The sequence below is a fragment of the Papaver somniferum genome, unplaced genomic scaffold, assembly GCF_003573695.1.
Source record: "Papaver somniferum cultivar HN1 unplaced genomic scaffold, ASM357369v1 unplaced-scaffold_15, whole genome shotgun sequence".
NCBI classification, from domain to species: domain Eukaryota; kingdom Viridiplantae; phylum Streptophyta; class Magnoliopsida; order Ranunculales; family Papaveraceae; genus Papaver; species Papaver somniferum.
The window spans coordinates 2,104,579-2,173,331 of record NW_020624376.1 but is presented as its reverse complement, the minus strand read 5'-3'; the positions used below and the strand labels follow the sequence as shown (position 1 = coordinate 2,173,331).

Sequence of the window (68,753 nt, the reverse complement as noted above, 5' to 3'; positions counted from 1 at the left end):
CTTTGAAATGATTCTCAGTTCAGATTATTAGTAGGTTTAATCTGATATTGGTGTTGGTTAAACTAGAAATTATACTGTGTTATTGTGTTTATCAGCTAAGAATATAGATTTTGTGGTGTGTGTGCCTGCCGTTTGATATGGATTACTAAGCACTTATATCTATGAATACTCTGTTGAATGCTTGGTGAACTATTAAGCAAGTTGGATCCAAACAGTTACAGGGTATCCGTAAAGGTCTACGTGGTGATTCTGTTGTATTGATGGGAAAGAACACTATGATGTGAGCAAGGAGTCTCGTCATGTAAGTGAATCCAGTATCCTTGTACATAGTTAAGTTTTTATTTTCGTACTCGTGGTCTCAGGATAATTTTGTTTGTTGCAGTCTGGAGAAGATCCACTTGTCCCGTGTTTTGTTGATTTTATCAATCCTGCACAGGCAGCAACTGTGTTGGACACCTTACAAGGTGAAAAAAAAAAGCTTACTCTTCTTCTTTCTTCACTTTATGTGAAACTTAGCACCATCTGTATACACAAATTCATTTTACCTTGTCTCCTTACTACTTCTTATCATGCTACAATAAGCAGTAAGTATACTGGATTGATGTCTAAATAATTTTATATACCATTTACCATAAACAACCTATTTGCTGCAATGTGCTTAGTATGGTATGACTGCAAAAGCATTGGAAACAAAGAAATAAATACAACTGAAGCTTCGTCATTTGTGCCTCTATATGCTGAAAATATTGCAACAAATGTTTTTGACATCCCTGAGTTTTGCTTTCAGCGACTGTGCTCTGCTAATCTCTGTTTCTGCCTTAAGGGGTTTTGCTCTAGAAGCTGGGGACTTGCCGAAGTTTAATCAGGTTGGTTATTGTCTTCTTTTGTAAGTTATCTGACTTTTTTTGGATGTGTAACTATTAGTTACACATGCTAATTAGATGTGTAACTTCTAGGTACACAAGCTAAATGGATGTGTAACTAAGAGTTACACATGCTAATTAGATGTGTAACTTATAGATACACGTTCTAATTGAATTACTAGTTAGTTAGATGTGTAACTTATAGATACACGTTCTGATTGGAGCAGCAATGGTTGAGGCTATGGGGGAGCAGCAATGGTTGATTAGATGTGTAATTTCTAGTTACACATGCTAAATAGATGTGTAATTTCTAGTTACACATGCTAATTAGATGTGTAACCTTTACTTACACATACTTTGCTTTAGGTAACTTAGGCTTGCAAGTTCATGATGAATGACATATTCCATATACAGGTGTAACTCCTAGTTACACAAGCCAGATGCATGTGTATCTCCTAGTTACACATGTTATATGCATGTGTAACTCTCAGTTACACAATTCAGATGCATGTGTAACTACTAGTTACACTAGTCAGATGCTTGTGAAACTGAATATACATTGGTGTATGTACTGTTCATTTTGATCTTATAAATATTGATTGCTTGTTGTTATATTTCAGGTTTCAGATAACTTCATAAAAGCTAATTGCTTAAACGTGGTAATGGTCTCGCTGGAACTGGAGTTGACGCTGAATACACAAGTCAGATGCATGTGTAGCTCTCAATTACACTAGATAGACACATATGTAACTCTCAATTACATTAGACAGATGTGTGTGTAAATTCTAGTTACACATGCTAAAAAATTGTTGTTAATGAATATTAAAGTAATACATGTATTTTTTTTGTGTTCTATTTTTGATGTCTATTTTCTGCATATATATACAAGTGTAACTTTGCATTACACATGTCGTAAGGATGTGTAACTTTTGGTTACACTTGCCATATGCATGTGTAACTTCTATTTACACATTCGCAATGTACTTTAATAATTTCGGGCCTAGATTTAATAATTTCGGGCCTAGATTTAAATTTTATTTAATTATGGGCTTGACAATATGCATAAGGCTATCAAGGTCTTTTAATAATTTGGGGTCTAGATTTAAACTTCTTTTAATTAAGGACCTCATATTATGGGTTATCCATGGGTTGGGCCGGAGCCTAATTTCCCCATATTTTTATCCGTCCGGCATAAGAATAAAGAAAAGCGAAATTTCATTTTCTGAAACTGTCAAAAAGAAATTCTCACTTCACTCTCTGCAAATGAAATGATGAACAAATTTCTTATTCATTACGATATGGTCCAGATTAGGTTAGTTTTGATTAAGTCAATCTTATTCAATTTCAAAATGTAAACTTGGATTCAAAGTACTAGGGTTCTAAGTCCCAGAACTCAAATATCCAGAAGAGAAATTGGATTCAAGTTAAGAATCCAGCAGAATGTAAGTTAATTTGTGGATTTCAGTAATTCTTCTCATTTTTCACTAACATGCTGCTGGATTTCAAAATTGAACACTGTTTCTGTGTGGCCCAATTTGCAGACTAGAGACAAGTGAGTGGAATATCCAACATTAGAACGTATACTGGATCTGAAAACTGCCATCTCTCAAGGTATATTTCTTGTTATGATGTCGTCTATGTTCGAGTATTGTTACAATGATATAAGCCAGCCAGCCAGAACTGCATTGTTAATTTGGGTATTTGCAATGATATAGTATTAGTGAAGTAGAAATGTGTCTTTAATTTTGCGTTGAATGAATGAGTCATAGTACAGTATGTTTAGATAGCAACACCGACGTCATTGACAAGTCTAGAACGAACTTAGTATTGCTGCCAAGTCAATACACACATACTTGAAGGCTTAGATTGATTGATAATATCTATCCAACCAACTAATGGAAATTGAGTTACAAATTGTATTTATCAATCTAAGCCTTCAAGTATGTGTGTCTTGACTATTTCCAATCAATAGAATTTTGGAGGGTTTTAAAAAAGGACAAGGCGTAATGCTGCCAAGTTAGTTGGTTTAGGGAAGGCTCAACCAGAAAGAACTTCTGGATGATTTATTCTGACAAGTACAATTCTAGGCAGATAAGAGCAACTAAGTACGCTTTTTCTAGAACGTGGCACTTGAGGTACTAAAGCAAGGCCAAATCTATCTCTGGGTCCTAGTGAGTCATTTAGGAGATACTAGAGAGTGTTATTTTGAGTAGTCCAAGTAGCCGTCAGTGAATGACAATTATATATATGCGAGGTAAGTGTTAGCAGTTGTAGGACTTGCATAAAAGGTAGGTATATCTTCAGGAGATTACGCACTTGAAAAAGGTGTGATTTTTCTTGGAAAAAAGAGTGCATTTTGCCAATACCCGCAAGAAAGGTGCTTACGGAAAGATGTATACATTGCTCATGTACTCGATAAAGATGAGCATCTGCCTGAATGTCATTTCAATGTACTCTGGTTTCAATAGTTAAGGGACTGGGAATAAGATTTTTAAATTTCTGGGTGGAAGACTCACAAGTTAGAAGTCACTTCTTCTAGGAACCAAAGTCTAGTTTGACTGCTTTAACTAGTCAAAAGCAACTCCAACAAAAATAGGACTAATTTGTGAATTAGTCACGGGACTTTCCTTCATCAACTAACGAAGAAACTTTTTTACATATTTCACCTACTCGCATTATGCGTTGTTTAATCTAATTCAACAATAAGTAAACTAACTGTGAATAATTCAGTTGGTTAGAAACTCGACACTTGGTCTAGGTGTTGTTACTTTATTTTGTGATTGGTAGTCAAGTGCTTTCGCACACCTCTGCAATGCATAATAAGAACCAAAGGCACTGGTAGAAGTTTCTATTGTGAGGTTGATTTATTAGTAATGTGAAACAGTAGATAAGAAGTCATGAATGAGAAAATCTAGGTTTGTAGGTCGGCTGTGGGCATTACCTTCATGCATAACTTCCATATCAAGGTTAATTTGTTGACTTTAACAAAGAAAATGAGGAACACTTTAAGAATACTCTTATTATGGTGGCGGATGTTGTATTAATAGGGAATGTCACATAATTCTGCCTACCAGATTTTCACTCACTCGCACTCTCTATCTATCTTTCCGGCTCTCTCTACCACCATGTCTGCTAGAAAAATCAGGTGATGCTGATCATCAATCTCACCAAGGAATGTTAGAGATTAAAACGTTACTTAAAGTACTTGTTGAATCTCAGTTAAATACTCAAAACCAGATATTAGATATTTTACAAGGCATTGGTGATGCAGGTAATAATTATAAAAAGGATGATCATAAAGGTTTACAAAACCCGTCATCATCCGACTGTCATGAGCTGCAAGGTGTATGAAATATATGTATCGGTCATTTGATAGCGTCGAATTAGTTTCTATGTTTCTATATCTGTGATCTGATCAGCCTTGTCTTGTTTTTTTAGCTAGGATATTGCCACCGAAAGCATTATTGATACCAGAAGAAGATACAGCGAAAGTTGCAGAAAACGTGAAAAACACACCATCCCTAGTGTTTGGGGAGATCACAGGGGTGTTACCTAAGGATGATCGTAATGTACACTATCAGCAGCGCTCGTATGATCATCAACTTGGTGAATTCAAAGGAAATCATACAACCTTGGAACAGAACCTTCAATATAGTAAGCTGATTCCATTCTAATAACTTGATGACAAATATATTTTACATTAGAGTTTAATACATTGGAATTTTTTCTAATATTTATTGTTTTGTCAGAAGGTGAGAAGGTGATGAGTAAAAAGTATGTTTTGAATGGATACAAGCAGCTGTACTTTGCAGCATATAATGGTGACTGGGAAAAGGCTAGTAAGTTTTTCGAGAATAATCCACAAGCAATTGGAGAAGTGGTCACAGAAGAACAAGAAACAGCACTGCATATAGCCGCACACAGGAATCACTTGGTGTTTATAGAGGAGATTGTGAGATGCATGCCACCTGAAGTACTGGAATATAAAACAAGATATACTAAATCTACAGCACTTCACTTCGCTGTCATGCATGGAAACCTAAAAGCAGCTGAGGTGATGTATAAGAAGAATCAAAAGTTGACGCAGATACAGGATGGTGATGGACTGGTACCCCTTGCATATGCTCTTGTGTGTGCTACAGGTGCACAAGAAGAGATGGTTAAGTACCTTTACCCTATAACTAGAGAAGATGACCCAAGTCCTTTCTCGGGTCACTGTGGAGGGTTTTACGGTATGTATTCAAAAAACCAGTGAATACAAAATTGATTTATGAGAACCAACTTATTATCATGTGCTTCCCAGGTGCTATCTCAGCACCCTTCTATGATATGAATTTAATCTTTCCAGGATAAGTAGTTTCATAGGACTTGTATTTACCAAAAACTAAATGTCATATTTGTAGATTTTGCGTCATCTCTTGTTGAACGATTTCCAGGATTGGTTAGTACGAAGTCGAAGTGGTCTAAGGAATATGGAGTCGAGGTACTTGTTGAGAAGCCGTTTACATTCTTTAGTGGAGCTAAGCTAACATGGTGGGAACGTTACATCTATCCATGTCAGTTAGTTCGTTACCTTAATAAGTTTTACATTCCAGGAACAAAGTCGTTAATTGCTCATGAATGTTTTCTTTCCTTATTCATTTAAATACATATGTGGGTATCTGTTCCAGTAATTCAAGTGGACATGGATGCTGCACGTGGCCATGACAGCCAAGTAGATGAGAAGAACCCTTGGGGAATAGATGAAGGGAACAAAAGAGTAAAGGGTAAGTATTCAGAGAGGACTGAATCAGACGAAGAAAACCCTTCACAAAGCATAACAGGAGATGCGGGGAACTCTTCAAAGGCCTCAGAAGGAGATGAAGAGGATCTTTTGGAGAGCTCAGAAGTATCAACTAGTAAAGACCCGTCAATAATCAAGTTCATCTCAGTCTTCTACATGCCTTACTTAATGAGAGGTTTTTCTTTCCCTTGAGATAACTTCCGTAGTTTGTTTAAATCTTTTTTAAAAATTTCCTGTACGTTTTCAAGTGATTTAGTTAGTGAAGTGCCATGCATTAATCTGATGGCATTTAGGCTGTCTAGTTGTCATTCATCCTTTAGAAATCGTAAATGTAGGTTCTAATTTTATGGTTACTTGATTTTGATTGTTATTAGTGCCTCATATCTAACAATTGTACAACAAGAAGTTGATGCATAAACAAGCCGTAGCATTGGTCCAAAATATGTTAAGGCAACTGGATAAAACAATGAATAGGAAAGAGATAAAAGATTTTTTTGACAGTTCTACCGCCATAAAGACGGCTATAAAGCTTGGATCCACAGAGTTTATAGTGGCGTCTCTTGAAAAATTCAGTTACCTTATTACACATGAAATGTCGGGGCAAACAATGGCTCAAATGGCTGTTGAAGAACGAAATGATACTATTTTATTTACTTGTGTGAAACTACTGATGTTATGGGGATTAAAATGGATCTAGTTTCTAAAATTGATAAAAGTTATAGCACTATCTTGCACTATGCCGCAAAGTTGGCACCTTCGGCTAAACTCAATTTGGTGTCCGGAGCAGCTCTACAGATGCAACGGGAATTACAGTGGTTTTAGGTATGTTGCCAAATTTTAATCTCAGCGACAACCACAGAACATTTTTTCGTGTAAAGCATGTAGAAGTAAGGGAAATTTTTCAGTTCATTTAGTTCAATACTTTATTTTGATGGGTATCTAATTTTTTTTAGTGTGTGGAAAGTATTCTGCGCAAGAAACATAGGCTCAAGACGAACATAGATGGAGATACAGCCCAACATATATTTACCGGGGAACATAAAGGTCTGGTGGAGAAAGGCGAGAAATGGATGAAGGACACATCTGGATCTTGCATGGTAGTAGCTGCCCTCATTGCTACCGTAACCTTTCAAACTGCTTTCACTGTCCCCGGAGGTTATGTTAGTGATATTAACAGCAGCAAAAATGGCTCCCCAGTTTTTCTGGAAACAACATCATTTACGGTTTTTGTGGTGGCAGATGCTTTAGCTCTGTTCTCTTTTGTCACGTCAGTACTTATGTTTTTTGCTATATACACGTCACGATATGCAGAAGAAGAGTTCTACAAGTCCTTGCCACGAAAAGTGATTATAGGTCTTGGAACGCTGTTCATATCTTGGAGGTAGATTTGCCTGGGCACTGATTCCTATATCACTGTTCAGCTGTGTTCCCGTGTTCTTGTTTGCATTGTTGCAGTTACCATTATTTGTTGAAATTGTTCGGTCTGCTTATTGGGGTTGCCTCTTTTTGAAACATAGATATATCCACCGCACAGGCAATCGGTATAATGCTAAAAGGAAAGGTAAATGAGCTTTAAATCAGGTTGTGCAGGCTGCAAAAGATTTGGAGGTGTAATGAATGGAGTTACTCCCTAGCTGATTTGGTTGTACACCTTGGCGCATTTTACTTCACCGCATTTAGTTTCTTGATGAAAATGCATTTGATTTCTTGATCTTGTATTTTACTCCTGAACATTTGCAATTTGATGTATCCATGTTAATGAAAACCAATTTGTTATACTAGGTTTGTTAATGTCATGTAAATATATGCTGGTGCATTTCATCGAATGGTAGATCCTATTGGTGGATTTCTAAAGCCTTAGAACTGAGCCGTTTAATGTTGATTGTTTACCTCTTTGTTCCTAGGCTATAGTTGTATAGTTCATGAAGAATCTTTTTTTCTTCTTTTTTCTGATCGGTAAAGATCTTGGTGCTCGTGAGTTTCGAAGTCAAATCACAGGTACCATCATCCAGTGACTGTACGAGGTGGTCCCACAAAAACGCTCTGCGAATCCGGCGACCACTGAGTTAACTCAGTTCTTTTAATTTTATAGTTCTCATGATTCTGTTACTTTTTTCAAATATTAATTGTTTATGATTAAGCATTAGACTATGATTTTTATCTTGATGTCCTTTGTCTACTACTCACTCCTCTTCTCTATTTGCTTTTTTCTCCTTACGGAGTGATTTTTTTTTGCAGGGCCTCATATATTCATCGCATCATGGGGGCATCCAATTTTGGACTTCAGTCTCAACAATTTTCCTTCTTCTTACAATCTGGAGATTATTGAGTCAAGTTTCATCAATTCAGTATGCAGCAGTATTTCCAAACATCTTAATCAAGATGGAAAATTACAGTATTTACCAGTATTATGATATCTATCATGTTTATGATTTAAATGATAACTTCAAAGATATCCAGATTCACAAACCGATTCGAAACCTAGTTGTAGACCCAGTCTTTTCAAATTTCACAATTCTAAACTTTCCTTCTTTGAAAGTCTGTAACAGTTGGACTACTAGTCTCAAGCCGAAATTCACTCCATTAACAATCAATCCTTGGTCAAACAAACATCATTCTGTTTTTATAAGAATAATCTCTTCAGTTTATTTATGGAAAGAAAAATATCCGATAATAACTACTACTCTGATTAATTGTAGTACTTATACTCAAAAAGAAATTCTTTGTATACCATTCTCTAACCCTATATCTCAAAACCAAGAGAAAATGGCTTCTTCTTCTTCCAACAACCAGATCACAGTTATTACTGGAAAGATGCACAACACTCAGATTAGAGATATCGCATCTAGAAACTTTAGGAAAACTGTAGGTTCTAAATCTGCTATTTCCAAAACCAAAAATGATGGAGCACAACTTTAATTGGAAAAGTCTTTTCCAAAGATCCAGTTGAAACGGATACAGTAAGAAAAGGGGTCATCATTCTTTAGAACAGATTCAGGGTCAAGGATGTTCGTGCCATCGATAGAAACCTGTTCTTATTTAAGTTCTTCACTGAGGATGCAATGAATCATATTCTCACAAAGGGCCCTGAAATGTTAACCAAAGCCATTTAAACCTTCAAAAATATGATGTTGTTGTCCCTATAAAAGAGTGGGTCTTCAAAAATCAGGAGTGGGATATACAGTTCAAGAACCTATTACCAGAACACCACTCTTAGGAAGTTGTTAGTGAAGCCATTGAAGAGTTGGGAATTAAAATTTCCACGGATCCTGAAGACTGTAAGCCAACTTATGGAACTCAGATTAACGCAAGAATCAAGATTGATCTGACTAAGCCACTGCATAGAGGAGGATGGTGGAATACTGCTGCTGGTGGAGTTACATGGATCAGATTTCATTGTAAGACAACCACATAATCTCTACCCGAAATGCTATGTGATTGATCATGATGACAAAGAATGTCCTAACATTGCTCATGACTTGATGTTAAGAGGTTCATCAATTACTTTCATGAACTGGATGCTGCATATGAAGTTGAAATCTGTGAGGACTTTGATACTCTGCTGGAAAGAATTTGTGAAGCTAGCCGTAAGAGAGATGAAGAGGAAGATAAGAACACTGAAGACAAGGAAGCTAGAAACAATAAAAGGTCTAGAACTGAAAACTCTTCTGAAGTTATTATGGAACGTAATGCTGGTGATACTCAATCTGCTAATAACAATGATGAAATGGAGCACGATCTCATAGAAGAAGGAGGAGCAGGAGCAGAAGAGTACCCCGTGAGATGAATGAGGCTCAAAATCATCTGGTAATTCTTCGAAATCCCTTCTCCATAATTAATTGTTTCCTAAATTTTAAAAACAACATTTATTACAGTCCATACATTTTTTTTCTTGTTAAACATCCGTACTGCATGGTTTTACTACGTTGATAATTCTAGTTTTATCTTGCGTATTAAGCTACCAAACTCTTATTTAGGTCTAGACATGAAAATCCTGAGTTGGAATTGCCATGGTATCTTGAGCAAAGACACTAGAGATTACTTGATTCATATTAACAATACTCACTCACCTGATATCATTTATCTATCTGAAACTAAAATTAATGATGATAGAATTCTAGGTATCACTAATTTTTTCCAGATGCCTAATAAGTGTTTTGAACCATCAGTAGGACAGGCGGGTGGTATCATCTTGCTTTGGAAAGATGGGTTATCTCTGGAAATCTTATATACTTCAACCAATATGATACATGCTCTAGTAAAAAATGATCCTAGTAAAGGTGACTGGTTTCTTTCCCGTGTTTATGGAACTCCCTATAAAAATGATCAACTAGCTCAGTGGAACTACATACAAAGATTAAGCTCTTCAGTAAATATCCCTTGGGTTCTTATAGGTGATTTGAATATTACTATGAATGCTGCTGAAAGAAATACTAATTCAGAACCTTCCTCCACTGAAGTTTTAAAGTGCATTAGGAATTCTGACCTTCATGATCTAGGATATAGTGGAAATATTTTCACATGGACTAGTAATAGTCATGGAACAGGTAAAATCAAATCTAGACTAGATAGATCTCTAGTTAATAGTGAATGGATGTTGTCTTATCCTAATGCCACCCTTTTTCACCTCCCCATTAAAGGTTCAGATCATGCTCTCATTTTGTTTTCCATGTATGATAAATCCAGCAGATCAGGTAAGTGTTGGAAATTCTTTGAGCACTGGTTGCAAAATGATACTTGTAAAAATGAGATCTTGTCAGCTTGGAAAACTAATCTTTCAGGTTCTGCAGCTTATCTTTTATCTGATAAACTCTCAAATACAAGAGTTATTCTTTCTAAGTGGAGTAAGGATATATTTGGTAACATACATGCTAAGATTACTTTACTTCATGAAGATCTGTTACAACTGCAAACTTCTGACTTTCAAGGCAGTAATACTGAGCAAGTTAAAAACCTGGAAATTGAGATAGACAAGCTTAATGAGATTCAACCTAGTTCAAATATGCAGAAGTCAAGGGATCATTTTTATAATGATATGGACAGAAATTCTAAGTACTTCCACATTAGAGTCAATCATAGAAGAGCAAGAGACAAGATAGACTCTTTATTAGCTCCAGATGGATCGTGGCGTCAATATAGGGCTTCTATAGAGAATGTTTCAATCACCCACTTCAAGAAAATAAGCACTACTTCTCATCCAGCTGATTCTTATCATTTCCTACAACATATTCCTTCTTGCATTTCTGAGCAAGATAATGAGAAGCTTATCAAGATTCCAGATGATGTTGAAATATATGAAGCCCTTAAGTCTATGCAACCATGGACTAGTCCAATGCCTGATGGATTCCCACCAGGCTTTTATCAAACTCAATGGGAGATAGTGAAAGATGATGTTTGCAAGACAGTGAAGGCCTTCTTCAGTACAGGTTACCTGCTCAAAAAAGATAAACAACAGTAGAATCACACTCATTCCCAAAAGTAGTGGAGCTCATAAACCTGAGGATTTCAGACCTATTGCACTCTGCAACACAATATACAAGATAATATCAAAAATTATTGCTCTTAGACTCAAGCAGCACATGGTAGATATTATATCTCCAATGCAATCTGCATATGTGCCTGGGAGACTAATTTCTGAAAATATTTGTCTTGCTCAAGATCTAGTAAAGATAATGAAGAAGAAAAGAGGTAGAAATGGCCATTTAGCCCTCAAAATGGATATGTCTAAAGCATTTGATAGGCTGGAGTGGGTTTTTCTTGATGGCGTTCTTAAACAATTTGGTTTCTGTGATAAATTTCGTCATCTCATACAACAGTACATCAGCACCACAACTATTGAGATTATGATAGATGGATCACCTTCTTCATCTTTCAGTCCTACAAGGGGTATCAGGCAAGGAGACCCTTTCTCTCCTTACCTATTTATCCTAGCCATGGAAGCTTTTTCAAGACAACTACATCACTTTGAAAATACCATACAATTGACAGGAATGAAGATTTCAAGATCTGCTCCTAAAATAAATCATCTTTTGTTTGCAGATGATTGCTTGTTATTCTGCAAGGCCAACCTAGTACAAACAAATAACTTGCTTCAAGTTATAGAGAATTTCAGTGCTTGTTCTGGTCAACTCATTAATTTTCATAAATCTGTTGTTTTCTTCAGTAAAAATACAAGTCCTTCAAGTGCTCAAATTATCTCTGGGAATCTTCAAGTGAGACAGTTAAGCATCAATGTAGAAAAATACTTGGGATTACCATTTTTTGTTGGTAGAAATAAGAGAATCCCCTTCTCTAATCTACAAAAAAAAATGGAATCCAGACTTTCTAAATGGGTTTCTGTCAATGTTTCTGAAGCAGGCAGGTCTGTTATGATCAAGAATGTGACAAATGCTCTCCTATAATCACATGATCAGCTTCAAATTGCCAGATGCTACTATCAACTACTTAAATTATTCTCAACAAATTTTTTGGAGAAACAAGAAAACAAATAAAGGAAAGCCTGCAATCTCTTGGAAAAAGGTAAGTAAATCCAAAGAAGAAGGTGGATTGGGATTTAGAGATCTCAAACTCTTTAATAGAGCCTTACTTGCAAAATCAGCTTGGAGACTATGCACAGATGAAACTTCTATGTGCGCATTGTCTCTTAAAGCTAAATATTTCCCTGATGGAAAGGTTTTCAATATCAAAGATAACCCTAATTCTACTTGGTCTTGGAGGAGTATAAGCTTTGAGATTATGTTTATCAAAAAACACAGTTGTTGGAGTATAGGGAATGACCACAAAATCAAGATATGGAGTTATAGATGGATTTCAGATTTACCTGATCCACCTGCCCCTAAAAATGGTGTACAAGATTATCAAAATTATACTTATCTTCATGAACTGTTCACTGATTCTGGTGGGTGGAACTATTCTCTAATATTCTCTTTATTTGAAGCTATAACAACAAGATTAATTCTCAACTTATCAATTCATCCTCAGCATGAAGATAGGCTTGTTTGGACTCTAGAAAATAATGGGAAGTTTACTGTAAAATCTGCATATAGAAGAATGTTTGAAGATCATAATATTGTCCAGACTGTTGGCCAAAGGATGAAGAAAATCTTTAAAAGAATGTGGAAAGTGCCACTGCTCCCAAGGATAACTTATTTCCTCTGGAAATGTCTGCAAGACATTCTTCAAACCAGAGACAAGTTGACGTATGCTATTCAGGATGGTAATTATGGCTGTCCTATGTGTACACAAACACTTGAGACTTCTTCTCACATCATCCTACACTGCCACTTCTCTAGAGCAGTATGGTTTGCGGTTCTTGGCCTTCATATTCAAGGTGATGCTAATATGGTAGATTGGTTCATCAACTGGTTCGATAAACTCTCAGCTAACCAGATTCAGCAAGAAGACATCTGCAAAATAGTTATTGTAGCCTGGTGTCTATGAAAACAAGATGTGATACTGTGTTCAAAGGCTCAAAGATCTCACTGGATTCACTCATTTACAGATGCAAGCTAGAAATTGATCTTTTTCTAAGGAAAACTCCTAGACTGTCTGCACAAATTCCTAAACAGTGTAGAGTTAATCTACACTGGAGTCCCCCTCCTTTAGATGCTTTTAAAATCAATGTTGATGGCTCTTTCCATTATGATATTAAAAATGGTGGCATTGGTATTATAGTGCGTGATTTTGCAGGTGTGCATAAGGGATCCAGATGCATCTACTCAGAAGCTGCGTGGATTCCAGAGCATGTAGAATGTAAAGATCTATGGGAAGCTGTCTAGTGGGCTAAAGAGATGCAACTAGTGAAAGTTTACTTTGAGTTGGATTCACAAATTATAGCAGATGCAGTTAACAAAGACAGTACGAACGTAGATTGGAGGATTTGAAATTTGCTCTTGGATATTAAAACAATTTTCTCTAGGAATAATTCTTGGCAATGCAGTTATGTACCCAAAGAAAAAAATAAGGTAGCAAACATATTAGCTAAGTTTGCTAGAGTTTTTTTGATTAGTGATGTTTGGTTAACAACTATCCCTGAAAGTATTCTTTGTCAAATTCAGGAGGATGCAAAATTTGTAAACAGTTAATCTTAATCAATACATCTCTTGCTTCAAAAAAATAAATAAATCCAGTGACTGTACTATGGTACCGACTCAATAAAGAAGTTTTAATCTGACGCCAAAAGAAACAGCTGCAGAACACTGTCATTATCATAATAACTTAGACATTGAACCAAATGAATAAAATTTAGCCCTACATCTGGTGACCCCTTTATTTTTTTTTTATTTTTTTGTGATCGGAAATCTGATGACGCCTTTGAATCTGAATCACTAAATCTAAATCTAACTCATTACATATGATTCGAATTTTATTAGAGTTACAATTTTCTTTTGAATCCAACTAGATACATGCCCAACGAGTCAAACTACAAAATGATATCATGATTGAATTACATTCGAGTCAGATGTATGAGCCGAGTTAGATATTAAAAAATATAAAAGCGAATAATTTGATATCAGAAAGGGTTGGAGCCCAACTTGTTGCTAGAATTCCTTCTAGTTTATTGTAATTCTCAATAATTAATGCAATTACAATTACTACTTTATTTGATGTCTAACTCAGAGTTGGTTAAAAGATCAGACAATTATTTTTACCTAAATCTAACTTACTTAGATGATTGAAATTAGAGCTGGCAAACGGGCGGGACGGGTCTGGCTTGTGATCAACCCGCGGGTTACGGGTTAATACCAGCCTGAGCTCGCGGGTTGAAATTCTTCACGGGTGGTCATTTATCCTACCCGCGCCCGTCTCGGGTAAAGCTCGCGGGTTCACGGGTGCTCACGGGTGAACTGGTTTTTGTTGAGTTAACTCGCCAGAAACCGATTTTTGGGCTATTTCCGGGTTCCGGCCATATTCAGCCCATCTAAAGTTCCTTTCCTACAACCTAAGTACCTAACATTCATCCAATTCATTTTTATATCAATTCAAAAACTCAAAATTACAAAACTAAACTAATTTTGCCTTTAAAGAAACACAGATACTACTATACTAGTCATTAGTAGTTTAGTACTTAAGTACTTTAGTTACAACTTACAGACTTACAGTTCATGAATCATGATGATATTTCCAAGTTTCCAACAATGAAAATAAACATAGTTTCCAACAATGAAAATAAACCTCCGAGACTGTACCATATTAATAACCACTTCCTGCACAAAATATATATTGTGTGGTTAATCAAAAAAGTGTGAACTGTCAAAAAAAACATCTCCAATCTCTTTTCTATGCAAACTGGAGACATTGGTAAGTGATAAATAACTGTCTGTCCAAAAAACATTCTCTTTGAGTTGCTCCAACTATTCAATATGAATCTGTAATTTCAAGAAAAAATAAACCAAGCAAAAAAAAGATTCAAGTCAAAAACATGGAATTTGCATAATTACCCCGCTTTATATTGAAGAAGTACGCATACTAACTAGACGCATAAGAACTTACTTCCTCCACATCCTCCACTGCCCCATCCTCCACTGCGTCAGGTTCAAATCCTAATACATCTTCTTCAACAATCACATTGTCCTCATCCATATCTTCTTTTCCTACATGGATAAAAACAACCAATGTTATAGATAAGAATTAGACATTCAATAAATACAATATTACTGATTTTCTTACCAATTCCATATTCCCAATCACGAGTTGTTATTAACGCCTCAGCATTTTCAGGTAATAAGGAACTGCGAAATCGATCAATCACCCTTCCTCCAATGCTAAATGCAGACTCCGATGCGACGGTTGAAATAGGAATTGACAAAATATCCCCTGCCATTCTTGAAAGTACTGGATATTGTTGTTCATGGTTCTTCCAATAATTTAGGATGTCGAGTGAATTTAGACAACCTCTGTACGTCTCGCCAAGATATTCATCTAACTCTGACAAGTCAGTTAATACATTACCACCACGTTCCTGTGTTGCAACATATTCCTGCATGAAACAACCTAGAAGTGGGTGAACTATGAATATACGAGTCTTAAAAGTCTTAGAAACAAGCTAACACCATCACATATTATATCCACAGTTGAAAACAAGCTAACGCCATCACATATTACATCCACAGTTGAAAACAAGCTAAATCCAACAATGTAAAGCACTCATGTGACTGCACAGCAAAACAGCTTCATCGTCATAATGTGGCATTAAACTTACATCCTAAGGGATTTCACTGATTAGTAAAACCTACTCATGACCACAAACATGATACATCTTAGTTTAGAGCAGGAGGCAATATCTCTATATTGAGACATTCTATAAAGTGTGGAACACTTCCAATGGGTGGAGTTCCTGACACGAGAACCTAAACGTTCAGCTAATAGCTTGTCGATTCTTAGTATATAATCTAAAGGAAAATCATCTAACAAAGTATGTAATCAAGTTTAACCAAGAGAACATAAGAATCCCCAAAAACGGTGAATCCAAAACTCACAGTTCACTAAAGTATGTAATCTAAAGGAAGAGAAATAATTACAGTTCACTAACATGAATTAGAGTTAAGTAAGCTTTAAAATTACCTGAAAAAAGTCACTCCCTTCTTGGACAACAAAATTCCCACCATTTTGAACACCCAAATTTTGAGCTGCACAACTGTTGGAAGCTCTTGAACATGACAGGGTGTAATACTCATTAAAAAGTGCTTTTATATTATTATGGACTTTATTAACTTGACGTTCTAATTCTCTCTCATCAGCATACAACTTGGAGTAAGTAAATTTCACAAAATTCATTTTCGATCTAGGATCTAACACAACTGCCATAGCCAATATAGGACTCAACTCCTTCCAATAACTATCAAATTTTTCTTGCATCTCTTTTACCATGTTCCTAATGAATTCAAGATTACTTCTGCTCTCTTTCTTTAGTAACACCTGAACTTGACAAATTCTTTCAAAATACAGATTGGAAGTAGGATACTTACTACCAGAAAATATCTTTGTGAGTTCATGAAACACCTTGAGAAACTTTGTGACTACTTCAATTTGTTCCCATTCTTCATTAGTTGGACAGTCTTCATAGTCTGAATCCACCAACTTCAAATGAGAGAAAACTGGCTTATACAAGATACAACTATCTAACATAAGATAAGTTGAATTCCACCTGCATAAAACAAACATTCAGTGAGTATCTAAAAAAACATTAATACAATTCTCTAACTTTACAATTTATAACAGAATAAAAGTGGAATCCCACCTTGTCTTTACGTCTTGCCGAATACCTCTTTTCAGTCCAGACATTCCAAAAGTACCAACAATGTCCAAGAACTTTTGTTTTCTTACTTGGGACTTTTTAAGGGACTTTACTGTCGCTCGAATCTTAAGCACAGCTGGATCAATCTTCGTAAGTCCTTCTTTTACAATAAGAGCCAAGATATGAGCACAACAACACACATGAAAGTATTTTCCATCATTCAACAAGATCTTCTTTGCAACAAGTCTACTCTTCATAATTCCAGCACAAGCTCCGTTATTTGCAGCATTATCCAAGGTGATGTTGGATACCTTGTCTTCAATTCCCCAATCTTCTATCATTGCAAATAACTTGGAAGAAAGGTGTTCACCTGTTTGAGGAAGTAGAAAGGGGAAAAGTTAACATGAAATTATATTTAAGATAATAAAGAAATAAAATTAAGGGATTTACCTGTATGAGGTGGTGGAAGGGGACAGAAATTCAGAAGCTTCTTTTGCAATATCCAATCTTGATCAACATAGTGCGCAGTTAAGCTTATATATCCAGTAGTTGTTACAGAAGTCCACATGTCTGATGTTAGACATATCCTACCTGTAAGGATAAGCCATACACATAAGCACATCATATTAATGAAACACATATATCCATAAATTCTTTAGGAAAAGGCAATTTTGAATCATACCTGGAGCAAGTTTCAATCTGTTGCGAATAACTTCTTTTTGTGCTTTATGTTTCTTTACCACGTCGGCTTTCCCAGTATTCCTTGATATTGGTTTAAAGTCATCATTCAAATAAGCACATATATCCCTAAATTCTTTCCACTCCACCAAAGCAAATGGAACATTTCTTGCAATGAGTAAAGCTGAAAACAAATCCCGTAATTTCATTTGATCAATCTTGCGTAGACGGGTAGACAACTGGCTATTCTGTGAAGCTGCTAACATCATCTGCCCTACATCCATAGACTGACGTTTAAGGCACTTATGCCTTTTCATGGCTGAGGTTCCACCTCTTTGGCTTTCATATTTATATCCTACATTACAAGCCTTGCACACCCCCTTCGTTGTACCATCTTTATACTTAACAAGTTTAAAAAATTCCCAAACTTCGGATCTAAGTCTATTTTTCTTTCCACGTGCAACTGGTGTAGGTGCACAACCAACAGTTGGATCCTCATTCACAGAATCTAGCATCTCAGCATCATCATCATCATCTTGACCGTCACCACTCATAACATCGTTGTAATGGTCTGGTTCTGGTAACTCTTGTTCTTGTACACTTGACATACTGAAATGGATGGAGCCACAAAGAACAAGTCAAAGAGTCATTCGGAAACGTGAAAATTATATAAACAGAAATTGAATAATACATATACATGTACATCCAACAAAACTATTATAGCAATCGGCCAACTAAGATCCCATAACTAACAGCCTTGGTTCTAAGTTCACATGATCAGGAAGATAAACATCACCTAAACTCAGTTTTGGAAACAACCAATTGATCTTCATTATACGGGGGAAAAGATACAACCATCATGATACATTGACCTGACCAACCAAACTTGCAATATTGTTGTTTAATAATAATGTTATAAGAAACATAGTTCAACAAAAATGCATTAACTCTGAGATCTGCAATAATGATGTTCATGCACATGTTTCCAAGAGTTTTCATGATTTACATGGAAGCAAGCACATATCATAAGCATCACCAGTCACCATGTTCACATTCCAACCGTATGCTACACAATTACATTCTCCCTTGATACCAAAAAAATAACTAAGAAATTAACAAGAGAGTTTATCCGAGACGGCCGAATATAAACAGCAGTTACAGCACCTAAACTCGATGTGCTACAACTATGAGCTTTACCATCAACATCCAAACATGATAAAATGTACCGAAACAAATATCATATCCATTTTCCTAGATCCGAACATGATATTAATTGCCAAAAAAAACACAAAACCAAACAGAAATATGTGGATCTCTCTATCTTCTTAAAGAGTACATGAAATTAATAAGAAGATGAATAAACAGGAGGTACAAACAAACCAGTACTAGTGTAGTGTACTTGTAGATTGGTGCTACTTCTCCCGAGGCTGGAAAAAAGAGCAATGGTATTCTTCCCTGCAACCCAAACACACGATCAGATGGTGATTGTGTACAGAAAGAATGAAAATTACCATAAAAGATAAAGAAGTCAAATTTTATTTGATTTAAGTTTACAAAATGTACTTACAGATTTGCAAGTCTTGCAAGTATTTATACAATTGGAGCTCAGGCTTGTATTACCATAAAAAATCAACTGTCTATTGAAACCTAACCATATTTCAGAAATTCTAAATCTGTTGTAAGTATTTATACAATTCTTCTTCTAAGCATAATGCTCTGATGGTGGTGGTGCTATTTATGTTGCTGGCTGTGTTGGTGACTAAAAAGTATAGACTACCAATCTATTGAGAATTTGTCACTTGTATTAGTTGTTTGTGTAAAAGCTATCTTCATCAGGTGTATCATTGATTTCTAAGAGAAAGAGACATCACAGAAAAAATTGACCTACCAGTATCGTACCTAATAGTTCATCATATATAAACCTAATGTCAATGAAATTCAGACCTCAAATTCCACTACTGATATAGTCGAATATTCCAACCAAATCATACAGCTAAACAGAACATTGAAGAATAACTTGAACTGAAAAAGATGCAGTAACTGATAGCAATAACAACACATGGAGGCAAAAGGACTCACTCTCTCCCCAGTAGATTTAATCAAAGATGGTGCTTGATGTCCCCCCTGAGTTCCATGGAAAGGTTACAGATGAGATTTTGTTCATCACTAAACAGTAATTAAGTTACAGGACAGAGAGACAAGAGTATTCAGATAAATTGTGGGGGACAAATCGATAAACACAACCAAAATTACCAATTAAAGAATCTAAATATCCTATGTGCAAACTACAGCAGAGATTACCAACAATAAAATTAGAATTGGGGAAAAAAGGCTAGTATTTCATCTGCTGGTATGAGTATTCTCGGTAGACTGGATGAATAAAAAAAGTAAAGGGGTTAGATTTAAGAAATTAACAATTGATTACCAAAACCCATGTTTTATTTTGATGATATTTACGAGAAAAGAAAAGAAAACTTACTTTTGATTGTAACTGTAAGAAGATGAAATCCGAAATTCAAACACGAGATCTGAAGTTAACCTTTACAGTGAACCTTTAAATACATGAGATCGATCTTCTTCTGCTGTTACACGAAAATTTCAGAGACAAAAAATGATATCTGGAAATAGTGAAGAGAAAAATCTTGGGTAAAACTTTGAAGTATGTTGTTGTTACCTGCTAGCCTTTAAACTTTGATCTTTAGATTTCAATTTGTTGTTCTGTGACTGTGATTCGTACCTGCCATCAAATTCAGAAGACTCAGCAGGGAAGAAGAAAAGAAGAGGATTAGAGGAAGAATGAAGGCCGCAGCAGCTTAGGCTTAGGGAGTTAGGGTTTCCTTCTTCGTTTTTAACTTTTTATATGAGGGAAACAAGATATTGTGACACGTACGTAACAGGCTTACATTACTGTGACACGTAGCGGTGGGGAATGAGCCGGGTTAACCCGCGGGTTTCACGGTACGGGCCAGGTTAACCCGTTTCTTCACAAGCCACTAAATATACAACCCGCGCCCGTCTTGTTTAGTTACGATCCGGGACGGGTGCGGGTTTTCACGGGACGGGACGGGCCAACCCGCGGGTTTTGGCTCGGATTGCCAGCTCTAATTGAAATCACCTAACTCCTTTAAATATGACTCAATATGCTTGTTTTCTGACTCAAATTTTGACTCATCCGACTAAAAAATATTCGAATCAATGGCTTGGACCTATGAGTCAGAGGTATTTTGTTCCCTAAGTCAAACGAGTTCGAACCAAGAATTAAGTGTGAGTTAGGTAACGAGTCAGACCCGACTCAAAATAAAAGACACATGGTCTTATACCTGACACACGTCGAGTCAGGGGTGGACTTAGATCCAGACGCCGATTCGGTGCAAACAAAAGTGCTAAAGAGTGGCCATTGGCTCTATTTTAGATGGCAATGTTGCCAAATAGGTCTTAAAAAAAATATCCCAGGTATGTCACTGAACCAAATATTCATTTTTCTCGAAATTGTCAAAATCTTCTCAGCAAAAATCTCTCCGTCCTTCCCTCACTCTCAGAGGCTCTTCAAATGAGATTATGAGAAAATCTTAATCTGCTGCATTTTAATCACAATGTCTCATCTATTTTTAGTCGGCATTACGATTTAAAATGGAGCAGATTAAGTTAATTCTCATCACTGTTTCTTCTTCTACGGCAGGCCTTCTCCAATTGATGTTAAATTTGAAAAACAGCTGAAATTCAATCTGATCAGAGGAGGAAATTCGATGGTTCCACTAATTCTCTGTAAGTTTCACTGTGGATTTCTGAAAAATTCTTCTCGTTTTCTACTTGAATTCAGCTGGATTCTTATAGCTTTATGAATGTCTAGGGTTTTAATGTTTACTGAGTTGGTTTATTAAGATTCTTTGCTCATGCTTTAGGCCTTGGTGAATTTTTCTAGTTTGTGGTTCCCATTAACATTTGAGATAATTATTGTTTTTGTCTGACTGAATTTGCAGAGGTACCTGTATGGTAGACAAGCGTATGGATCTTGGAATTTCAAACTCCAGAGATTTGGTGGAAGATGGATTTTGAAAGCAGCTATCTCTCAAGGTAAATTTCTTGTTTCGGTTTCGTGTATAATCACGGTGATATGAGCCAACCATAATTGCAATGTTAATTTGGTACACACACGCACGGCAGGGTAACTGAATGCTAGTATTTCACAGTGATAGCAACACTGAATCATAGTGCAGTATGTTTAGATAGCAACACTGACATTATCGGCTGCAGTCTAGAAAGTAAGCTCCCACAAATACTAGAGAGATTTACTGCAGGAGAAATCGTATTGTTAAGTTAGTAGGTTTAGGAAAGGTCCTAGAGTGTTTTTTTTTTTGAGTAGTCCAAGTAGCCGCCAGTTAACGACACTTGTAAACATGGGAGGTAAGCGTAAGCAGTTGTAGTACTTGTAAGAGTCAGAGCTGAGGCTTTCCTTACCAGATGCCAGTAAAGCTTTTCTGCTGCATAAAATGGTAGGTATATCTTCAGAAGATTTTTCCACTTGAAAAAGGTGTGCATTTTGTCATCCACCAAAAGAGAAAAAAGATGTGCATTTTGCTAATACCACTCAAGAAAGGTGCTCATGGAAAGTGGTATACATAACTCATGTACTCAATAAGAGAGCTTTCTAAAGGTGTGTATTTCGCTCATGCATAAAACAGGTTTCCACCAAAAAAAGGTGTGCATCTGCCTGCACATCATTTCATTTTATTCCGTTTTCAAAACTTATGAAAGTCGAGGGCCTGAATTATATAAGAGATTTGCAGAAAAGAGATTATCCTGGTGGAACGTCAGCAATGACACAAAATCTATCGTTCCTTTTTGTGCTACAATCTTTAGACCTGACTTATATCTTTGTTAGATAGTTTTATTTTTGTTTGGGATCTGTTCTCATAATCTTTCGACGTTTTCTTTTCTTTCCGCCATCTTTTGATCCTCTCCATTTACTTCTTGGAAATAGTTTGATTACTTCGTCTGCTTTTTTCTCTTACTTTTTAGTAAAGCATCTCTTTTGGGTGGCAACCCATAAGTTACAAGTTATCAAAGTCTAGTTTCATTGCTGTAATAAGTCAAAAGCAACTGCAAGAAAAATAAGACTAATTTGTGAATTGGTCACTAGGCTTTCCATTTTTGACTGGAAGAACTTTTATACATATTTCACCTGCTCCTTGTGCCTTTTTTAATCTATTCAACAATAACCAAACCAACTGAGAATAATTTAATTGGTTAGAAACTTGACCCTTAGTTTGAATCAGAATTTTGAAACTCAGCTCCTGAACAATTTACCGTTTAAGTTATGGATGGTGGGTGAACTGATGGTGTAAGCCATCTTTACCTCTGTGTCATAATGTTTCTGTTTTTAGGTATTCTTACTTTATTTTTTGATTGGTAGTCATGTGCTTTCTCACGTCTTGGCAACGTAATCTATGCCCTTTAATAATAAAAACAAAAAGCACTAGTAGAAGTTTCTATTGTGAGATGGATTTATTTTTGTTAATTTGAAACCGAAGACAAGAAGTCATGAACGAGAAAACCTAGGTCTGGAGGTAGGCTCTGAGCATTATGTTCATGCATAACTTCCATACCAAGTTTAATTTATTGACTGTAACAAAGAAATGAGGAACACTTTAAGAGTACTCTCATGATGGTGGCAGTTTGTCTATAAATATGGAATGTCACATAATTCTTCCTAGCAGATTCTCACTCACTCTCTGTCTCTCCACCTCACTCTACCACCATGTCTGTTAGTGAATCAGGTAATGGTGATCATCAATCTCACCAGGAAATGGTAGAGATTAAAACGTTACTTAAAGTTCTTGTTGAATCTCAAGCTAAGCTCTTAAACTCTCAATTAATTACTCAAAACCAGATATTAGATATTTTACAAAGCATTTGTAACACGGGTAGTAATTATAAAAATGATGATCATAAAGCTTTCCAGAACCCATCATCATCTGACTGTCATAAGCCGCAAGGTGTGTGAAACATATGTATTCATTATTTGATAGCGTCGAATCAGTTTCTATATCTGTGATCTGATCAGTCTTGTATATTGTAGCTTCAATCTTGTCACCAGCAGCATTATTGACACCCGAAGAAGACACTGCCAACAGAAGCAACGCTAAAGCTAAAGTTGCAGAAAACGCGAAAAGGACACCATCAGTAGTGTTTGAAGACATCACACAGGCGTTATCTGATGATGATCCTAAAGAACAATATCAGCAGCCGCCGTTTGAACATCAACTTAGTGATTTCACAGCATATCATGAGACCATGGAGCGGAATCTTCGATCTCGTAAGTTGATTTCATTTTAATAAAGAAAAGAACATGATGACTCAAAGATTATTTTGAGTCAGATTTTAGTTTATTGGATTTTTTCTCTTCTAAAGTTTATTGTTATGTTGCACATGTATGCTCGAATTGATTAGAGGGTCGTAAGGTGATGAGTAAAAAGTATGTTTTGGATGGATACAAGCAGCTGTACTATGCAGCATGTGATGGTGACTGGGAAAAAGCTAGTAAGTTTTTCAAAAACAATCCACAAGCGATTCGAGAAGTGATCACAGAAGAACTAGAAACACCACTGCATATAGCTATAAGCAAGAATCACTTGGTGTTTATAGAGGAGATTATCAGACTCATGCCACCAGAAGTAATGGAATTTAAGAAAAGAAATTCTGAGTTTACAGCACTTCACTTGGCTATCAAGTATGGAAACCTTAAAGCAGCTGAGATGATGGTTAAGATGAACCAGAAGTTAACTCAGATACGCAATAGCGATGGACGGGTACCCCTAGCTTATGCTCTTGCGTATACTACAGGTGCACAGAAAGAGATAGTTGAGTACCTTTACTCTGTAACTAATGATGAGGACCCAAGTCCATTCTTGGGTCATGATGGTGCTAGCCTATTGTGTGATGCAATTAATCAAGAGTTTTACGGTACGTATGCAAAGCTAATTACATGTGTATTCTATTATAGGTAGCTTGTTTGAGAATTATTTTATGGATACACAAATTGATTTATGGGACCCAACCTATTACTATGTGCTTTCCAGGTGTTATCTTATCACCCTTATATGATATGAAGTTAAGCTTTCCAAGATAATTTTTTTATTGGACTTGTATTTATTTAAAACTGAATATCGTACTTGTAGATATAGCGTCGTCTCTTGTCCACCGATTTCCAGCATTGGTTAGTACGAAGTCGAAGCGATCTAAGCATTATGGATTAGAAATACTTGTTGGGAAGCCGTCGACATTCTTAAGCGGAGCTAAGCTGACATGGTGGCAGCGTTGCATTTATTCATGTTAGTTAGTTAGTTGCGTTTATTAAATTAACATTGCAGGAACAAAATCATTAGTTACTCATAAATATAACTTCTATTTTTTTCCCTATCCATTTATCTGAATGCAAAATGCTCAATATTCATCTAAATAGATATTTGGGCATGTGTTCCAGTAATTCAAGTGGACATGGATGCTGCGCATGGCTACGACAGCCAAATAGATGACAAAAACACTTGCGGAATAGATGAAAGGAACGAAAGAGAAAATGGCAAATGTTCAGAGAGCACCGAATCAGACGAAGAGAACCCTTCACAAAGCATAAGGGCCAATATTGAGGATGCAGGGAACCCTTCAAAGAGCCCAGAAGGCATCATAGGAGATGAAGATCATCTTTCAGTGGGCTATGAAGTCCCCTTATCAACTAGTAAAGACCCATCAATAATCCAGTCCATCTCAATCCTCTCCATGCCTTACCTAATGCGAGGTATTTCTTTCCCCCGTGATAACATTGGTAGCTTAATTTGTTTAAACATTTTTTTATAGTTTTCAGGTGATTCAATTAAATGTAGGTTTTAAATTTTTAATTGAATGCTGACTTGATTTTGATTGTGCTCACTGCTCAGTGCCTCAAATCAAACAATTGTACAACCAGAAGTTGATGCATCAACAGGCCCTCGCATTGGTCCAAAATATGTTAGGACAGCTCGGCGAAACAATGAACAAGAAAGAGATAGCAGAGTTTTTTGACAGTTCTACCGCCATCAAAGTAGCTATAAAGCATGGGTCCATGGAGTTTATAGAGGCGACCCTTGAGAAATTAGATTACCTAATTGGGCAAGAAATGGGAGGACTAACAATGATGCAAATGGCTGCTCAAGAACGAGATGATACTATTTTCAATTATTTAAGCGAAACCGCTGATATTATGGGGGGGAAAATGAGTCTATATTCTAAAGATGATAAAAGCTACAACACTCTCTTACACTATGCTGCAAAATTAGCGCCTTTGGCTAAACTCAATTTGTTTTCTGGTGCAGCTCTGCAGATGCAACGTGAATTACAGTGGTTCAAGGTAAGTAATTGTATTTGAATCTCACCAAAGAATACGAGACATTGTTTCATATAAAGTGTGTGGAAAGTAACGCAATGAAGGTTTAATTCTAAATGTCTCATAATCCTGAATCTTTCTCTTGAAATACTTTAATTTTATGGTAATTTTTTTTCTTCAGGGCGTGGAAAGTATCCTACTCAAGAAAAAAAGGTTCAGCCCAAACATAGATGGAGATACAGCTCAGTCGATATTTACAGAGGAACATAAAGATTTAGTGGTGAAAGGCGAGAAATGGATGAAGGATACATCTGGATCTTGCATGGTAGTAGCTACCCTCATTGCTACTGTAGCATTCGCAGCTGCTTTTACTATCCCTGGAGGTAATATAAGTGATAGTAATAGCAGCAAAAACGGCACTCCAGTTTTCTTGGGAACTATATCATTTATCGTATTCGTGGTGGCTGATGCGTTAGCTCTATTTTCTTCGATCACTTCAGTACTTATGTTTTTAGCTTTATACACATCAAGGTATGCAGAAGAAGAATTCCTCACGTCCCTTCCACGAAAACTTGTTATAGGTCTTGGAACCTTATTCATATCCATGGCTACCATATTGGTAGCTTTTAGTGCAGCACTGTCCATTGCGCTTGAAGATAGGTGTGTCTGGGCACCAATTCCTATGGCGTTATTTAGTTGTGTTCCTGTGTTGCTATTTGTACTGCTGCAGTTGCCATTGTTTGTTGAAATTGTTCGTTCTGCGTACTGGGGTAGCCTCTTCTCAGAACATAGATATGTCCTACCTAGAGTTACTCAGTACAATGGTATAAAGAAAGATAGTTGAGCTTTATATCAGGCTGTTCTGGCTGCAAAGAATTGGGAGGTGTAATGAAATGTATGCCCTGTGTGCATAAACTTTGGTGCATTTTACTCAATTTACATTTCTTGATACTGAACATTTGCAATTGCTATATCCCTGTTAATGAAATCTTTTGTTACACTAGCTTTGTTTACGTCTTGTCAATATTTGTTTATTTGAATCATCAAATGGTAGATTCTATTGTCGGGTTGCTGAAGCCTTATTAGTTCCTGGGCTATAATTATTTAATTCAATGATGAAATTTTCATCTGACATCAAAACCAAAAGCTGCAGAATACTGCCATATATCGTAAGTAGACATCCAACCAAATGAATGCGGTGGCAGTAGAAAAATTAAGCTTCAATCGTGGATTCTCTACGAACATGAAAAATGGATGTTCAAACCAATAAATTTGTTGGTTTGTTGAGTGAGATGGAACACGTAGCGCACGCTTGATGGAAGGACGGGCGAGCATGCCTCAATCGCCCGCGTTTGAGCAAGCAACGCTGGCGTGTGATCTTTAGCCTCCAGCGACTGTAGTAAAACCGCTCATTAATTCTCTGTACATTTTATTATGGATAGAAGATATAGAAAATGATATTATGTTGACAAGTGGGCCAATAATCATTAGTGGAGGAACACCGGAATTAAATGCTCAAAAGCGAGACACAATGATGATTATATGCAAAGTAATAAAACAATATCATATATACCTAATATTATAATAAGTTTAATAGTATATTTGTTTATTTTTTGAAAAGAAAGATCCAATTTTATTAGGAAAAGATCTCTCGGGTACAAAGTCCCTACCGAGTCATTCGTTACAATTACATTAAAGAAATTTGGGCATGTGTAATCCCATATACTTGTGCATAGGTTGTTGTTGTTTGTTGTCTGTGATTGTTTCATTGTTGCGTTGTTCGCCAGTCCATCTGCTGTTTGATTTGATTCCATGTACGTGTGTGTGATTACGTACTGTCGTATCTGTTGTAGATGGTGCTTAATTTCCTTCAGCATCGTCTGAATGATTCAAGGTACTTGTGAAGTCACCTGTCTTATCATCATTACCAGGGCCGCAGAATCTGATTCAAAGTGGATTTGTTTCTGTTGTTTTCCCAATCGGCGCCGCCATTGCCATGATGACTGCTCCTAGTGCATTTCTGCATATCCACCCTGCACCTGCACATTCCGGTTGTCCTCCTTGGTTTGCTTTTACTGGCTCCATCGGTATTGATTTGTATCCAATCCGAAGTTGGCGGCATCCATCGAACCCATATAGTTGTCATGTTTCTACTCTATTGTCGATGTGTATGTTCTTGCAAAGTGGCTGGCCAATTGAGAAGCTTGTGGTTAACTGCCCACTTGTATTCTTGCCCTAGGAGGAGCGCAATATGGAAGATCTGATTCAGAGTTTGAATTGTGTTTTGTAAACCTTCCCATTTCTTGCTAGCCAAATGTTCCAAATCAAGAAGCAGCAAATTGAGAAGTGTTCTTTCGTCGTTTTTAACTGTAAAAACTCACTGAAGTTTGCTGGTGCTGTCAGTTGAGTTGGTGTCGGCCGACTACTTATATTGGCAGTTTGGTGTTGTGGTTGTTGTTGACAAATAGTTACTGGCATTGGGTGTGGTGGGAGTACTAATTCATTATATGGGTTGTGAATCCCATTGTTAGAATTGTAAAGTGTACACCAGAGCTGCTGTACTTTCTTGGCTCTTGGGAAAGTAAAAAGGCAATGATGGAATGTCTCCGTTTTTAGATCACATATAGGGAAAATGTTTGTGGTTGTGATATTCCTATAGTGTAGACCTGAAAAGGTGGGTCATCATGGTTGAGTTTCCATAGGAAAAATCGGATTTGTTGGGGACAATCTGCTTTCCAAATTGTTTTGACTACCTCCGTATTCAACTGAGAATTGGTCGGAGGTTGTGTATTGGCAGTGGTTTGTTGTGTTCTGAGTAACACTGCTGTTTGAGAGTGAAAACGGTTTCTGCTGATTTTGGTAATTTCGGGTGTGTGGGTGAGAAACGAATTTAAACCCTAAACAATGTACTGCAAGGGAGTACTTTAGATTCGAGAGATCAATCTGTACAAATCCGGCCTAAACCAAGAAATGGTCGTTCCAGACTTTCTTCGGTCACAAAGTGAAGGAGAAGGGTTGGTTTTGGGGAAGGAAGCGAAGAAAGTGTTGAGACCAGAACAGTTGATTCTGGAAGAGTAGTTGTTTTCTAAGACTTGTATCAGAAAGTGGGAAGCTAACAGATGGAAAGCTAGAAAATGTTTTTTGAGTGTTGTATGCTCCTGACCTGAACTTGTGTTCAGTGGAAATAGGTAATGCCTATTTATACAAGTTGAAGTGAAACGTACTCTGGTCTCATTAAGAAATGGAAACGGTGAGTAAATGGGAGGAGGTGGTAACCGGTAACGCCTGGAATTGATGTTTCATAAAAGAAAGCGTTTCACCATTACTCCTTGTATTTACTAACCGCCTCATCCTTATGATACTTTCTTATAATGGGCGCAGTGTACGCCGCACGCTGTAAACCGCAAACCAATAACCAATGAGCATCCCCCAGTTTGTGACATGCGTTGATGTCTCGAGTGTTTTCATGGAAAACATGTAGCATGTTGTTGTCGTCTGGCAAGTCGATCTTGGAAGACTCGCCTGCTCAGTGACCTTCGACGGTCGAGATTTTGCATCTTAAGAGGAAAGGTAGCCGTTGATTATTGTAACCCTTCGTTTGGTAGCCAGTGACATGAAAGCATGCTCGGTATGGCTTTAATATGGCCTGGTTTAGGCGCGGCCAAAAGTTAGGATTTTGGATTTGTTTAGGCGCGACCAAACTAGGGCCAAAAGTTGACATGCGTTAGCTGGTAACCTTGGACGGATAAGATCTGCATTTTAGATGAAAAGGTGGTCGTTGATCGTTGCAGGCTTTCGTTTTGGCATCTGCATAGGGAAGGCCGGTATGGCGTGGCGCGGCAAGGTGGTTGGCATGCCATTGGCACATGTGGCATGGCATGCCTTGGCACGGTTTGGCGTGGCCAAAACTAGGGTTTTGGGCCAAAGGTTACCATGCGTTGTCTGCGACCTTGGACGGCTAGGATTTGCATCTAGGATTGAAGGGTGGTTGTTGATCGTCGCACGCCTTCTTTTTGGTAGCCGTATAGGGAAGGCCGGCATGGTATGGCACGACAAGGTGGTTGGCACGCCATTGGCACATGTGGCATGGCATGCCTTGGCGCGGTTTGGCGTGGCCAAAACTAGGGTTTTGGGCCAAAGGTTACCATGCGTTGTTTAGCGACCTTGGACGGCTAGGATTTGCATTTAGGATTGAAGGGTGGTCGTTGATCGTCGCACGCCTTCGTTTTGTTATCTGCATAAGGAAAGCAGGCATGGTATGGCGCGACAAGGTGGTTGACATGCCATTGGCACATGTGGCATGGCATGCCTTGGCGCGGTTTGGCGTAGCCAAAACTAGGGTTTTGGGCCAAAAGTTACCATGGTTGTCTGGCAACCTTGGACGACTAGGATTTGCATTTAGGATTGAAGGGTGGTCGTTGATCGTCGCACGCCTTCGTTTTGGTAGCCGCATAGGGAAGACCGACATGGTAGGGCCAAGGCAGAATGGTACGGACGTCTTGGCATAGTGGGGCCAAGGGTTTGGACGGCTTGGCATAGTGGGGCCAAGGCAGAATGGTGCGCCGGCTTGGTATAGTGGGGTCAAGGCAGAATGGTGCAGACGGCTTGGCATAGTGGGGAAAGGAATAATGGTGCGGACGTCTTGGCATAGTGGGGCCAAGGGTTTGGACGACTTGGCATGGTCGGGCCAAGGCAGAATGGTGCGGATGGCTTGGCAAAGTGGGGCCAAGGAAGAATGGTGCGGACGGCTTGGCATAGTGGGGCCAAGGCATAATGATGCGGACGTCTTGGCATAGTGGAGCCAAGGGTTTGGACGACTTGGCATGGTGGGGCCAAGGCAGAATGGTGCGGATGGCTTGGCATAGTGGGGCCAAGGAATAATGGTGCGGACGGCTTGGCATAGTGGGCCAAGGCAGAATGGTGCAGACGTCTTGGCATAGTGGGGCCAAGGGTTTTGACGGCTTGGCATGGTGGGGCCAAGGCAGAATGCTGCGGGTGGCTTGGCATAGTGGGGCCAAGGGTTTGGCGGCTTGGCATGGTGGGTCCAAGGATTTGGCATGCCATTGGCGCATGGTGCGGCCAGCATGGCTGGCGTGATTTGCCATTGGCACAGTGGTGCGGCTGGCATGGTTGGCATGCCTCGGCGAGAAGATGTGGCTGGCATAGTTTGCCATTGGCACAGTGGTGCGGCTGGCAAGGTTGGCATGCCTTGGCGCGTAGATGTGGCTGGCATGGTTTTCCATTAGCACAATGGTGTGGCTGGCATGGTTTGCCATTGACACAATGGTGCGGCTGGCATGATTGGCATGCCTTGGCGCGGATATGTGGCTGGCATGGTTTGCCATTGGCACAGTGGTGCGGCTGGTATGGTTGGCATGCCTTGGCACATAGATGTGGCTGGCATGGTTTTCCATTGGCACAGTGGTGTGGCTGGCATGGTTGGTATGCCTTGGCGCGGAGATGTGGCTGGCATGGTTTGCCATTGGAACAGTGGTGAGTCTGGCATGGAGATGTGGCTGGCATGGTTTGCCATTGGAACAGTGGTGCGGCTGGCATGGTTGGCATGCCTTGGCGCGGAGATGTGGCTGGCATGGTTTGCCATTGGCACAGTGGTGCAGATGGCATGGTTGGCATGCCTTGGCGCGGAGATGTGGCTGGCATGGTTTGCCATTGGCACAGTGGTGCGGATGGGATGGTTGGCATGCCTTGGCGTGGAGATGTGGATGGCATGGTTTGTCATTGGCACAGTGGTGCGGCTAGCATGGTTGGCATGCCTTGGCGCGGAGATGTGGGTGGCATGGTTTTCCATTGACACAGTGATGCGGCTGGCATGGTTTCCATGCCTTGACGCGGTAGCATGAGAACTAGGGTTTGACATGGATGATGTTAGTCAATATTAAGGGTTTTTCCGTGGAACATGACCCATGTAAAAAAAAAGGGTACCCCGATAATTCTTACGTAGGCATGATGATTGATTCAATAAATGTGCTAATGGTCATAGTGAGTCATATCGGATGTACAGTTTTACGATTTTGACCCTAAGCTAAAAGCCACCATCAACATTAAGTCCCATGTTTAGCTCGGAACAGTAGAATTGTTGCGAGGTAAGCATAAGATGGTGACAGGCTAGGAAAGAAAATCGAAAAAACAAGTCGTGATAAGATGGTCAGGGAAGTCCGACTAACCTTTTTCGAGAGGTAAAGAGAGTTTGTACTTCCCATGTTGGCGGCCTTGTATGAATTGTACTGGTGGTGCAGACCGTGGAGTGGTGAGATGAAAATTGTCGGCTTAGTCTGGCCATGCATCACCTTGGCTGGGTTAGGGAACATCATGACGCTGGCTTGGCGAGTTGTTGGTGTTAGCGCGGCAAGTCATAGCGCGACACGATGGCGCAAGGCATGACACGGTTTGGTGAGGCAAAGCATGCGCGGGACGGTGGTGTAAGGCATGACACAGTTTGGTGAGGCAAATCATGCGCGGTTTGGCGTGTGGGGCCAAGGCAATGGCGTGGGCGCTCCTGGCATGGTGATTTGTCTTCGTGGGCCCGGTTGCCTTTTTTCCTTACTTGACTCAAATAGGAAGTCCTTGCCTTATTCAAAACCCCGCAAGTGTTATGCCCGTAGAAAGGGGGTGTTATTCCTTCTCCTCACGTCACCTTATCGGTCTTGTTTTTTCCAAGTCTCGGTGCTGGACGTAGAGAGTAACAATGCGGGAAAGCATGTATTAAACATTTACTTCCACGTTTTCTCACCAAACCCTAATTTACCTCGCTAGTAGAAAGCGGTTTTATTAGAATCTAATATCAAGGCTTTCCTTTTCGGGACTTCATCGCTCTGCTGGTTATCAGAGATGATCTTGAATGTTTATTTGCGCAGGTCGTTCTGAAATCGCGTCTATCCTCTATCCTTTCTCTGGTATTGTAGCACATAATGGGATCTTCCAATGACAGACATGTCTCCAATTTTTCGGGGAGAAACTTTGGAGCCGACCAAAACCAGTCTTCTTCGCATGGGGAGGCATTGAATAGAACTGAATCTCTATTTCGTGAAGTCGGAAAAATCATTCGGGACATACCTTTGGAGGAAGAACGGGAAGGCGGCGAAGCATCCCAGCGCGTTGGGAGGATTTGGTGCAACAAAACCTCTTCACGGTCCACTTTTAGGGCGGGACAGTTCACTTCTCAGTTGGAACGTAGGAAAGCTTGTGAAGCTTTTAGGGGAAAATCAACATAGCTCCCATGTCTAGGATGGTGTCATAACCCTTGATTCTTATGAATCGGGAAATTCTCTTCGAAAGGTTGCTGAGAAAACTTCCGAGGAAGATGATGATGTCGCGATTGATGAAACTGAAACAACTTTTGGAAAAGATGGCGAAACTGTTGTAGGTGGCATTGGAGAAATCGTGGTGACATACGCTGGGTTGGTTGCCGAGGAAGATGTTGGTAAACAGACGGATGATGTTGCTGCTGAGACGACTTCCGAGTGGGATGTTGGGGCTGCTATTGTTGGTGTGGATTCCGGATGGAACCTTTGCTGTCTGAAAGATTGTTGGGGAAAGTGTTTGAAAAGCTCTGACCGAAGCATTGGCAAGTCACACATTGGATTTCTATGACTAGCTTCTTCTTCTTCATTATTTCCATTCTTCGTTTAGTTGTCTTGACGTTTTGCAGACATTTTTTTTTACCTTCCTTGTATTCGCGGCGACTAGTTGCGGTTTCTGTCTTTGAATAAAAACTTCTCATTTTTGAAAGACCCAAGCCTTCCCTTAGAATGAGTTGGTGTATCTGGTTGTGATTGGATGGTTAATGGCTTCTCAATGATTTGGGATTTGTTTGGTATATTTTTCTGAGATTTGGAAAACTCATTCGGAAAGAAATGTATGCCTTTTGAATAAAACGAAACCCTAAAGAAGAATACAAACGATGCATTCATCTTGGGGAAATACAAATATCAAGCGGAAGGAGAAATTGCTGAAGAAAATACTAAAGGGAGAGTGCTGGAAGAGGGTAGTACAGCGTTTTAAGGATTGAAAAGCGTGATCCATCGCTAGTTAATTATCACGCCTCCCATCTTGTTTGTGTTGATGAGCTTGCAATAACCTCCCAAAAGGACGTATGCCACCAGATATGGCTCGTCTTCTTTTTCCTTGGGTGAATCGGTCCGAGCAGCTATCTTCACCGTCATCTTCCCGACTTGAAACGAGTTCACTTTGACCACCATATCTCTGATTTGAAACGAGTTCGGGTGTTGTGCAACCGTTTGAATCTTGGTCTCTTCAGTTTCGATAGCAGCTTCCAAATTCTTTGCAAAGCGTTTGAATGACCCAACGCCCCACTCACATCTCTTGACAGCGTCCGCACCAGTAATCTTGTTGAGTCCCCATGCCAGAATAGGGGAAGAAATGACTGGTTGTAAAGAAGATCGTTCGGCAAGACTTACTTGTGTTTGGAATCTATGAGTTAGATCTAACAGGTCATCTCCAGGTGTCCGGGTTCCATCGGTAACTCGTCGATGCGGCATCAAGTGGGACGGTTTGTTGGAGATTCTTTCGGGATTTGACATCAGTAGAGGGGATGTTCCTAATTCCTCCTTGTTGTCGAGTACCCACAAGTGCCCCAATATCATGTCGTAACCCATTTCTTTGACAATGTGGAATTTGTTACGCGTTATAACGTCTCCCACCTTGATCTCGAGGTTAATGTAGCCGTACGCGTTCAAGGCTTCCCCTCCCGGGTTCTTAATCACAGATGGGGAATGGGTAGCCTCTTGTTTCGTAAATCCCGCAGCTTTCAGAGTCTTGAAAGTAACAATGTTGAAGTCATAGGCCGTGTCGATTAGCGTGTTGTCGAATTCAATACCTCTTAAATATGATGTGGTCAGCAGTCCCCAGTTTTCCTTTTTGAGTCCGCTCGCTGAGAGAGCGTGGGCTCTTGGTGTGGCTTCTGTGGAGGGGAAAAGCCGTTTTCCCGGCACGACACGATTGAGAGCCGTGAAGATATCTTGGCACTGCACCTTGGAAAGGTAGAGAATTTCGCATACGTGCTGCATCATGGATCACACAGTCTCGTGCCCAGAGTCCCCAGGGACTCCACAATTCCTCACTGGAAGTGGGTCTCTATGTACTCCCTCGTTTCCTAGTTGAAGTTCCCCTGCTTCTATCTTTTCTTTGAAAATATGCTTCAGTATGTTGCAATCACTGGTTGGGTGGTGAAAAAATCTGTGGTAGTGGCAGTATTTGGGGTTTGCCGTCTCGGCCTCAGTCGGTGGGCGTCTGGGAGATGGTAGTCTGATAACATCATCTTGAATCATGCTTCTAAGAGATCGATCACCCCCTCAATGGGAAACAGGAAATCCAGGGTATTTCCTTCATCTTCGTGATGACGCATGGGAGCTTTAGCGGCGTCCTTCCGTAGCAGAGTTGCTCGTCGTGCTGGTGCTTCGCGTTTAGGCTGCTGGTCTGTAGCCGGAGCCTTCCTTTTTCCTCCCTCGTTTACTACGCTCACAGAGGAGGGACCAGCGTTGTACTGCTTGTTGATGAGACGTCTATTCCCGCGAGTTTCGCGTACATCTCCGGCTCTAGTTGGTCTAGCTTTTTCTAATAATGCTGGTTTTGTCGTTGCTGATCGCCTGACAGCTTCATGGATCTCAGAGAATGTATGGAAACGCAGGTTCTCTAGCAAGGCGCGGTAAATGGGAGCAATACCGTTGATGCATGAATTTACCAGATGTTGCTCGGTCACGTTTGGGTCATGACAGTCTAGTGCTTGAACCCTGAATCTCTTAACGAAATCATTTGGATGTTCGTTGTCCCGTTGGTACATCCTTCCTAGGTCCGAGAAGGTAACTTGTTCAGAAACAAAGAAGTATTTCTTGTAAAATGCGGTAACCATGCCATCCCAGTTGGGGATGCTTTTTGGCGCGATGTTGTTGTACCATGTGTACGCTCTTCCGGTAAGCGATTTCGAAAACTCCCTCAGACGAAGAACGTGATTGTATTCATGTTCGCCAAGGGACTCCAAGAAGCGAGAGACATGTTCACGTGCATTTCCGGCGCCGTCGTACAGGGTGAATTAAGGAGAGGAGTATCCTCTTGGAAGAGGAATCCTTTGAATTTCAGGTGGGTAAGGAGGTTGATGTTGATGCATGTTTATTTCATCATTCTTGATTCGATTATGGAGAAGTTGCTCCAGATCCTCTCGTGTGACAAAATTGGATGAATGACTTCTCTTTAATGGGGTTATGACACGAATCTCCTCGTCCGCGGAGATGCGTTCCGCCGAGGTGCTAGCGTCGGGGGTGTTGGAGGCGTTTCTAATCGGCTCTGGAGGGGGTGACTCACGCGGTAGAAGCTCTGTCAGGTATTTGAGGAAGACGAGTACTTCTTTCTGTATCAAGACCATATCCGTCTAGGCTCTAGCGAGAACCTCATGTATTTCCATCAAATCAGGATGGTGATATAGGGTCGGCTTCCTCTGGCTCCTCCGGTTTCTTGTCCCGTTGGTGGGGTAGTTGGAGTCTTAGTGGCAGTTGGAGGTTCCATGCTTGACGAAGCGTTAGGATCGGTAGCGGAAGCTCTGGCCCTGGTGACTGGTGGCGTAACGCCTGAAGGAGCACTTTCAGTACTGTCAGGATTAGCAAGTTCCCCAGGGACATTAGAGGCGGCAGCGGCTCTGTCCCTAGTGATCGGTGGTGTTACACCTGAAGGATTGGTTTCGGTATTACTGGGGTTTGTAGGTGGCGTAGTGATGCTGTTGGAAGTAGTGTTAACACCAGGGACAGATTCTGCGTTGGTGTTCTCGGCAGCTGATCCGGATTTGAGTTCCACCATGTTGGAGTTGGAAGTGAAAAGTGATATCGGAAATTTGGAAATCGATATTGCAACCGAGAGGTTGATCTCCCACTGTGGCCGCCAATTGTTTGAGGGTGAAACGGTTTCTATTGATTTTGGTAATTTTGGGTGTGTGGGTGAGAAACGAATTTAAACCCTAAACAATGTACTTCAATGGAGTACTTTAGATTCGAGAGATCAATCTGTACAAATCCGGCCTAAACCAAGAAATGGTCGTTCCAGACTTGCTTCAGTCACAAAGTAAAGGAGAAGGGTTGGTTTTGGGGAGGGAAGCGAAGAAAGTGTTAAGACCAGAACAGTTGATTCTGGAAGAGTAGTTGTTTTCTACGACTTGTATCAGAAAGTGGGAAGCTAACAGATGAAAAGCTAGCAAATGTTTTCAGAGTGTTGTATGCTCTTGACCTGAACTTGTGTTCGGTGGAAATAGGTAATGCCTATTTATACAAGTCGAAGTGAAACGTACTCTGGTCTCATTAAGAAACAGAAAACAGTGAGTTAATGGGAGGAGGTGGTAACCGATAACGCCTGGAATTGATGTTCCATAAAAGAAAGCGTTTCACTATTACTCCCTGCATTTACTAACCGCCTCATCCTTATGATACTTTCTTATAACGGCCGTAGTGTACGCCGCACGCTGTAAACCGCCAAACCAATACCCAATGAGCATCCCCCAGTTTGTGACATGCGTTGATGTCTCGAGTGTTTTCATGGAAAACATCTAGCATGTTCTTGTCGTCTGGCAAGTCGATCTTGGAAGACTCGCCGGCTCGTTGACCTTCGACGGTCGAGATTTTGCATCTTAAGAGGAAAGGTAGCCGTTGATTATTGCAAACCTTCGTTTGGTAGCCAGTGGCATGAAAGCATGCTCGGTATGGCTTTAATATGGCCTGGTTTAGGCGCGGCCAAAAGTTAGGGTTTTGGATTTGTTTAGGCGCGACCAAACTAGGGCCAAAAGGTGGTCGTTGGACGGCTAAGATCTGCATCTTACATGAAAAGGTGGTCGTTGATCATTGCAGGCTTTCGTTTTGGCATCCTCATAGGGAAGGCCGGTATGGCGTGGCGCGGCAAGGTGGTTAGCATGCCATTGGCACATGTGGCATGGCATGCCTTGGCACGGTTTGGCGTGGCCAAAACTAGGGTTTTGGGCCAAATGTTACTATGCGTTGTCTGGCGACCTTGGACGGCTAGGATTTGCATCTAGGATTGAAGGGTGGTTGTTGATCGTCGCACGCCTTCGTTTTGGTAGCCGTATAGGGAAGGCCGGCATGGTATGGCGCATCAAGGTGGTTGTCATGCCATTGGCACATGTGGCATGGCATGCCTTGACGCGGTTTAGCGTGGCCAAAACTAGGGTTTTGGGCCAAAGGTTATCAGGCGTTGTATGGCGACCTTGGACGTCTAGGATTTGCATTTAGGATTGAAGGGTAGCCGTTGATCGTCGCACGCCATCGTTTTGGTAGCCGCACAGGGAAGGCCAGCATGGTATGGCGCGACAAGGTGGTTGGCATGCCATTGGCACATGTGGCATGGCATGCCTTGGCGCGGTTTGGCATGGCCAAAACTAGGGTTTTGGGCCAAAGGTTATCATGCGTTGTTTGGCGACCTTAAACGGCTAGGATTTGCATTTAGGATTGGTCATTGATCGTCGCACGCCTTCGTTTTGTTAGCCGCATAGGGAAGGCAGGCATGGTATGGCGCGGCAAGGTGGTTGGCATGCCATTGGCACATGTGGCATGACATGCCTTGGCGCGGTTTGGCGTAGCCAAAACTAGGGTTTTGGGCCAAAGGTTACCATGGTTGTCTGGCGACCTTGGACGACTAGGATTTTCATTTAGGATTGAAAGGTGGCCATTGATCGTCGCACGCCTTCATTTTGGTAGCCGCATAGGGAAGGCCGACATGGTAGGGACAAGGCAAATGGCGCGGACGACTTGGCATGGTGGGGCCAAGGAATAATGGTGCAAACGTCTTGGCATAATGGGGCCAAGGCATAATGGGCGGACGGCTTGGCATAGTGGGGCCAAGGCAGAATGGTGCGAACGTCTTGTCATAGTGGGGCCAAGGGTTTGGACGGCTTGGCATGGTGGGGCCAAGGCAGAATGCTGCGGATGGCTTGGCATAGTGGGGCAAAGGGTTTGGACAGCTTCTCATCGTGGGGCCAAGGGTTTGGCATGCCATTGGCGCATGGTGCGGCCAGCATGGCTAGGGCCAAGGGTTTGGCATGCCATTGGCGCATGGTGCGGCCAACATGGATGGCGTGGTTTGCCATTGGCACAGTGGTGCGGCTGGTATGGTTGGCATGCCTTGGCGCGAAGATGTGGCTGGCATGGTTTTCCATTGGCACAGTGGTGCGGCTGGCATGGTTGGCATGCCTTGGCGCGTAGATGTGGCTGGCATGGTTTTCCATTGGCACAGTGGTGTGGCTGGCATGGTTGGCATGCCTTGGCGCGGAGATGTGGCTGGCAGGGTTTGCCATTGGCACAGTGGTGCGGCTGGCATGGTTGGCATGCCTTTGCGCGGAGATGTGGATGGCATGGTTTGCCATTGGCACAGCGGTGCGGCTGGCATGCCTTGGCGCGGAGATGTGGCTGGCATGGTTTGCCATTGGCACAGTGGTGCGGCTGGCATGGTTGGCATTTCTTGGCGCGGAGATGTGGCTGGCATGGTTTTCCATTGGAACAGTGGTGCGGCTGGCATGGTTGCCATGCCTTGGCGTGGTAGCATGAGAATTAGGGTTTGACATGGATGATGTTAGTCAATATTAAGGGTTTTGCCGTGGAACATGACCCATGTAAAAAAAAAGTACCCCGGTAATTCTTACGTAAGCATGCTGATTGATTCAATAAATGTGCTAATGGTCATAGTGACGTCATGTCGGATGTATAGTTTTACGATTTTGACCCTAAGCTAAAAACCACCATCAACAACTGCATAGCCACTTTTGGCCGTGTATTTTCCCGTTTTGACGTGAGGCCATATTGGTTTATCTGGGATTGGGGGGTTAGGATTGTGTATGCCTCTGATTACTTCTCTTAAAATGGGTGGAAAAATCTGTTCTAGCATATTGGAGTTCCAATGATAAGAGTGAGGTTCAATTAATGTACTAACCAGATTGTTTTCCGCTTCCCCCAATGAGAGGTTGTTTGCATGCATGGGGATCCAGTTTTCACTAATTGTTGTTGTTTCGCCATCTCCTATTTGAATCCCATGATTTTCTTGGACAAAGGGAGCGATTTTAGCTAGATTTTTCCAAGCCTCACTTGCTGTCGTTGGTGGTTTCGGAATTCTTTTTAAAATCTGCTCCTGCTGCATGTATTTTTTCCTGTACATATTATTGCAAATAGTATCTGGATTGGCGTGAATTTGCCAGACCCTCTTACCCAGTAGGGCAAAAATGTGTTTTCTGGCGTTCCGTATCCCCAGGCCCCCTTGCTTTATGGGCATGTTGAGTTTATCTTTCCCAATCATGTGTAGCTTCCTCGTATTTTTATCGTGACCCCAAAAGAAATTTCTTGCTATCTTGTCAATCTTTTGGTGTACGTGCGCCGGAAGCAATTGAGTTTGCATTACATGATTGACTATTAGTAAAAAAACTGGAGTTGATAAGCATCTATCTTCCTACTTGATTGAGACACTTTGTCGTCCATCCCTTAGCCTTTCTTTATAATCTTTGCAGTAGCTGAGCGAAAGTGGGAGAAGAATTTCTTCCTTGCTTGAACTCGACCCCCAGGTATTTAGGCGGGTTATGGGTGGTTGGTATATTGAATGTTCTGGTGAGCCAGTCTCTTTTTGTTTTGGTTTGTATTGGGATGATGTATGATGATTGATTTGTCACTGTTGATTTCCTGTCCCGCTGACTTGGAATAGGTGTGGAGAATTTCCTTCAGGTTGTCACAAGTGGTCTGATCCGCTGAGCAAGTAATGAGAAGATCGCCAGCATACATGAGGTGGAGGATTGGTGGTGTCTTGGACGAAATGGTTAACCCTTTGAGCTTTGATTCATTCTCCAAAATAGCCAGATTGGTAGATAGAATCTCTGAACACATTATGAAAACATAAGGTGATAAAGATTCGCCTTGTCGCAAGCCCCTGGTTGGCTTAATGTGTTCCTGAGGATTGCCATTGACATTGATTGAGTAGGTAACTGAAGTTATACAAAGCATCAGATACTCCACAAATTTTGTTGGGAATCCTAAAGTCAAGAGGGTTTGTCTTATGAATCCCAAATCCAAACAATCATAAGCCTTCTTGATATCTAGTTTCAAAGCTATTTTTGGATTTTTTGTGGGTGGCGAGGATATAATGTGATGGAAGATCTCTGTCACAATAGCAATGTTATCATGGATGGCTCGGTTTGGTATAAAGGCGCTTTGGTATGGGCTTATCATAAATTGTAGTATAGGTCTTAATCTGTCGACCAAAATTTTCGAAATGACCTTATATACTACATTGCACAGCCCAATAGGCGTAAACTCATTTGGTTTTGTCGGGTTTTTAGTTTTAGGGATGAGGGTGATATTTGTGTGGTTGAACCGGTTTGCTAGTTCTACCTTGTCGAAGAAATTTACCACTAATTCAATGATTTGAGTATTAGTGGTATCCCAAAAAACCTTGAAAAACTTACTTGTGTACCCATCAGGTCCCGAAGCTTTATCTGATCCAATGCTCTGCAAGGCTTTGTGAATTTCATCGACTGTGGGTTGTTTCATGAGCTCCATGCAGTGGTAGTTTGACATCCTTGGAATGATCTGATTGAATAAATGCAAGTCCACCTCAGTTGGGTTTGTTTTGTATTGTTGCTCATAGTGTTGCACCAGCATCAAAGCTATTTTTCTTTGGTTGTATACCCATCTGTTGTTGAAATCTTGGAGATGATGGATATAGTTTATTCTAGCGTTGATTGTTGCTTTGGTATGGAAAAACCTGGAGTTGAGATCCCCATTCTGTAGCCAGTCAATTCTTGCTCTTTGTTTTCCAGTATGTGTCATGGCGGTGCGAATTCCTTGTTTCCTTTTCTTGTTGTATCCAAAACAGAAGTTCGGAGCCCCTAGTTGTAGTACATATTGATTGGGCCAGCTATATTTGGAATTCCGCTTCCCTTAGCAATTCTGGTAGGTGGCCGAAAGTCTGTGTGTGCCATTGTTGCAGTGCTTTGGTAGTTTCCTGCATTCAGATAAGGAGATTATTTCCCACCTCCTGGGAATGATGATGTTGCCAGGTTGTGATGACAATTTCTTTCATTTGGGGATGTAGGAACCAAAGATGTTCTATCCGAAAGAGTTTAGTATTTCTTCTTGTCATGGCCTGTTTCATCAACAGAATTGGCGCATGATCAGATCCAATTCTTAGGAGGTGTCTGAGCAGAGCATTGGGGTTTTCATCAAGCCACAGTTGTGTTGCAAGCCCTCTATCTAGCCTTTCCATGATAAAACCGCCATCAGTTTGGTTGTTTTACCATGTGTAGTCATCTCCCTGGAACCCTAAGTCAATCAGTCCATTGTTGTTGATGAAGTTATTGAAAACTCTGACTTAACAGGTTGTTACTGGTCTTCCTCCCTTCTTTTCATGTTGAGCTACCATATCATTGAAGTCACCCATAAGTAGCCAGGGGACTGTTGGTGTTGTGATGAGTTCATCAAAAGTTTGCCAAAAAACTTTTCTTGGAGTTGGTTGTGGAGGTCCATAAATTCCGGTGAACATCCATGGTTGAGCAGATTGCGTTTGTGCAGGCCTAATATAAGCATGAATAAAATTTTGATTTGCCACTAAGATTGAGACATTAAGGTGGTAGTCCACATCAAGCAGAGGCCACCCTTATGTCCTCCACTAGGTATAGTAAAAGAACCATTAAATCCTAGAGAAGTTTCCAAAAAAGACATGTGGGACGCAATAACTAAAGTTCCGACAGAAAAAGTAAATGTGGTCTAAACTTGCGCGTGTAATCGCACAATTTAGAGACTGTCAAGGTATTGTGGATACCTTGACAGTTCCAATCTAGGTAGCTCGTTGCTTGCGCGGGTGTTGGTTTAAACCAACACCTCGCAAAAAAGAGTGAGTCTCTGCTGGTTCATTGCCTTGATCCAGAGAGAGTTTCCAAGCTGGTCTAGTAGTTGCAGTGCAGTGATCGTTTCCTCCATCCTTATTCCTTGAATTAGTTGCTTGATCCTCTGAGGCAGGTAAGTTAACAGTTGGTGTATGCTCCTGTGTCTTCTTGATGTTGCCTCTAGTGCTTCTCGGCTTCCTACTTCTCGGAGTTGGTACTTCAAAAGCCAACACTCTAGGTTTAGATGCCTGATGTGGTTCCAACTGTGACAAGGACAAATATTTTCTTGCTTTGGGTGGTGGAGGTTGTGCCGCAAAATCCGGTGTATTTGGTAGCATGAGGTATTTTGGCAGCTTCGTCGGAGTTTTAACAGTCCTTCTCTTGTAGGTACTTATTGGTTTCATGAGGTCATGATGCTTTTCCGGCGCTGCATTGGTGGTAACTATTACCTCAGGCTTGCCATTAACATTGTGAACAACCAGTGTTACCTTTGCATCTTTCTTCTGTAGCACATTCAACAACACATTAGTATAGTCCGGTGTGAAAAACGCTAACATTCTGTTGATACCCGTTTCGCTTTTGGGTTGCGGTGATGGTGCTGGATTCGGATCGGATTTGTGATCCATGGCCCCAGTTTCACTTGTCTGGGCTTCTACAAAATGGGCCTTACCTTTACCTTTGTTCTCAAATTTGAGCTGTGTATGTGGGCTAGCATTTTTGTATTGGTCCTCCACATGTGCAACTAATGTGTTAGGGTTTTGAGTTGGTACAAGTGACATGGCTCTTGCTGAGATCTTCTGGGCTGCCCTATTTATGACATTCTCTGTATACGCAGCATTTGCTGCAGGTGATTTTGCATGGGCACAGTTTTCATAGCCCTGATTTTGCGGGTGCAGTTGCTGGCTTGTGACAGTGGTTCTGACAGGCTTTTGTTGAGTCGAAACCGGGTTCCAAGCTAATCATTTCCTAGTCATTTCTGCTGAGAGATGAGTCGGGAACTGAGCCGAAAAGGGCGATTTTGTTGGATCGTTAACCCTAATTGGTTGATGCTCAGCCTGTGGAACTTGTATCCCCGGTGCGTTCTTCTCTGGTCGATTATGCTGGTGCTGTTGATCTTGAAGTTCTTTGACGTAATCTTTTCCTTTGGTTTGATGAGTAGTTGACGATTCTCCTATGTCCATGTTAATGTTCAAAGGTCAGTGTTGTTGCATGAAGCCCATTTTTGGAATTTTTGCCGCTGGCGCCTTCATTTTAGCATTGAGCTTGCCATAGGGGAAGTTGGGGAGTTGTTTGTAGCTCATGGCATGTTCTACTCCGAGGAAGTTCGTGAAATCTTTGAAGACATTCCCTGGAAATCCACACATAAAACATACTACAGGGATATTTTCATAAGCGAACTGAACCCACGCACCTTTTCCTATGTTTAGCATCACGCCTGGAGTGAATGGTTTGTTTAGATCTATCATAACATAAACTCGCGGAGGTGAGTTATCAAGATCAATTTGCAAAACTGTCCCCATCTCCAATCTCTCTATGAGGTCATGAATAGATTTTTCATCGTTAAAAAATCTAGGAAGGTTAAGAACCTGGAGACAAAAGGGAGCAACCTTGAAACATTCTTTTGGGTGTTGAAGGAAGAAATTCCAGCCTTCAAACATGACAACATGCGAACCTGCCACCAAGGTTGATTATCTAAGATGAACTCCTTGTCTATCTGATGTTCTAGGGACATTTGGATGATGTTCAAAGGCGATTTTGTTTCTATATGATGTATCTGGATTGGGAATAATCTTCCTGATAACGCTCTTCTGAGTTGGCCAAAGTCTACAGCTCCTCCTAGCACTTTAACCGCCAGGCAATGACCGTTATGTGATTGCATGAGACTCTGCATCCTTTCCGTCAGTTGGAAGATTGGGGTTTGAACTTCTTTTTTCTTTTGGAAAAAAGTTGATTGATAATTCTTTTCAGTAGTATCTTTTGAAGGTATTGATGTGTTTTCTCTTTTCTGTTTATGATGTTTTGTTGATGGCTTTTCAGAAAGGTTTTGGTTGGGATATTCTTTCTTTGTAAAGGTTGTGGAGTTACTCGAGACTGATGCGGAGGGGAAGGAATAAAAAGTTTGAGTTGAATCTGCAGAGGTGGATTTGTTTTTTAATTCCTTCTTTGGGATATCAGGAGATGAATCTTCTGAAAGTTTAACGCATAGGGTTTGTTGTAGATTTCGAAGATGTTTTTCAGAGGAAGTGTGTGAATTTATCTGTGGTTGAGAGTTTCTCGAGGTATTTCGAACGTCATTGGTGGAAGGCGGAGGTGCTTGAAACTCCATTGGTGCAGATGGCGGTGTAGACAGTTGGGGGAGAAATTAACAAATCCAGTAATTCAGACCCTAGTTAGTAAGTTCGCGAATAATTTGCGAATCATTCGCGAATTTTTACGTATCACGAATTTTACCGTCTTATTCGCGTACGTTTGTAACTCCGAACCCAAGTCGCGTATTATGTGGCATTCCCGGATTATTCGCGAATCGTTCACGAATTTTACGTATCCCGAATGATACGTCCGCTTAATTCGCCATAAATTCTTGGCTTTTACTTTTCAAAGACCCCACTTTTTGGGCTTTACTGCCTCCCGATCATACACGACCGAATATTAGACGTGTTGTAATTTTTATGAAACAAAAATGACTGAAGAGATTTGAAGGTGAAGGTGAGAGATATCTCAAACTCACTAACCAAGCATTTAAACCACTATACGACGTCCTCTTGGATAACTAATGTTGTATATATTATTAATATCATCATATTAAGTTTATTTTTTCTTTAAATAACTCACACATATGCATAAAAATTGGTGTATGACCTTATAAATACAAATTATTTGTTATATATAGATACCGAATTTTCAGAACCGAACTCACATTTATAAATCAAATTATACACGTACGTATGCCGTTCCGAATTACTAACGAATCACGTCCCGTTGACCGAATTTTGGACCGAATCTGGATTTTACAAAACCGTATAATACTCGTACGTTTGCCGTTCCGTACGTTTGCCGAATCCCGAATTGCTAACTAGGATTCAGACACTGAATTGTCTGGGTGAGGAATTAAGCCCCCGTTTTGTTTCCCAATTCTTATAGAATCTTGAAAGAATCTAGTAGATGATTGGTTCAATTGGAAGGTTAAGTTCTTCAACTCACAGAAGCAGAAACCGTGTTGATATGCGATTTTGATATCTTGACCCTAGTCAATGGCGAACGACCCCATCTCTCATTTCCAAAGTTTTATTTGTATATTTGTTGTATCTGTAATGAAAAGATGGGTCAGTGGGCGGACAATGCATGAATGCGCGTGTAATGTTCAACAACTGAGTGCATTTACCATACTGGAGAAATGTGTTTGACCATCCACCTGGCTTAACAAATAATTGAGTCTGTATATTACCATAGGAATTACCTTTAGATATGGGACATAATGATCTAACGGTTTAAAGGCCCCTTATGAGGAAAGGGGATATCTCGTAATAAATTGACTCTATTTTAGAAGAAATATAACACAACATGGTCATGGAGAAGTATGAGTTCTGAGCTGAAGTTTGTTCAATTAAATGATGTTGGTGTCTGGGTAATGGTAAGAAGATTATGATCTGGAAACACAGATGGATCCAATCCTTATCGATTCCTCCGCTCCCAAAACAAGGATGTACTTCTCATTCGCAATATAATTATGTCCATCAACTTTTTAACCAAGATAACAACACATGGAATATTAATATTTTGGAAGAGTTATTTGAACCCAATACTGTCAGACTCATCTCTAGTATCCAGATTTACAACTCTCAGGAAGACAGATTAGTATGGCTCCTTCAAAGAAATGGTGTCTTCTCTGTAAAATCAACATACATGAAGATGTATGAAGAACATAATGTGTCAGAATCTATGGGTCCAAGACTGATCAAGATCTATAAATCATTGTGAAAACTCCTCCTCCTTCCCAGGATCCGATAATTCTTATGGAAAGCTGTTTCAATCCTTCTTCCTACAAGAGATATTCTAAGCATGAAAGTGCCTGGAACTGTACCTGTCTGCCCTTTCTGTGAACAAGATCAAGAAACTCCAGTTCATGTTCTCATGGAATGTAATCTAGCAAGAGCAGTTTGGTTCTGTATTGATGGTTTCTCTCCATCTCACCCTACCTCCTTCTCGGATTGGATAAGAAGTTGGTTTGATGATTTCCATGAGAGAAAGATTTCGACAGATGAAATCTGCAAAAGGTCTATCATTGTGTGGTTCTTATGGAAGGACAAATGTGATAAAGTCTTTCAGAATGTTAACCCTAACCCTGAAAGAACTATTTTAAAATGCCGCAGCTTTATCAATGACCACTTAGCTCAAAGAAGAATGACCCATAACACTGCCGCTAGAGTTTGTCGTGGAAATGTGCATTGGTCCCCTCCTCATATGGATGTTGTTTCCATTAATATAGATGGTTCATTTTTAAACTATAACAATATTAGTGGGATTGGTCTTATAATACGAAATTTTCCAGGTGCTCAGCAAGCCGCAAGGTGCATCTATCTGACAGGAATACGAAATGCAGAACAAGCAGAATGTATGGGATTGTGGGAAGCTGTGAATTGGGCTCAAAGGTTAAAGCTGGAGAGAGTGCATTTTGAACTTGACACAAAGACAGTGGTGGAAGCAGTTAACAACAATGCTTCAGTTGATTGGCAATTACTTAATATGATAAAAGACATTTAAGCTTTGTTTCGTAGTTTTAACTCTTGGAAATGTTATTACATTCCTAAAAAGGGTAATAAGGTTGCAGACATTCTCTCTAAATTAGCTAGAGAAAATGCTTTAACTGTTACATGGTCTAGCTCTTCTCCTGTTGAGATTAGAGCACAACTATGTGAAGATCAAACTCATGTACTGGTCTAAGTTTATTCAATACATCTTCTTTTCGCGTGAAAAAAAAATTTAGATCAACTCGTAGTAAATTGGCTCTATTTTATTTTAGATTAAAAATGCTACAAAGATCCCAAAAGTTTGACACTCGTCAAAATCAAAATCGCTTAAATGTGATTACCCGCATTCAGTCGTGGTTCTGTCGTAGGCCCAAATATCCATCGCTCCAGATGTAGGTTTAGATGCATGTAGGAATTACTGTTTAATCCAGTTTTTCATGACCCAGTTAATGGCTAGTCCACCCGTGAAAAACATTTACTCCCTAGTACAAAAACATGTTTTTGGACTAGATTATTTACTCGCTGGTCCAAAAACTTTGTGGAGATTATAAAGTGTATTTTCTAAATGCCTAAAACACCCTTCCAGATCTAATTAGTATCAACACATGTAAATGTTACCAGTAGTATGTTACTACATACTAGTAGTATCAATATGGTGATACTACATATTAATATGTACTATACTAGTAGTAACAAAAATATGTTACTAGTAAATTAGGTAACTACTTTACTAATATACTAGTAAAGTAAACTAATTTACTAGTAGTAACTAGTATACCAGTAATAACTATTAGTAATATGTAGCATCAATATGTAGTAACTAGTATACTAGTAGTAACTATTAGTAATATGTAGCATCAATATGTAGTAACTAGTAGTAATATGTAGTAACTAGTATACTAGTATACTGTTGGTAGTAACTAGTAGTAATATGTGGTATCAATATGTAATAACTAGTAATAATATGTAGTAGTAACTAGTAGTAATATGTAGTAACTAGTATACTATTAGTAGTAATATGTAGTATCAATATGTAGTAACTAGCAGTATACTAGTATACTACTACTAGTAGTAGTAACTAGTAGTAATATGTAGTAACTAGTAGATACTAGTATACTAGTAGTAACATATGTAGTATAACATAACAATATTAATATGTAGTATCAATATATAACATAACAATATTGATATGCAATACATAACATATTGATACTACATATTGATATGTAGTATCAATACATAACATAAAAGTATTTATTTATATGTATTACATAACATATTGATACTACATATTGATATGTAGTATGAATATGTTGACACTACGTATTGATATGTAATATCAATATATATCATAACAATATTTATTTATATGTAGTCATAACATAGTATCATATGTCGATATTACATATTGATATGTAGTATTAATACATACTACTAGTAACATATTAATAGTATGTTACTACTCACATACTACTAGTATGTAGTAACATACTACTAGTAACATATGTAGTATGTAATAATATATGTAGTAACATACATAGTGTTATATGTTAGGATCAGTAGAGTAATTTTATTTTTTTCAAATTTTTTTTGGACTAACGAGTAAATATATTTTCCCGCTGGACTAGCCATTAACCCGAATTGGGTTTAATGGACTAAACAACAAAGTTCTCTAGATGCATACCATTCGGATATAAAACCGGGTCTCCCCAGTCCCCCACCCGCATTACTTAAGTCGGTTTATTTCATTTTTCTCGAAAATTTCAAAATCTTCTCAACAAAAATCTTTCTCCCACACCCCCTCATTCTCTCTCTCTCAAGCTCTGCAAACGAGAAAATCTTAATCTGTTCCATTTTAATTCCAATTTCTATGGTTTCTCTTCGTTTTTATCCGAGTTTGCGATTTAAATGGAGCAGATGAGGTTAATTCTCATCACTGTTTCTTCTTCTACGGCAGGTCGGCCTTCTCGAATCAGATGTTAAATGTCAAAAACAGCTGAAAATTAAATCTGATCAGAGGAGAAATTCAATGGTTCCACTGATTCTCTTTGTAAGTTGTATTGTGTCTTTTTATTTTCTTCTTGGATTCAGATAAATTCTTTCCTTTATGAATATATCTAGGGTTTTAGTGTTTATTTATGAGATTAAAGATTTCATGTAGGTTGATTAATGAATTGATTCTCTGTTTGACTGAATTTGCAGGTCTACCTGTAGCGTAGACAAGATTGTGGGATTTCAAACTCCAGAAAACAAATAGATGGATTTTGAAAGTTATCTCTTGAGGTAAATTTATTGTTTTGCTGCTGTCTGGTGGTCAGGTATGTAAAATTTAGGTTTACAATAATGTAATTGTAAACCTAAATTTTTCAATCTTGATTTGCTATTGTGGTGTCACTCACACACACTACAAACTAACTGAAGTGAAGAAGTAGTGTGTGTGTGTTTAATTTTGTATTGATGAATCCCATAGTAAGTTTAGACGGCAACACACCGACGACGTCATTGAGAAGTTGACTATATTCCCTTTGTCTTACTCATTTAGATGATTGGAAAACACCAGTGAGAGAAGTTAAAATGGCTTTGTGTATTCTGGAGACATGTCTTTTTAGTAGAAAGGTATAGTTGTTTGTTTTCCTCTCAGCTAAGGCTATGTCAAATTCTAATTTCTTTTAGGTAACCTCTCTATAGGAATAGTTGTGTATAAACGCAAAGCTTTCTTATTCGTATATGGAGGGTTAACTGGATATTATGGAGCTTTCCTAAGGTGTGTAATGTGTATTTGCTTGTGCACAAAAAAACAAGTGTCGACCGAATGTGTGAATTAGTGAAATGCACACTCTTATTGTTTTTATTTGGTTCAGCCTGAAGTATGTGTGTACATTATTTTACTTTTTTTTTTTTTTTTAGGTTTCGAATAGTTAAGTGCCTGTAAATTAGATTGTAAGTTCTGAGAAGCAGACCCAAACCATAGTTTTGTTATAATTAATCGAAACCAACTCCAATATAAATAAGAATCATTTGTTAATTAGTGATGGAATTTTCATCCAGAGGAACTTTTCTGCACAGTTCACCTACTATTGATGCCATATACTACTAAGCAAATAAATAAACCAACTCAAACAAATAAACAATTTCACCTACTTTGTCTACTCTTAACTTACTCACTCTTCTCTTTTGTCTCTCTCATCATGTCTGCTAGAGAATCAAGTGATCGTGATCATCGATCTCAGCAAGAAATGATAGAGATTAAATTGTTACTTAAAGTTCTTGTTGAATCTCAAGCTAAACTAGTTGAATCTCAGTCTAAGCTCTTAAACTCTCAATTAAATACTCAAAACCAGATATTAGAGATATTAAAAAGCGTTGGCATTGCAGGTAATAATAATAATTGGAAGGATTAAAGCCTGGTTGCTCTTAAACTCTAAATTTACTTCTTAGTTTGGTTCCTTGGGCTGCTTTTTTCTCTTCCTTTACAATAAAGCTTCTCTTTTAGGTTGCAACTAATTAGTCAAAAGCAACTGCAACAAAAGTAAGAATTCTCACTAGACCTTCCGTCACCAACCAAGGATGAAGCTTCTATACATAATTCACCTACTAATTATGCCTTCTTTTTTAATTTATTCAACAGTAAATAAACCAACTGTGAATAATTTAATTGGTAAGAAACTTGACCCTTAGTTTGAATCAGAAGTTCAAAACTCCGCTACTGAATAATTTACAGTTTAATCTTTGGATGGTGGGTGAAGTGATGGTATGAACCATCTCTACCTCTGTGTCATAGTGTTTCTGTTCCTAGGTGTTGTTACTTTATTTTTTGTTGGTAGTTATGTGTTTCGCACTCTTTGCAACGCAATCCATGCCATGTAACAATAAAAACAACAAGCATCTGTAGAAGTTTCTGTTGTTAGATTTATTTATTTGTGTTTAATGTGAAACAGAATATAAGAAGTCATGAATGAAAATGCTAGGTTTGGAGGAGGCCGTGAGCATTATGTTCATGCATAATGCATTGACAATATCAAAGAAAATGAGGAAAACTTTTGGACTACTCTTTTGACGGTGGCAGTTTCTGTATAAATAGGGAAAGTCATATAATTCTGCTGCCTACCAGATTTTCACTCTCTCTCACTGTCTATCTATCGATCTTTCCTGCTATCTCTACCAACATGTATGCTAGAGAATCAGGTTATGGTGATTATCAGTCTCACCAATTAATGTTAGAGATTAAGAGGCTACTTAAAGTATTAGTTGAATCTCAATGCTCCCAATTAAATACTCAAAACCAGATATTAGATATTTTACAAAGCATTGGTAACGCAGGTAATCATTATAAAACGGATAATCATAAAGCTTTACGAAACCCATCATCCTCCTACTGTCATAAGCCGCAAGGTATTTGAAATTTATGTGTTGGCCATTTAATTTTTGTTGAATTAATTTCTATATCTATGATCTGAATCTGATCAGCCTTGTATGTTGTAGCTGCGATGTTGTCACCAACAACAGTATTGACACCAGAAGAAGATGCCGACAACAGTAGTAACGCTACAGCTAAAGTTTCAGAAAACGTGAAAGAGACAGCATCAGTAGTGCTTGAGGAGATCACACAGGCGTTACCTGAGAATAATCATAATGAACAATATCAGCAGCCGCCATTTGAACATCAACTTTGTGATTTCACCGGAAATGATACGACCATGGAGCAGAACTTTAAATCGAGTAAGTTGATTTTATTCTGATATGGATAACAACATTTTGCCAAGAAGATTATTTTACGTCAGATTTAGTGTACTGGAATTTATTTCTGAACTTTATTGTTATGTTGCTCATGTATGTTTGAATTGAATAGAGGGTGATAAGATGATGAGTAAAAAGTATGTTTTGGATGGATGTAACCAGCTGTACAATGCAGCAGCTGATGGTGATTGGGAAAAAGCTAATAAGTTTTTCCAAAACGATCCACAAGCAATTCGAGAAGTGATAACAGAAGAACTAGAAACACCACTTTGTATTGCTGTAAGAAAGAATCATGTGATATTTATAGAGGAGATTGTGAGGCTCATGCCACCTGAAGTACTGGAATATAAAATAAAGAATTCCAATTTTACGGCACTTCACTTAGCTATCCAGTATGGAAACCTTAAAGCAACTGAGATGATGGTTAAAAAGAACCGGAAGTTGACTCAGATACGCAATCGCGATGGACGGGTACCCCTGGCTTTTGCTCTTCTGTACACTACAGGTGCACAGAAACCGATAGTTGATTACCTTTACTCCGTAACTAGAGACGAGGACCCAAGTCCATTCTTGGGTCATTATGGTGCTAGCCTGTTGTGTGATGCAATTGATCACGAGTTTTACGGTACGTATCCCAAATTAGTTATATGGGTTTCCCATAATAAGTAGCTTAGTTAAGAATTAGTTTATAAATACACTAATTGATTTATGGCGCACAACCTATTATTACGTGCTTTCCAGGTGCCATCGTAGCACCCTTTTATGATATAAATTTAATCTTTCCTAGGTAAGAAAATTCATTGGACTTGTATTTACTTAAAATTACACATCTTACTTGTAGATATAGCGTCGTCTCTTGTCCGCCGATTTCCAGGATTGGTTAGTACGAAGTCGAAGTGGTCTAAGCAATATGGGCTTGAAATACTTCTCGAGAAGCCATCAACATTCTTAAGTGGAGCTAAGCTAACATGGTGGCAAAGTTTCATTTATTCATGTTAGTTAGTTAGTTCCCTTAATTAAAATTTACACTGCAGGAACAAAGTCATTACGTACTCATGAATATTAGTTCTGTATATGCTTTTATTACCCTATTTATTTATCTTAAAGCAAATACGTAATATTCATCTACATGTGCGGGTATGTGTTCCAGTAATTCAAGTGGACATTGATGCTGCACATGGCAATGACAGCCAATTAGATGATAAAAACTCTTGGGAAATAGATGAGGGCACTGAATCAGACGAAGAGAACCCTTCACCGAGCATAATGAGGTCCGATGTTGAGGATGCAGGGAACTCTTCAAAGAGCTCAAGAGGCAGCAAAGAAAATGAAGATGATCTTTCAGAGGGCTCAAAAGTCCCCTTATCAACTAGTAAAGACTCGTCAATTATCAAGTCCATTTCAATCCTCTGCATGCCTTACCTAATGCGAGGTTTTTCTTCCCCTTTGGACTACATTGGTGCTTAATTTGTTTAAGCCTCTCTTTAGAATGTTCAAGCGATTTAGAGACCGAAGAATTACCATACATGAGTACTATGCTACTTAAATCGTCTAGTTAAACCAACAGTATAATTTTAAGATTACACATGTAGGCTTTAATTTGATGCTGACTTGATTTTGATTGTTATCAGTGCCTCATTTTGAACGATTGTACAAGCAAAAGTTGTTGGATAAGCAGGCCCTCGCAATGGTGCAAAATATGTTGGAACAACTCGGCAAAACAATGAACAGGGAAGAGATAGCGGAGTTTTTTGACAGTCTACCGCCATAAAGATGGCTATAAAGCATGTATACACTGAGTTTATAGTGGCGACCCTTGAGAAATTTAGTTACCTAATTTTCCAGGAAATGGGAGGACTAACAATGGCACAGATGGCTGTTCAAGAGCGAAATGATACTATTTTGAATTACTTATGTGAAACCGCTGATATTATGGGGGAGAAAATAAGACTATATTCTAAAGAAGATAAAAGTTACAACACTCTCTTGCACTATGCTGCAAAGTTAGCGCCTTTGGCTAAACTGAATTTGGTTTCTGGTGCAGCTCTACAGATGCAACGTGAATTACAGTGGTTCAATGTAAGTATGGTATTTGAATCTCATCAAATAACATCATGTACCTTTCTCCTGAAATACTTTAATTTGAGGGTAGTTTCTTTTTTTCTTCTTTAGGGTTTGCAAAGTATCCTACTCAAGAATAAAAGGTTCAGACCAAACAGAAATGGAGATACAGCTCAATCTATATTTACAGAGGAACATAAAGATTTAGTGGTGAAAGGCGAGAAATGGATGAAGGATACATCTGGATCTTGCATGTTAGTAGCTGCCCTCATCACTACTGTAGCATTCGCAGCTGCTTTTACCATCCCGGGAGGTAATATTAGTGACAGTAATAGCAACAAAAACGGCACCCCAGTTTTCTTGGAAACAACATCATTTATGGTATTTGTGGTGGCAGATGCATTAGCTCTATTTTCTTCAATCACGTCAGTACTTATGTTTTTAGCTTTATACACGTCAAGATATGCAGAAGAAGAATTCCACACGTCCCTTCCACGAAAACTTGTTATAGGTCTTGGAACCTTATTCATATCCATGGCTACAATATTGGTAGCTTTTAGTGCATCACTTTCCATTGTGCTTGAAGATAGGTGTGTCTGGGCACCAATTCCTATGGCATTATTTAGTTGTGTTCCTGTCTTACTATTTGTACTGTTGCAGTTACCATTGTTTGTTGAAATTGTTCGTTCTACGTACTGGGGTAGCCTCTTTTTAAAACATAGATATGTCCAGCCTAGAGTTGATCAATACAATGGTGCTAAGAAAAATAATTGAGCTTTAAATCAGGTTGTTCTGGCTGCAAAGAATTGGGAGGTGTTATGGAAGGTATGCCCTGTAGTTGTACACTTACGTGCACTTTGCTGTGTGGCATGTAGTTCTTTTGACCAAACTGCTCAATTTACATTTCTTTATATCGTATGGTACTCCTGAACATTTGCAATTTGCTATATCCCTGTTAATGAAATCCAATTTATTCCACTAGCTTTGTTTATGTCATGTCAATATTTGTTGATTATCAAATGTAGATCATCATATGCAGTGATTTTTTTTTATTTTTTTTTTGGAATCTGACATCAAAAGCAGAAACTGCAGAACTCTGCAAATATCATATAGCCTAGACATTCAATTTGTTGAATGCGCATACTGCAGAAATGAAGCTTGAATCATGGATTCTTCAGATGCTGCCGCAAGTGTAAGCAGAATTTGAGTTTCAAGTAACTTGAGCTCTTTTTCTGACCGCACCCTCATATGGTCCAGCAAAGTGGTAGTTTGGCTCTATTTTATATGGCAATGTTTGCCAAAAAAAGTCTTAGAAAAATAGTTTGTTTCATTTTTCTCAACAGGATCTCTCTCCCTCATTTACTCTCCGAAGCTCTGCAAATGAGAAATATCTGAATCTGGTCTGATTTAATCCCAATTTCTCTTCGTTTTCGCGGGTTTGATCTCTTTTTATATCCGGCATTGGGATTTAAATGGAACAGATTAAGTTAATTCTCGTCACTGTTTCTATTAATAGGGCCTTGTCAAATCTAATAATCTTATACAATTAGATGTTAAATTTCAGAAACAGCTGATATTCAATCTGATCAGAGGAGGAATTCCATGATTCTACTTATTCTCTGTAACTTGCTCTGTGAATTTCTGTAAAATTCTTCTTCTCGTTTGATTCATCTCGATAATTCGTAACTTTATGAATGTCTAGGTTTTAGAAAGATTCTTGTGCCAATTTTCTCATGCTTTAGGCCTTGGTGAATTTTTCTACGTAGTGCTTCTATTAACATTTGAGATTAAATATTGGCATATGTAGGTTGATTATTGAATTGTTTCTCTGTCTTGCTGAATTTGCAGGGTTACCTGTATTGTGGAATTTCAAACACTAGAACAAATTGAGAGGTGGTTGGTGGGAGATGAATTTTGGAAGCAGGTAGCTCTCAAGGTAAATTTATTGTTTCACTTCTGTCTGGTAGGTCAGGTATATATGCGTGTATTTACAATCATACAAACCTAAATTTTCAATCTTAATTTGCGTAGACTGTATATGCCATTGACTCTAAAGTAACTGAATGCTGATTATGTAGAAATTCATAATGATCTAGCTGTGGTAGTGGTGAAATAGTGTATGCTTAATTTTGTTTTGAATGAATCTCATAGTATAGTATGTTTTGATAGCAACACAACGACGTCATTGAGAAATAATCTACAGTCATTTTTTCTTCCGCACTTTGATGATTGGAGATCACTAAAGAAGTTAAAATGGCTTCGTGTATTTCTGGATACATGTAAATAGGAGAAAGAGATTTTTGTATGTTCGTCTTAGCTAAGGCTGTGCAATGTTTCAATTTTTTGTAGGTAACCTCTAATCAAGAATAACCTCTCTATAGGAATGGTTGTGTATAAACACAAAGCTATTCGTATACGGACTTTGGAGGGGTTGACTGTATTTTGCTTAATTCACCAACATTCCTTTTACTAGACTGTGGTTGTGTATATTGCGGAGCTTTCCAAAGGTGTGTATTTTGCTTGTTTAAACAAGACAGGTGTCCATAGAAGGTGTGAATCAGTGAAATGACCCGTATTGTCTTAATAATATTGAGCCTGAAATATGTGTGCACAATATTTGACTTTGTTTTTAAGCTTTTGAATAGTTAAGTGCCTGTAATTTACTAGATCTTAAATTTCTGCACGGTAGACCCATATCATTAGATTTTCTAGATGCCGCAGTCTAGTTTAATTGTTTAATTAATCAAAAGTAACTCCAATAAAAACAAGAATCATTTGTTAATTAGTGATGTGATTTGCCTCCAGAGAAACTTTTCTGCATAATTTACCTACTCTTAATCCTTTTAATATTATTAATCTTCTCTGTCCCTGTCTCTGTCTCTCTCTCTCTCTCTCTCTCAACACACACACGCACATGATGTCTGCTAGAGAATCCGGGGATCATGATCATCGATCTCAGCAAGGATTGATAGAGATTAAATCGTTACTTAAACTGCTTGTTGAATCTCAATCTAAGATCCTAAACTCTCAATTAGATACTCAAAACCAGATTTTAGATATATTAAAAAGCATTGGTAATGCAGGAAATGGTAATAACAGGGAGAAGGATGAACATAATGATTTCCAAAACCCATCATCGTCCCGCTGTCATACGCAGCAAGGTATGTAGTGCATAAAGCTTTCATTTAATTCGCGAATTAGTTTCTATATCTGAGATCTGATCAGCTTTGTATATTGGACTTTTTGACGTCGTCACCAACAACATTATTGCCACCAGAAGAAGATACTGGCAACAATCATAATGCTATAGATAAAGTAGCAGAAAACGTGAAAAGGACACCGTCGATAGTGTATGAGGAGACCACACACGCGTTATCCGATGATTATAATGAACAATATCAGCAGCACCCACTTGACCATCCACTTGGTGAATTTACAGGAAATCGTACGGCCATGGAGCAGAACCTTAAATCTGGTAAGCTAATTTCATTTCATTATAACAGAGAAAAGAATGTGATGGAAAGAAGATAATTTTACATTGAATTTTAATTAATAGGAATTTATTCTGATATTTACTTTTTTTACTGCTCATCTATGTTGTAACTGATAAGAGAGTGATGAGGTGGTGAGTAAAAAGTATATTTTGGATGGATACGAGCAACTATACTATGCAGCATATGATGGTGACTAGGAAAAAGCTATTAAGTTTTTCGAAAAGAATCCACAAGCAATTCAAGAAGTGACCACAGAAGAACTAGAAACAGCTCTGCATATAGCCGTACACAGGAACCACTTGGTGTTTATAGAAGAGATTGTGAGATTCATGCCACCTGAAGTACTGGAATATAAAGCAAGATGTTATGAATCTACAGCACTTCACTTCTCTGTCATGTATGGAAATCTCAAGGCAGCTGAGGTGATGGTGAAGAAGAACGGGATGTTGACTCAGATACGCAATTTTGATGGACGGGTACCCCTCGCTCTTGCTCTTATGTATACTACAGGTGCACAGAAAGAGATAGTTGAGTACCTTTATTCTGTAACTAGAGATGAGTACCCAAGTCCCTTCTCAGGTAATTGTGGTGCTAGCCTGTTATGTGATGCAATTAATGAAGAGTTTTATTGTACGTACACAAAATCAGTTAACATAGATTTCCTATTATAAGTAGTGTAGATATAAAATATGTGTACGAACACATTTGATTTTTCTCACTCGATTTATTTTTATGGGCTTTCCAAGTTCTTTCTCAGTACCCTTTTATGATATGAATTTAATCTTTCCCAAGTTAAAAAGTTCCATTCTACTTATATTTACTTAAAACTAAATGTCTTATTTGTAGATATAGCATCATCTCTTGTCTTATGATTTCCAGGATTGGTGAGTACGAGGTCGAAGTGGTCTAAGCAATATGGATTCGAAATACTTGTTGAGAAGCCGTTTACTTTTTTGAGTGGAGCTAGGCTAACGTGGTGACAACGTTGCATTTATTCATGTTAGTTATTCATGAATATTAGTGCTATGTATACTTCTATTTCTTTCCCTATATCTGAATTGAAATGCTCAATTATCTAAATACATATTTGGGTATGTGTTCCAGTAATTCAAGTGGACATGGATGCTGCACATCGCCATGACAGCAGAGTAGACGAGAAAAACCCTTGGAGGATAGATGAAGGGAACAAAGAGAAAAAGATAACTGTTCAGAGAGCTCAGAAAACAGTGAAACAGACGGAGAGAACCCTTCACAATACATAATAGGGGTCAATAATGACGATGCAGGGGACCCTTCAAAGAGCTCAAAACGCATCGAAGCCAATGAAAAGGGTCTTCGGGATAGCTCCGAAGTATCCTTACCAACTAGTAAAGACTCGTCAATAATCAAGTGCATCTCAATCTTCATCATGCCTTACCTAATACGAGGTTCTTCTTTCCCTCGAGATAAATTTGGTTGCTAAATTTGTTTGGTCTTTATTAAAAGTATCCTATTTTTTTTTCGTGATATAGGTTACTTACCATACATTAATCTGATGCTACATAGGCTGTCTAGCTAGGTCATTAATCTTTCAAAAATCATAAATGGAGGTTCTAATATTATGATGACTTGATTTTGATTGTCATGATCAGTGCCTCATTTCGAACCATTGTACAAGCAAAAGTTGATGCACAAACAGGCTTTGGCATTGGTCCAAAATATGTTGACACAACTCAATGAAACAATGAACAGGAAAGATCTAAAAGAGTTTTTTGAGAGTTCTACCTTCATGAAAACAGCTATAAAGCATGGATCAACAGAGGTTATTACGGCGACTCTTGAGAAATTCCGCTGCCTAATTATGCATGAAATTTCAGGACAAACAATGGTGCAAATGGCTGTTGAAGAACGAAATGATACTATTTTGAATTACTTATGTGAGACCGCTGATATTATGGGGAAAAAAATGGATCTTGTTTCTAAAGATGATAAAAGTTATAACACTATTTTGCACTATGCTGCAAATTTGGCGCCTTCGGCTAAACTCAATTTGGTTTCTGGTGCAGCTCTGCAGATGCAACGGGAGTTACAGTGGTTTAAGGTATGTTAGAGCAACCACAGTCACGACCAAATTTGGAGACTAAACCCAAATTTGGTCTCTGTATCAGCCGCAATGGAACGGACTAAAGCTATATTTAGTCCGGATAATTAGGGTTTGAGACCAAAAATGGTCGCCGACCCAGACTAAAATCAGTTATACTGGGACGGGCTTAATATAAGCGTATGAATTCAGACGGGGTTATAGTGAGCGCTTCACACCAGACGTAAGTATAAAGAACGCATGAAATTAGGGCGGATGTATAAAGAGCGTATGAGTGAGGCGTATTTATAACCACCGCCGGACAAAACGGAGATAATACGTACGCCCCACAGCAGGCGTAATTAGAATGTACGTCCCAGTGGGGCGCAGTTATAAAAACCGCCTGGTTCGGGCGCATGTATCGTGAGCGCCTGTGTGTAGACGTATCTTTAATGTACGCCTGGTCCGGGCGCATGTATTATGCACGCCTGTGTGAGACGTATCTTTAATGTACGCCTGAATTTTCATAACATGAGATTGCATAGCCCCATGCTCCAGTTTGATCTTCCAACGTGGTGCGAACATGCAATCATTTCCGTGTGCAGAGACGCCCAATGAATCTGGATGGGGTACTAGTCCATTTCCGTGTGCAGAGACGCCCAATGAATCTGGATGGGGTACTAGTCCCGTACAAGGGATAAGTACAATCCCTCCAGCCTACTAGACTAATCCTCTGCTTACGCAGAAAAGATAAGGTCAAGAAAGTCGAACAATAAGTGCTGCTGCCCCAATCCTTTTTTCTTAGGTTTCGTCGTCTTTTTTGTTCTTGTTCTGTGAAAGAGGAGGAGAAGAGGAGATAATCAGACGGACTTGCCCTTTAACGTATATTTCTAGACGCACTTTACATTGACGCCCCACCCAGACGGACATTCCATAAACGCCCCACTCAGACGGACTTTCCATAAACGCCCCACATAGACGGACCTTTCATCTCCGCCCCACTCAGACGCACCTTCTGTGTCCGTCCGATGCAGACGCAATTTATATCTCCGTATGTATCAGACGCACATACCATCTCCGTCTACTGGGACGCATTTTCCATCGCCGTCTAATGCCAGGCGTGAATTAAAACTGCGCCTCAATCAGGCGCACGTAATACATCCGTTTCACTGAGACGCATGTTAAAAAGACGCCCACCAAGAAACGTTAGTATAAATTCCGTCTGGCTTCAAGCGGATGTATAAGTTACGCCTCACCAAATTTTGCTCGTCACCCACTGCGCTTGAACACCGAGAATACCAAACTTTTTTGGTTTTTAGTCTGGAATTTGGTATTTGGTCTGTCTCGTGACTGTGGTTGCTCTTAGGGTGTTTAAATCTTATCAACAACTGCGGAACATTTTTTGATATCAGCATGTGGAAAGTATGAAATTTTAAGTTCAATTCAAAAATCACATAATCATGCACCTTTGAATCTTTGATTTTGTGGTTACCTCATTTTTTCCCCAGGGTGTGGAACGTATCCTACGCATGAAGAGTAGGTGCAGGACAAATGGAGATGGAATTACAGCTCAACATATATTTGCAGAAGAACATAAAGGTTTGGTTGAGAAGGGTGAGAAATGGATGAAGGATACATCTGGATCTTGCATGTTAGTAGCTGCCCTAATTGATACTGTAGCATTTGCAGCTGCCTTCACAGTCCCTGGAGGTAATATCAGTGATACTAATAGCGCTACAAATGGCACCCCAGTTTTCCTGGGAAGGACATCATTCACAGTCTTTGTAGTAGCAGATGTGTTAGCTCTCTTCTCTTCTATCACTTCAGTACTTATGTTTTTAGCAATATACACATCACGGTATGCAGAAGAAGATTTCCTCAAGTCTCTGCCACAAAAACTGATCATAGGACTTGCAACTCTATTCGTATCTATGGCCACCATATTGATAGCTTTTAGTGCATCACTTTTTATTGTCCTGGGAGATATATTTACATGGGCACTGATTCCTATAACGTTATTTGGCTGTGTTCCTGTAGTCTTGTTTGCTTGGTTGCAGTTACCATTGTTTGTTGAATATGTACGTTCTGCGTACTGGGGTTAACTTTTCTGGAAACATAGATATATCGAACCTACAGTTGATCAGTATAATGGTATAAAGAAACATAAGTGAACTTTCAGGTGTAATGGAATGAATTCTGTCCATTATTGTGCATTCTAATGTGTGGTTCTTCATCAAGTTGCTCATCCTTTATTTACATCATGTCAATATTTGTTGTTTGTTGATTAGCTCCATCAAATCGTAGATCCTATTGTTGGATTGCTAAAGCCTTTTGAATTGAGCCTTTGGGTGTTCATTGTGTGCTTTATTCCTAGGCTGTAGTTGTTTAGTTCGCTGAACAAAATATGATCCAACGTCAAATGCAGAAGCTTTAGAACTCTCCAATTTCAAAGTTGGCCTTGCATAGAGCCATCACGCCACATTTCATTGTACAACCACCAAGTGGCGGTTGGACTCTTACCAACAGAGCGCTAATTGGCTCTAGTTTTTTTTTTTTTTTTTACTTCCAAGACACAAATCTGTTTCTTACTTCTGTTTTTTTGTAGATGTAAAACTATTTTGATTCACAAAAAGACGTTTAGAAGTAATTTGACAGCCAAACCGACTTCTGACATTTGGATTTCTAAAAGCCAAAATAATTGTGAAGCAAAATATAACCAAGATAGCCTTAGCAATCATGGTCCCCCTCCAAGCCATTACATGGTCCAGCAAAGCAGAGTGGCTCCATTACATGGTCCAGCAAATACTTTACTTCGTTTTCTTTTTTCATTTTCCTCGGAAAATCTCTCTCACACTCTCTGAAGCTCTGCAAATGAGAAATATCTGAATCTGCTCCATTTTAATCACAATTCCTCTTCGTTTTTGTGGATCTTATCTGTTTTTACTCGGCATTGTGATTTAAATGGAGTAGATTGTTAACTCTCATCACTGTTTCTTCTTCTAGGGCGGACCTTCTCGGATCTAAAAAAATCTTATTCAATCAGATGTTAAATTTCAAAAAAAAGCTGAAATTCAATCGAATCAGAGGAGGAGGAATCCATGATTCTACTGATTCTTTGTAAGGTATATTGTAGATTTCAGTGAAATTCGTCTTTCTTTTTCACTTGGATTCAGTTCCATTCTTAGCTTTCTAGGGTTTTAGTGTTTCTCTGTGCATTTGTGCTACTTAGTAGTTCTCAAACTTCCCGTTAAGATTTGAGATTAAAGAATTTATGTAGGTTGATTATTGATTGTCTGTCTGTCTGCCTGAATATTTGTAGGGCAACCTGTACTATGGATTTTGGAATTTCAAACACTAGAACAAATTGAGATGAATTTTCAAAGCAGGTATGTTTCAAGGTAAATATGTTGTGTATTTACAGTCTTACAAAACCTAAATTTTCAATCTTAATTTGCGTACACTATGTTGCCATTGACTCTAAAGTAACTGAGTGCTAATTATGTAGAAAATCATAATGGTGTAGAAGTAGTGTGTTTAATTTGTCTTGAATGAATGTCAATAGTATGTTTAGGTAGCAACATGCCGATGTCATGGAGAAATAATCTACAGTCCTTTTGTCTTCCGCATTGGAAATCACTAGAGAAATTGAAATGGCTTTCTGTATTTCTAGATACTTGTAAATAGGAGAAAGGCTGTGTTTTATTTAATTTTTTATAGGTGACCTCTATTCGAGAATAACATCTCTGTAGGAATGGTTGTATATAAACACACAGTTATTCTTATATGGACTATGGAGGGGTTAACTGCATATTACGAGCTTTCCAAAGGTGTGTATTTTGCTTTTGCAAACAGAACAAGTGTACATAGAAGGTGCGAATCAGTGAAATGCACACACGTATTGTCTTTACATTGTTGAGCCTGAAATATGTGTGCACAATATTTGACTTAGTTTTTCAGCTTTCGAGTAATTAAGTGCCTGCAAATTAGTAGATCTCAGATTTCTGCACTGCAGCCACATATCGCAAGATTTTCTAGATACCACACTCTAGTTTAATTGTTTTAATTAATCTAAAGCAACTCCAATAAAAACAAGAATCATTTGTTAATTAGTGATAGGACTTTACTCCAGAGGGACTTTTGTGCATAATTCACCCACCCTTAATGCTTTTTATTAGTCTTTATCTCTTTGTCTCACTCTCTCTCTCTCTCCCTCACACACATCATGTCTGCTAGAGAATTGGGTTATTGTGATCACCGATCTCAGGAAGAAATGATTGAGATTAAAACTTTACTTAAAGTTCTTGTTGAATCCCAAGCTAAACTAGATGGATCTCAATCTATGATCTTAAACTCTCAGTTAAGTACTCAAAACCAGATATTAGAGATATTAAAAAGCATTGAGAACGCAAGTAATAATAATAAAAGGGACAAGGATGGACATAAGGTTTTCCAAAACCCATCATCATCCCATTGTCATAAGCAGCAAGGTATGTAATATATGTACACATATATTTCATTTGATGTAGCCAAATAGTTTCTATATTTGAGATCTGATCGGCTTTGTATATTTTAGCATTGACATCATTACCGGCAACATTATTGACACCAGAAGGAGATACTGGCAATAGTAATGCTACAGATGAAATAGCAGAAAAAGTAAAAAGGACAACAACGGTAGTGTACGAGGAGACCACACAGGCGGTATCTGATGATAATCATAATGAAAAATATCAGCAGCAGCCATTTGACCGACAACTTAGTGAATTCACAGGAAATCATACGACCATGGAGCACAACCTTAGATCTAGTAAGCTGATTTCATTCTAATAGAGAAAAGAACATGATGGCAAGAAGAAATTTTTGCGTTGAATTTTAGTTTTGGAATATATTCTGATGTTTATTGTTTTATTGCTTATGTATATTGTCTAACTGATATAAGAGAGTGATGAGGGGATGAGTAAAAAGTATGTTTTGGATGAATACGAGCAACTATACTATGCAGCATACGATGGTGACTGGGAAAAAGCTAATAACATTTTAGACAATAATCCAAAAGCGATTCGAGAAGTGATCACTGAAGAACTAGAGACAGCTCTGCATATAGCCGTGCACAGGAATCACCTGGTGTTTATAGAGGAGATTGTGAGATTCATGCCACCTGAAGTACTGGAATATAAAGCAAGATGTTTTGAATCTACAGCACTTCACTTTGCTGTCATGTATGGAAATCTCAAAGCAGCTGAGGTAATGGTTAAGAAGAATCGGATGTTGACCCAGATACGCAATTGCGATGGAAGGGTACCCCTCGCTCTTGCTCTTATGTATACAACAGATGCACAGAAAGAGATAGTTGAGTACCTTTACTCTGTAACTAGAGATGAGTACCCAAGTCCGTTCTCGGGTCATGGTGGTGCTAGCCTGTTATGTGATGCAATTAATGAAGAGTTTTACGGTATGTATGCAAAACCAGTTAACATAGATATACTATTATAGGTATTGTTGATTTTTTGCACCCGATAATATTTTTATGGGCTTTCCAAGTTCTATCTCAGCACCCTTTCATGATATGAATTTAATCTTTCAAAAGTTAAAAAGCTTCATTCTACTTGTATTTACTTAAAACTAACTATCGTGTTTGTAGATATAGCGTCATCTCTTGTCCTACGATTTCCAGGGTTGGTGAGTACGAGGTCGAAGTGGTCTAAGCAATATGGATTTGAAATACTTGTTGAGAAGCCATTTACTTTTTTAAGTGGAGCTAGACTAACATGGTGGCAGCGTTGCATTTATTCGTGTTAGTTATTCATGGATATTAGTTCTGTGTATACTTCTTTTTCTTTCCCTATTCGTACATCTGAATTCAAATGCTCAATTATCTAAATATGTATTTGGGGTGTGTGTTCCAGTAATTCAAGTGGACATGGATTCTGCACATTGTCATGACAACAAAGTAGAAGAGAAAAACTCTTGGAGGATAGATGAAAGGAACAAAAGAGAAAAAGATAACTGTTCAGAGAGCTCAGAAAGCAGTGAAACAGACGAAGAGAACCCTTCACAAAGCATAATAGGGACCAATAATGAGGATGCAGGGAACCCTTCAAAGACCTCAGAAGAAATCAAAGGAAATGAAAAGGGTCTTTCGGAGAGCTCAGAATTATCCTTACCAACTTGTAAAGACTCGTCGATAATTAAGTGCATCTCAATCTTCATCATGCCTTACCTGATGCGAGGTTTTTCTTTCCCTTGAGATAAATTTGGTTGCTACTTTTTTTTAGTTTTTTATTAAAAATATTTTTTGTGTTTTCACGTTGTTTAGGTTACTTACCAATTACCATACATGGATCTGATGCCAGTTAGTCTGTCTAGCTAGGTCATTAATCTTTAAGAAATGAGGTTCTAAAATTAGGGTGACTTGATTTTGATTGTCATCAGTGCCTCATTTCAAACAATTGTACAAGCAAAAGTTGATGCACAAACAGGCTTTGGCATTGGTCCAAAATATGTTGAGACAACTCGATGAAACATTGAACAGGAAAGAGATGCTAGAGTTTTTTGACAGTTCTACCTTCATGAAAACAGCTATAAAGCATGGATCCACAGAGTTTATAATGGCGAGTCTTGAGAAATTTGGTTGCCTAATTAAGCATGAAATGTCGGGACAGACAATGGCACAAATGGCTGTTGAAGAACGAAATGATACTATTTTGAATTACTTATGTGAAACTGCTGATATTATGGGGAGAAAAACGGATCTAGTTTCTAAAGATGATAAAAGTTATAACACTCTCTTGCACTATGCCGCCAAGTTGGCACCTTCTGCTAAACTCAATTTGGTTTCTGGTGCAGCTCTGCAGCTGCAACGGGAATTGCAGTGGTTTAAGGTATGTTGGGGTATTTTAATCTTACCAACAACTGCAAAAGATTTTCATATCAAGCATGTGGATGATAAGGGGAATTCTAAGTTCAATTCAAAACATCACCTAACCCCCCTGCACCTTTTAATACTTTAATTTTGTGGTTACCTCATTTCCTTTCAGGGTGTGGAGCGGATCTTACGCTTCAAAAATAGGTGCAGGACAAATGGAGACGGAAATACAGCTCAACTTATATTTACAGAGGAACATAAAGGCTTGGTTGAGAAAGGCGAGAAATGGATGAAGGATACATCTGGATCTTGCATGTTAGTAGCTGCCTTAATTGCTACTGTAGCATTTGCAGCTGCCTTTACCGTCCCTGGAGGTAATATTAATGATAGTAATGACGCCAAGAATGGCACCCCAGTTTTCCTCGGAAGGACATCATTTATGGTCTTTGCAGTAGCAGATGCTTTAGCTCTTTTCTCTTCTATATCTTCGGTACTTATGTTTTTAGCTATATACACATCACGGTATGCAGAAGAAGATTTCCTCAAGTCTCTACCACAAAAACTGATCATAGGTCTTGCAACTCTGTTCATATCTATGGCCACCATATTGGTAGCTTTTAGCGCATCACTGTTTATTGTCCTTGGAGATATATTTGCATGGGCACTGATTCCTATAACGCTACTAGGTTGTGTTCCAGTAGTCTTGTTTGCATTTTTGCAGTTACCATTGTTTGTCGAATATGTGCGTTCTGCGTACTGGGGTAACCTCTTCTGGAAACATAGATATATTGAACCTGCAGTTGATCTTTATAATGATACAAAGAAAGATAGTTGAACTGTCAGGTGGTATGGAATGAATTTTGTCCACTATGTTGCATTTTAATGTGCTGTTCTTAATTTTATGGCATGTCAGTATTTGTTGTTAGCTGTTTGGCTCCAGCACAGCTCAGCCCACAATGTCACATGCTGGGCGTGCTACATGCTGTGTTGTGATATGCCGGAGATTAAGACATGTCGTGCTGGCCGGTGCGCTGTGTTGTACTGTGCCAGAAAAATAGACGTACTGTGCCAGTGTGCCTAGTATATCTATTTTATGTTTTCCAAAAAAATAATATTTTCCAAATATTTAGGGTATGCTGTTATAAAAATAAGTGAAAGTAAAAAAAATGCGGAATAAATAATCTTTTATGAAATATACACAAAATGTGAAATATTGTGCCATATTCCGTAATGTTTTATGCATGTTATGATATGACGTTTTTTTACCATATTCTGTAATATTTTATGCGTGTTATGACGTGTTTTCTTCACGCGCCATGTTGTACTATGCCATGTGATTATCCATACCAACGTGCCAACCAGCACAACCCACATATTTTGTGCATGTTATGACGTGTTTTCTTCACGTGTCATGTTGTACTATGTCAACCTGCCAACCAGCACAACCCAACCTGCCAACCAGCACAACCCACGAAGTTCCGTGTTGTGTGGTGTCGACGTATCGCACCGGGTTAAGTTATTTGGCGGGCTGGCTCAAATTTTAGAACCGTTTTTTGGGGACTACTCAAAAATGGTGGGGGACTACTCTCCATTTTTTTGGTTGGATATTAGAAGTAATAATGAGTCATCCCTTATCTAACTTTTCTTCTAATACCAAATTTGCCCTTGATAATTAAATTAGTGTAATGATTAGTGAGTTAATTAATGATTAGTGAGATTAAATTAATAATTTGATTTTTTTTCAAAAAAAAAGAATTATAGAGAGGGAGAAGATGATAATGAAGATGAGGGTTTTGGAAGAAAATATTTAGATCTTTTTCTTTAAGAGGCAGAACAAGAGTATGATGTTTTGGGCATTCACGGATACTTCAAATTTAGTTAACGGTGTTTGAATTGGCCAAAACATTCCTAAAAATCAACAATTTACAAATTGATTTCGGTTTCGTTAAAAAAGTTCGGCTACAACATTTGAAGAACAT

General features: G+C 39.0%; 8 protein-coding genes and 1 long non-coding RNA gene across 31 annotated transcripts in view; 7 read left to right on the top strand and 2 right to left on the bottom strand.

Moving 5' to 3' along the window:
- LOC113335599 overlaps positions 1-7,422 on the top strand; it is an 11,549-nt gene extending 4,127 nt beyond the window's left edge. The window contains exons 5-12 of the mRNA XM_026581623.1: positions 788-866; positions 1,069-1,134; positions 4,083-4,206; positions 4,302-4,517; positions 4,613-5,095; positions 5,267-5,419; positions 5,534-6,468; positions 6,600-7,422. Coding sequence (XP_026437408.1) covers positions 788-866; positions 1,069-1,134; positions 4,083-4,206; positions 4,302-4,517; positions 4,613-5,095; positions 5,267-5,419; positions 5,534-5,838 — 1,426 coding nt within the window. The 3' untranslated portion in view covers positions 5,839-6,468; positions 6,600-7,422. The remainder of the gene's footprint in view (positions 1-787; positions 867-1,068; positions 1,135-4,082; positions 4,207-4,301; positions 4,518-4,612; positions 5,096-5,266; positions 5,420-5,533; positions 6,469-6,599) is intronic.
- Positions 7,423-9,631: 2,209 nt separating this feature from the next.
- Positions 9,632-11,104, top strand: LOC113335598. Its single transcript, XM_026581622.1, has one exon. The coding sequence runs from the start codon at positions 9,632-9,634 to the stop codon at positions 11,102-11,104; it is 1,473 nt and encodes a 490-aa protein (XP_026437407.1).
- Positions 11,105-11,225: 121 nt separating this feature from the next.
- Positions 11,226-13,424, top strand: LOC113335597. Its single transcript, XM_026581621.1, has 3 exons — positions 11,226-12,007; positions 12,060-13,040; positions 13,148-13,424. The coding sequence occupies exons 1-3, from the start codon at positions 11,226-11,228 to the stop codon at positions 13,422-13,424; spliced, it is 2,040 nt and encodes a 679-aa protein (XP_026437406.1).
- Positions 13,425-14,601: 1,177 nt separating this feature from the next.
- Positions 14,602-18,168, bottom strand: LOC113335596 (zinc finger BED domain-containing protein RICESLEEPER 2-like). Its single transcript, XM_026581620.1, has 7 exons — positions 17,790-18,168; positions 17,333-17,473; positions 16,886-17,039; positions 16,210-16,792; positions 15,316-15,625; positions 15,139-15,239; positions 14,602-15,014 (listed from the first exon to the last, which is right to left on the bottom strand). Exons 1-7 carry the CDS (start codon positions 18,166-18,168, stop codon positions 15,000-15,002), a joined length of 1,683 nt encoding a protein of 560 aa, XP_026437405.1. The 3' UTR covers positions 14,602-14,999.
- Positions 18,169-19,880: 1,712 nt separating this feature from the next.
- LOC113335507 lies at positions 19,881-20,321 on the bottom strand. Its single transcript, XR_003353390.1, has 3 exons — positions 20,235-20,321; positions 20,040-20,142; positions 19,881-19,930 (listed from the first exon to the last, which is right to left on the bottom strand). It is a non-coding gene; the product is annotated as an uncharacterized LOC113335507 (long non-coding RNA).
- A 737-nt stretch (positions 20,322-21,058) lies between these two features.
- On the top strand, positions 21,059-26,917 carry LOC113335767. Of its 3 annotated transcripts, XM_026581792.1 has the most exons (8): positions 21,059-21,325; positions 21,541-21,634; positions 23,640-23,876; positions 24,011-24,523; positions 24,739-24,891; positions 25,044-25,355; positions 25,495-25,943; positions 26,101-26,917. In XM_026581792.1, the coding sequence occupies exons 3-8, from the start codon at positions 23,855-23,857 to the stop codon at positions 26,761-26,763; spliced, it is 2,112 nt and encodes a 703-aa protein (XP_026437577.1). In that variant the 5' UTR covers positions 21,059-21,325; positions 21,541-21,634; positions 23,640-23,854; the 3' UTR covers positions 26,764-26,917. The 3 variants fall into 3 exon arrangements, with proteins under 3 accessions (XP_026437577.1, XP_026437576.1, XP_026437575.1); XM_026581790.1 differs by lacking the exons at positions 21,059-21,325; positions 21,541-21,634 and adding an exon at positions 23,152-23,556; XM_026581791.1 differs by lacking the exons at positions 21,059-21,325; positions 21,541-21,634; positions 24,739-24,891 and adding an exon at positions 23,150-23,556.
- Positions 26,918-49,332: 22,415 nt separating this feature from the next.
- LOC113335768 lies at positions 49,333-59,097 on the top strand. Of its 16 annotated transcripts, none has more exons than XM_026581804.1 (16): positions 49,333-49,608; positions 49,761-49,841; positions 51,497-51,749; positions 51,879-51,950; positions 52,041-52,277; positions 52,408-52,920; positions 53,137-53,289; positions 53,446-53,727; positions 53,927-54,374; positions 54,468-56,292; positions 56,706-56,863; positions 57,440-57,517; positions 57,634-57,831; positions 57,968-58,429; positions 58,730-58,849; positions 58,955-59,097. In XM_026581804.1, the coding sequence occupies exons 3-9, from the start codon at positions 51,725-51,727 to the stop codon at positions 54,064-54,066; spliced, it is 1,422 nt and encodes a 473-aa protein (XP_026437589.1). In that variant the 5' UTR covers positions 49,333-49,608; positions 49,761-49,841; positions 51,497-51,724; the 3' UTR covers positions 54,067-54,374; positions 54,468-56,292; positions 56,706-56,863; positions 57,440-57,517; positions 57,634-57,831; positions 57,968-58,429; positions 58,730-58,849; positions 58,955-59,097. The 16 variants fall into 16 exon arrangements, with proteins under 16 accessions (XP_026437589.1, XP_026437591.1, XP_026437590.1 ...); XM_026581806.1 differs by lacking the exon at positions 51,497-51,749 and adding an exon at positions 50,101-50,174; XM_026581800.1 differs by lacking the exons at positions 49,333-49,608; positions 49,761-49,841; positions 51,497-51,749 and adding an exon at positions 50,519-50,933 and having other exon boundaries at positions 54,468-54,669; positions 55,143-55,181; positions 56,205-56,292.
- A 15-nt stretch (positions 59,098-59,112) lies between these two features.
- On the top strand, positions 59,113-62,011 carry LOC113335595 (ankyrin repeat-containing protein NPR4-like). The gene is made up of 3 exons (XM_026581619.1): positions 59,113-59,277; positions 59,482-59,930; positions 61,418-62,011. Exons 1-3 carry the CDS (start codon positions 59,259-59,261, stop codon positions 62,009-62,011), a joined length of 1,062 nt encoding a protein of 353 aa, XP_026437404.1. The 5' UTR covers positions 59,113-59,258.
- A 1,290-nt stretch (positions 62,012-63,301) lies between these two features.
- Positions 63,302-67,641, top strand: LOC113335761. Of its 6 annotated transcripts, XM_026581786.1 has the most exons (8): positions 63,303-64,396; positions 64,483-64,716; positions 64,849-65,361; positions 65,551-65,703; positions 65,816-66,139; positions 66,342-66,790; positions 66,947-67,348; positions 67,415-67,641. In XM_026581786.1, the coding sequence occupies exons 1-8, from the start codon at positions 64,132-64,134 to the stop codon at positions 67,607-67,609; spliced, it is 2,535 nt and encodes an 844-aa protein (XP_026437571.1). In that variant the 5' UTR covers positions 63,303-64,131; the 3' UTR covers positions 67,610-67,641. The 6 variants fall into 6 exon arrangements, with proteins under 6 accessions (XP_026437573.1, XP_026437571.1, XP_026437570.1 ...); XM_026581788.1 differs by having other exon boundaries at positions 63,302-64,396; positions 66,756-66,790; positions 66,947-67,641; XM_026581785.1 differs by having other exon boundaries at positions 63,304-64,396; positions 64,519-64,716; positions 66,947-67,641.
- Positions 67,642-68,753: the final 1,112 nt, after the last annotated feature.

What these genes read in the sequence shown, in the direction of transcription:
- LOC113335595 (XM_026581619.1), top strand. An exon ending in GGGAGTTACAGTGGTTTAAG is followed by an intron (nt 59,931 to 61,417) that starts GTATGTTAGAGC and finishes TTTTTTCCCCAG; the next exon opens with GGTGTGGAACGTATCCTACG.
- LOC113335596 (XM_026581620.1), bottom strand. Translation starts at nt 18,168, where the DNA reads ATGTCAAGTGTACAAGAACAAGAGTTACCAGAACCAGACCATTACAAC. An exon ending in CCTTCCACCACCTCATACAG is followed by an intron (nt 17,040 to 17,332) that starts GTAAATCCCTTA and finishes TTGTAAAAGAAG; the next exon opens with GACTTACGAAGATTGATCCA. An exon ending in TGATTGGGAATATGGAATTG is followed by an intron (nt 15,240 to 15,315) that starts GTAAGAAAATCA and finishes TTATCCATGTAG; the next exon opens with GAAAAGAAGATATGGATGAG.
- LOC113335767 (XM_026581790.1), top strand. Translation starts at nt 23,319, where the DNA reads ATGTCTGTTAGTGAATCAGGTAATGGTGATCATCAATCTCACCAGGAA. An exon ending in TGACTGTCATAAGCCGCAAG is followed by an intron (nt 23,557 to 23,639) that starts GTGTGTGAAACA and finishes TGTATATTGTAG; the next exon opens with CTTCAATCTTGTCACCAGCA. An exon ending in GCAGCGTTGCATTTATTCAT is followed by an intron (nt 24,892 to 25,043) that starts GTTAGTTAGTTA and finishes CATGTGTTCCAG; the next exon opens with TAATTCAAGTGGACATGGAT.
- LOC113335761 (XM_026581782.1), top strand. Translation starts at nt 64,132, where the DNA reads ATGTCTGCTAGAGAATTGGGTTATTGTGATCACCGATCTCAGGAAGAA. An exon ending in CCATTGTCATAAGCAGCAAG is followed by an intron (nt 64,397 to 64,482) that starts GTATGTAATATA and finishes TGTATATTTTAG; the next exon opens with CATTGACATCATTACCGGCA. An exon ending in CATGCCTTACCTGATGCGAG is followed by an intron (nt 66,140 to 66,341) that starts GTTTTTCTTTCC and finishes GATTGTCATCAG; the next exon opens with TGCCTCATTTCAAACAATTG.
- LOC113335597 (XM_026581621.1), top strand. Translation starts at nt 11,226, where the DNA reads ATGGTAGATATTATATCTCCAATGCAATCTGCATATGTGCCTGGGAGA. An exon ending in AATGTTTCTGAAGCAGGCAG is followed by an intron (nt 12,008 to 12,059) that starts GTCTGTTATGAT and finishes TCACATGATCAG; the next exon opens with CTTCAAATTGCCAGATGCTA. An exon ending in CTCTCAGCTAACCAGATTCA is followed by an intron (nt 13,041 to 13,147) that starts GCAAGAAGACAT and finishes ACTCATTTACAG; the next exon opens with ATGCAAGCTAGAAATTGATC.
- LOC113335768 (XM_026581803.1), top strand. Translation starts at nt 50,639, where the DNA reads ATGCCATATACTACTAAGCAAATAAATAAACCAACTCAAACAAATAAA. An exon ending in AAAAAGCGTTGGCATTGCAG is followed by an intron (nt 50,934 to 51,878) that starts GTAATAATAATA and finishes TTGGTAACGCAG; the next exon opens with GTAATCATTATAAAACGGAT. An exon ending in GGAGCAGAACTTTAAATCGA is followed by an intron (nt 52,278 to 52,407) that starts GTAAGTTGATTT and finishes TGAATTGAATAG; the next exon opens with AGGGTGATAAGATGATGAGT.
- LOC113335598 (XM_026581622.1), top strand. Translation starts at nt 9,632, where the DNA reads ATGAAAATCCTGAGTTGGAATTGCCATGGTATCTTGAGCAAAGACACT.